Below are 72,089 nucleotides of genomic sequence, written 5' to 3'. Positions count from 1 at the left end.
CCCTTACCGGACCTACTCCTTTCGATACTAAGCCGCCCCACTTTTTAAAGTAAATATCAATATGCAATTATGCCCAAGAACAATACAAATCCATAGATATGCATGCGCATGTATTTGTATGACAATTCATCCTAAAATTTCATTTATTTGATCATGGTATATAGTAAATATTGTTTGAAAAAAAAAGTGTTTTTAACATTGTTTTTCTTAATTGCGCACTTATTTATAATCAGGTTATATTTTTGTAGTATAAAGACTTTCTGGACAAAATATAGAACGTCCGATGATATTTGGTCCGACTCACCATTGCAAATAAATGGTTCCTCAATTAATGCTGAACTTGGAGAAAACGACCTTTGTGTAAACTGTAGTCGAAGCTTTGTCTGTGAAAAGGACACAGGTATTTTTGTGTGTTGATGTCATCTATCCTCTTTTTTTAGACTGTGGTCGGCCAACGTTGATCGGCAACAGACATTTGATTTTGATTTTAACAACTCTTAAAATAATACACTATAAGTTGTTCAATCATTTTTTGACTTATCCATAGCGGTAAATAAGAAAAATTCCTTTACCAAGTCAGGAATATGACAGTTGTTAAGCACTCGTGTCATGTGGTGTTTACGCTTTTTATTTTGCCATTGGATTAGGGACTTTCCGTTTTGAATTTCCTCGGAGTTCAGTATTATTGTGATTTTACTTTCCGAGTATTTGTCAGACAATTAACATGACGTCATTTAAGATATGTTTTGATGGTATTTCATGTTATTTACTGATTGCATTAGCGGAATGGACAGCTATTCAATTCGATTACATTTTTGGCTATTAACGTAAAACCTGTGAAAAATAGATAAGTATTTCTTCCAAAGAGAGTTCTGATTGAATAAATTTTTATATCACCTAATGGGATTTGACAGTGGCGTACTAAATTATAATCCTGGTACCTTTGATAACTCTTTACACTACGCTTTCTCACAATCTTAAGACGCACAAATTTTCTTATTTAGTTGAAAGGTCGTTTTGTAAATATGAATTATAATAATGATTTTTCATTCCGTGCCCTGAAATTTAGAAACGATCCTGGTAAACTTATCGATCATTTAAATAAACTTATCTTAATAGGTAACCGATTCAACACTCTAATAAGTTCCATGAATATTGTTTTATTTGTTTAAATATTTAATTTGTTAATTAAGTAAATGAAAAGCAAACTAAATAGTATTGTTATATACATAAAATTGAGAATGGAAATGGGGAATGTGTCAAAGAGACAACAACCCGACCAAATAAAAAACAACAGCAGATGGTCACCAACAGGTCTTCAATGTAGCGAGAAATTCCCGCACCCGGAGGCGTCCCTCAGCTGGCCCCTAAACAAATATATACTAGTCCAGTGATAATGAACGCGATTCTAATTTCCAAATTGTACACAAGAAACTAAAATTAAAATAATACAAGACTAACAAAGGCCATATATACACATTCAGGGATATACAATCTGTAGATACCTGTATGCACAAGGTCATCTTTTCCCTGATTGTTTATTACGCTTTACACTGATTATGTTTGATGTGTACTGGTTGACAATGAAGTCTTAAATACATGATATTTTCTATAAGTCGTTATTTGATTTTAACAAGCTATCAGTATTTTCTAGTACTCCCAGATCTGTATTCAGTGATTTTTTGTTGTTGGAATATACGAGTACACAGCCACGTTCACTCTGTGTTTTTGTAAATATATTTCTTATATTGTTCTGTTACACCACTGTCGCCGGTAAGGGGAAAAGAGGAGATACTGCTTACGTGTTTAACCCCGCAACTATCTGTATGCATATGTCTGTCCCTAGTCAGGAGCCTATTATTCAGCGGTTCTTGATTGTTGATGTGTTGCATATTTGGTTACCTTCTTTTTTTACGTAAATTAGGCCGTGAGTATTCTCGTTTGAATTGTTTTATATTTTTCAATTTGGGGCCTTTTATAGCTGACTATTCGGTATGGACTTTGCTCATTGATGAAGACCGCATGGTGACTTATAGTTGTTAAGTTCTGTGTCATTTAGTTTCTTGTGGAAAGTTCTTGCATTGACAATCATTCCAAATCTTTTTTTTTCTAAATTAATAAAATAAAAAATGAAAAAAATGGTAAATCACTTGTTCAAATTAAATTAGTTTTCGTTGAAAGTTGAAAATGTTTGTTCTATTAAGTCTTTAAAAATTAAATAAAAGTATGTACCATGTCTATTGAATACCAATTAACATAACAGAATGTATAAGTCAGTATCATAAACAGTGCCAATTTAAAACAAAACGAAATTTACTCTATAGGTCAATTATAGTTTTTTTACCATCTAGTTAAAATAATAACCACCTTCATTTTGAAGGATCATAGTTAAGCACCTTGCTATTTTATTTATAATTTTCAGACGAATTCTACTACAAACAATTTGATAACGTGAGACCCGTTGGCCCTGGGATAAACACAGTTTTTGAAGTCGAACCAACTAGTTTAGCCAATTGTTTATTGAAATGCAAGGAATGTTCTGAAATTGGAATTCCATGTGAAATGTTCGCCTGGAACAAATTGAATTATACATGCCAGTTATTCAGCATAGATATACTAGTAGATGAATTGCATGAAGATGACGCCTTCACTACCTATGAAAGGTTTTTTTATACACGTATGTAACTGAATAGATTTACTGAGAAAGGGAGAAAACCCTACATGAATAGATAATATAATAGTACATTACAACATGCAAACCATGGACCAAAAACTGACAAACTTCCATTAATTTAATGTGGTACACCATTACACCACAATAGAATTATGTATTGTGCATTATGCTTATGTACCAACACCAAAAAACATAACGTCACCTATGAAAATGTATACACATATTTTACTAAATAGATTCCCCTGAAAACCGAACAAGATATAACTTATTCCTCTGTGTTTCTGTCGTATGATTTGAAGGCAGTACATGTACAGTGTTATAATCAAACGGTATTTACATTAAGGTATGGTAACTTTCTATATGACATAAGCGTTTCTTTCATAACATGTACAATATTGTTAATCTCGGTAATTTTTAGATTGATTAGTCATTCTTATTTTATGTAACCTTTGTAGCTCCAAGAGGGTGACTAGTAGGAATGTCGTAAATGGTTCTTTCAAAGTTTAAACAAGACCCATAACTAGTACTTTCTTAAGTTAGAGAACTTATGGTTTTTGAATAACAAGTCGTATTTTTCGAAATAAAACCCATTTAAATTTAACTTGAAATTTAAAAACTAAAAACTGATGTTTAAAAATATTATTTTTTTTCAACAAGTAAAATAACAAAATAAAACAACTCCAAGGAAACTGCGAAACTGAAAGTCCCTTATCAATGGGCTAAATTAATACCCGAAACATACCAGACGAATGGAACACCTCTTACAAAAAATCCTGTGGGAATGATGAATTGATTGTAATTTCCAAAAATGGCGAATAAAACTTCTAAGTATGTGTATAGGTTGCATTTCTGTAAATATTGACAATGCAATTTCCCATAGCAACTCTTTTTACGGCTTGAACTGTACCACTTGTACTATGAAGATTTGAAAAAAAATCTTATCCTAGAATTGAAAGTTCATATGCATCACAATTTTGTTCAAAGGTCAAAATATGGGGCTGTGCGGCATATTTTTAACGTTTATATGCCATGAACTTCTCAGCGTTTAAACTAACACTAATTTTTTAACTACCCCTACCTCGAATGAAAGGTTACCACAGATTTCAATGTAAACAATATGCACATGTGTTTATTTACTGGTAACATTCACAAGTTATGTCTTTGTGAGATGGAACACAGAGAGCATAACTGGGAACCAGCATGTAAACAAAATCAATTTTCTATGATTATTCAAGATCTCCCCAAAAGAGGCGTGTTTTGAGAAACAGCTGCATTTACAAAGTGCAACCTATAATGTTGCGTTTTGTCTATAGTTCAATGCTCATGTTTCCGCGGTCTTAGTTTTTAGATACTAAAAAAACTCGTCTGATCTATGATTTTACTGATTGTGTCATATTTCAGATTGAGACATTGAGACGAAATAAAACTTAGTTTTTAAAAAGGCTCATCTATTTAGCCTGTCTGCTTACATAGCCACCTATAAACTACTGGCAGACAACTCTCGCCAAATTATCATCTATGTCACTGCATGAAATGATACGTTTACAAAAATTATTCATAAATTAAATTTCTAGTTTTGAATTTAAGGTCTAATTTATGAAGAATTATTTTAGTAGTTTATGAAAATTTAATATTTTTTTTTAATTTCTTATTTTCTTAAGTTTAAATCCGATTTATTGGTTATTAAATTTGTTATTTATTTGAAAAATAATAGCAGTTTAAATTTGTTATTTAAAAGGTTTAAATCTAGTTGATAACCGTTAAATTTTTCGTTTAAATATACGTTTATTTTTTATCAAAACTACTAATATCAGACGATTTAACTGAAATTTAATTTAGATTAAATAACAAGTTTATACTGATCAATTTTTTTTCGGTAAATTTGAAATTGAATGCCAGTTTTGGTAGACGTTTATTTTTTATCAAAACTACTAATATCAGACGATTTAACTGAACTTTAATTTAGATTAAATAACAAGTTTATACTGATCAATTTTTGTTCGGTAAATTTGAAATTTAATGCCAGTTTTGGTAACGTGTTTTACATTGTCTTATCGGGGCCTTTTATAGCTGACTATGCGGTATGGGCTTTGCTCATTGTTGAAGGCCGTACGATGACATATAGTTTTTAGTGATTCTGTAGATAAACTCGCCTGATCACAAGACCTGGGATTTGACTGTCACAAGATTTTAAATCTTACATGGATAAACTAATAAAAGTCATTTACTAGACTGTAAATACCAGATACAGCTGAATGCACAAGGCAAAGAGCTGAGGTCCAAGTAAATCAGAGAGGCCTTGTCACAAGAAATGTACAGAACTTGCATGGGTTTTTGCTTTATAAGGGCATATGACAAAAAATTGAGAGATATCAATGAAAATTTCTATAAATTTTAATAAGGACCAATTCAAAGGTACACTTTCGGAATTTGCAAGAACAAAAATACCTTGAAGTTCATGTTTACTTTGGAATTATAGTTGACAGTTTTCAGTTTAAGGGGGGAACCCTTAAAATGAAGTGGTTTGGTTTATTGAATTTGATTATTTTTTAAAGTAAAAAAATGAATTATAACTCTTTTATTTCAACATTTGCATTTTTTATTAAAATTATTTACTAGTGCAGCATATCGGTGACATCAGATTATGTTATTGTGTTTGCATTGGTTAAGCTACATATTTCTTTTTACTTAAACTTTCTGTTGCCTTTTCTTATTAATTAAATGCTGAATAATAATTTGAGTGTGGCACATTTCAGTGTCTTGTATTTGCTGTCAAGATTTTTCCTGTAAGATTTCACATTATTTATAATCGCTTGGCCAAAGGGAGATAACTTTTTGAATCTTCACATTAGATAATCTGCGAAGAGGATTATGTAAAATGTAAATAGTTGAAAATTAATTTTATGGTTCAATAAAATCAAAATAAGTTATTGCCATTCATTATAAATAAATTTCTATCAAAAATAAGGCTCAATGATTTTTTTTATTTTACTTATATAAATAATAACAAAGTACACACATGTTGACTTCATAAAATTTGTAAACAAAAAAAATTGAAAATAAAACTAAAACTTTTAACTAATCAGGAGACAGTCAATACACCAAATATATTTATAAACATATAAACTTATTATTTTCTTCGATTGTCCAAGTACATTCAATATTGATAATTTTTTGCTTGACATTACATAATTTTGTTGATAAAAGTTTATTTGTGTGCTATATTATTCAATTGTACATATTGGAAGTATTACATTACACCTTATTATTTACAGCATTTGGAATGAAATTTTAATCAATGTTCGAGCAGCAGGATGGTTTTTGAATTTAGCAATTATGTTTATCATGTAAATAATGTTATGTTTTTTGTTTTTTGCTTTTTGAAGTTTTTAGAATTGACAAATAATGCTAGCAGGGGAGATTATTCATTAATATTTTTATGATGCCAAACTTTAAATTTAAAGGTGCCTCTGTTTGCTATTTGTTATAACCCTATTGTTATGATTCTTAAATAATCTATACAAGTAAGCATGTTGATTTGTCAATAACCATTATTTTATTGATTAGTTTGAATTTGATGAGGTTCTTTGATGTAAAACTTGCCTTTTTTTAAACAAAAGTGTTCTTTTATTTGTTTTAAATGTTTTTAAAATTGTATAACAAACATTTTGACATTTTATTTTAATTTATCACCAAAACAACTCTAATTTGTCAGTATCTGAATAAAATTATTTTGTTAGATACTTTGTTTCTTTTATTGAAGTATATACAAAGGGAGCTAACTCAAAATTGTTTTTTTATTATTCTGACCTGATTAGAAGTGATGAAAATAGCTATGCCAAAGACAGGATGGCAATAAGAAAATGCTAGAAATCGTTGTGTATGGTTATGCTTTGTCCAAAAGTTATCTCCTGTATTATATACTGCTGCAATTGTCAAAATCCAAATCACACATAGAGATAGCCTTGTCCCATAGTTTATATCTGGTGTTTGTGTTTTTTGTATGTCTTAGATTCTAACTCTTCAAGTTTTTATATGAATTCAGATGCATTGCCATTCTTTTCATATAGGTAAAGGCATATTTACAAAATGGTATTGAGCTTTGCAAATGAGTGACAAGTATTCGTTGGATTATAGTTTAAGTTTCATCTTAAAAATACAGTCTTCAATGTTACTGACAAATTATACATTTGCACATTGCCATTTGAAACCACAAATATTATTCTACTGTAAATACACAGAGCAGCAATCCATGCCTTTCAAGTCTGATACTTTGTAAACATGGATCAGAAAAGTTGGAGGATCAATTTTATATGTTCAGTAGCTACAAAGTTATAACCATTGAAAATTCCTGTTTTTCCTAATTTTTGTTTTTTTATTTAATTAGATATTTCCAAACCAGATATTTGGGCTAAAGTAAAAACAAATCCGCAACATCCCTTTTCCAAAAAAAATAATTTTAAAAAAGCAGAGGGAAAAAGTCTGCCTTTTCTCTATCTTTTAGTTGCACTATTGTTTTGTAAGTAGTTATACAGGATTATATTGACTTTAAATTGCATTAAATTTGATGGAAGTTCTAATTTAAATAAGTCATAAACAAGAAATTTATTTGAATTTACATGTAATTAAATTACATAATTAATCAAATTTAATTTATATTTAAAATTCTTTAAATTTGAAATTTATTTGAATTTAATTTATATTATAAGATCTTTAAATCTCAAAATTTATTCAAATTTAAATTATATCAAAACTTCTTTAAATTTGAAATTTATTCAAATTTAATTTATATTAAAAATTCTTTAAATCTCAAATTTATTCAAATTTAATTTACATAAACATTTCTTTAAATTAGAAATTTATTCAAATTTAGTCTACCCTTAAATTCTTTAAATTTGAAATTTATTTAGATTTAAAAATACCTTTAAACTAGGTTGAAATTTGGAAATTTATTTGCATTATCAAATTTATTTTAAATCTATATTAAATTAGAAATTTTCCAGCAAAGTAAATGCATGATGTTTTTTGTAATTTGAAATTTAATATGCATAACATATGCATTTAATTTTGTATAAAATGCATCATTTCATGCAGTGTGTAGTAGGAGTTTATTTTATTTAAATGGTTACTGTTATTTATTTATCCAGTAATTATAACGGTCGTACTTTTAAAACTGATTCGTCATATTACAACAACTATACTCATTATTGTACAGCAAAGATTGTCGAAGATTATCCATTTGGTGATGAAAAAACGACAATGGAAACTAATGGTCCTTGGAGAACTACTATTAACGTCAAAACTACAGAGGATACAGGTGAATGTCGTTTTGTTTTTTATTCTATACATTGACGTATTTTAATGTATAGCCAGGCAGCCAACGACTATTTGATAAAAATATAGAAATATAAAAATATGATGTGCTATTAATTCCTTTGAGATGTCTTAAACAAGAGACAATACTAAAGGTCTTTGTCGTCTTTCAAAAATCAGCTAACTTCATAGAAAGCCAAGCTATAACATGTATGGAGAAATTTAAACGAGAAAAGAAACCTTAACTGATTTATACTATTATTGACAGACTTGTTCACATAAGACATCGCATTATTGTGCATTTTAAAGACAGTAATCGCAGAAAGAATGCTTAATTCAACATAATGAAAACATAAAAAAATCATTACAATTTATGTTTACACTTTGATTCAAACTAATTGTTTTACACCTAAGGGCGTCAATCATGATCTACAAAAAAAAAGTTGTTGATGTTGTTGTTATTCATGTTATAATGGTTGGAAAGACAGTCTGAACTATAATCAAGTTACATTAAGCCACAAAAACGAACTTCAGACACCAATCAATCCCCATGTAACCTCGTATAACAACAGGGCGCTGCAAACTATAAGCCATTACAATATGAAATAACGTTAAAAATTGCAACTTTAGATAACAAGCCATTACATGTAATATTGTTTCATGATTGGGAGAATCAAACAACCAGCCATATCCATGTAATATCACTATAATAAGATAACTTACTTTTACTTTGGTTTATAATGTATTTTATTATATTGATTTCTTCGCCATTTTTAATCTTTTCTCCTCATAACTCTGTTGGAGCAGTTTCTGTGTAAGGATCACTATCCTGTATATGAAGTCCGTACAATGTAAACATTCACGTGCATAACGTATAATTTGAGATTATAAACATCATACGATTGTAAATATTTAACCTTAACTTCTTTCAATTTGTTATGTAAATTGTACATTTCTTATTTTTTGAAAAGTACTATAAAATGCATCAAGATAATGGTGGTCTTTTATCATCGACCATTTAAGGAATGAATATCATCGACAGATAAAAATATTACAGTAATTCCTTATAATTTAATTCTGAGTTCCATTTTAAGTCGGAGTAAATCATCAAAAAACCTTGATGACGTCACGAACACATGACAAAATTATGCATATGAGCTGATTGCCAGAACACTGTAAGCCAATCAGAAGACGTGTTACATTCAAAATGATTTTTTTTTTTTGTAAAATGATATACTAGATTGAATTTTATTTTTAAGATCTGAGGGGAGCGAACAAGCCGTTGTCAATGCCTAATACTGAAGGTAATATAAACGATAATATTTGCCAATTACAACAATTGTAATTAACACAATATAACTGTCACTAGACTAAGCAATGAATTTGGTCTTTTTAACCTTTTTTGGTTCAAGCGTCACTCATGATTTTTTTTGTAGACGAAATCCCCGTCTGGCGCGTAGCAAAATTTTAATCGTGGTATATATGATAATTTTTTTTATTAACATGTAACCTTTATTATGAAGCATATATGATACATTAAAAACTGCAGCTTTTTTTGTTATTTCACAGATGAAGAGTGACCAACATTAAGCAAATATTTTCAATCAAACCGTTCCATTCAATTACATAGAATTGGCGTTTGTGCTCCATGCTGATGGTAATGCAAATACCTAAATAAATCATCATTGTTTTAGTACTGAAATGATCTATAAAAAAATTGTATAGTAAACTCTACGTTGGTAATTAATATGAAACTGAGGTTCAAATCCCTGATGCAAAGTTTATCAAAACAGAATTTGGCTAATTGAGGCTCCTGACAATCAGAACTCTCTCAGTCTGATAATACTTAAAGTTTCTTTAAAATGTTTGGGTTTGAAGGTTCATAGTGTAGATGATACCAAAATGTCACTTAAAACAACGAAACCAATATCAGTTTTTTTCTATGTGCTTGCAAGTTTCTATACTACAGCTGATGTACTATTATTTCCCGCTGTTATATAATCAAATAAGTGCATCGATATTGACAAGATTCATAACAACATTTTGGCAATTCTCCGTAGATATATATAAAAAATATAAAAAAATTACTACAATGTATGTTGTTTTATGTTTATATTTATAGTCATCACTTTCTGGTATTGTGTTTGGGTGACCCATGCGAATGTATTTTGCAAACAAAAATCATTCAAGTTCCCGGAGTTTTTTTTTTTAGTTTTTTTTTCACTTTATAAGATTGTCAAGTTACATTTGAGGTTCAGTATTTTGATTACTGTGCAAATTATGTCGAGTGTTCTTATAACATCTTCATTTGTAATCTTTATTAATTGAATAAACTATTTTGTCATGTTTGTTGATAGATTGAAATTAGTATCAGCAATTATGACTTGATATCGTTTCTAAAAAACTATAAAACGAGGTTCAATTCACCATTTATCACGTTTAAAAATATCAGTACCAAGTCAAGAATATGACAGTTGTTGTCCATTCGTTTGATGTGTTTTATCATTTGATTATTTCCATTTGATTAGGGACTTTTCGTTTTATATTTTCCTCGGAGTATTTTGTGATTTTACTTTTTTCTATAAATAATTAATAATTGATTAAATGTATGCTTCAAAATAGGACATATTTATCAATTTGTTTCTGTCGTGGTTGCCACAATAGCTAGTGCAGTTGGTATGCTGGTATTTATCAAATATCTGAAAATGACGGTGAAGAAAATTCAGAGACCCAAGGTATGTGCTAATCTATATATAAAACACACAAGATGTATAGCAGATGCATGTTTACCTGTTATAACGTTTAGTATCTTACAATTCAATAAGCACAACATTTGTATTTTCTCAGTGACTTTATAATTAAGACTTGTAATTAGTATACGGATAATAATAATTAAGATACATTTTCTGTTGTAATCACGTGACTCGTTTATTCAGTGAGACTCCCACCTCCTTTATTCCACAAGTTTCCCTACTTGAGGATTCCAGCTGAAGATTTGCGCCTATATAATTAAAAACTGTTTTATAAAGTGTGTCGCATATCAAAAATGGATAGTCAATGTACAATTAAAAAAACCTTTTACCTCACAATATTTACAAAATCGGCACTAATCTTATAGAATGTACAATCTTCTATTTTGACAACTGAATTTAATAACATGAATAAGTCTTTTTCCTTTTGTTAGATCAATATGCAGTAACCCGTATTATTGTATAGCAATATACTATTTCCCACAGAACGTAACCAAAAGTTAGCGTGCAATAAATTCTAATATTGCACTAGTGCAATAAATCTTCAAAATTCATGACGTCATCAACATTTAAATCTTAGTTTAAACTAATTTTTACTTTCAAATATTATGTTGCTATACAATAAAAGGGTTATTGCATGAATATTGGGGAATATTATCCCTCGTAGAACATATATTGCACTCGCAAGCTCGTGCAATATAAAATTCTACTCGGGACAATATTGCCCAATATTCGTGCAATAACCCTATATTTCATTATGTACTATAGAAATATGCACATCTTTAGGGACGACATCAAAAGATCAATGTAGGATACAAAACTTAAACCAAATATTTTACGGGTGGAGGTTAAAATTGCTGAAAGTTTTGTTTATCCAAAATCGATTTTACATATAATCTTAGTCACTTATAATATTATCGGTGTAATACTGATCCTGTTTCATATATTTTAGGAGGAATGCATCATTCATACGATTTACGTGATTAAACAGGATGATATTGAATGCATGCCAGATATTTTTGACGATGACTACTTTCCAAAGACGAACGTTTACAACTATCCACCGATGTGCCACATTGGTATGATTGAATGATTTGTAGCATGCAGCTTGATTTTTTTAATTGAACTTGGTTTTTGCTATTGTCAGTTTGACGGTTGGCCGACGAGTATATCATTAGCGAAGAAACAGTGCTTTGCAATTACATCATATATGTTCTTTCTTTTGATATTCAAAATATTAAAAGAATAAGCTACTTTTTGATTGTGGTTACTCTTTTTGTGTCTGATTTGGTCATTTAGATCTTATCATGTCGCCGTATATATGCATCCTCTGTATGAATGAACTAGGGTGTCGGATCTGAAGATGTTTCCATTGTTCTGCAAACTACTTGTTTTACCTTTAAGGCAAGCCAAAACATTGTGCAATCTAGGTGTTTAGCTAGTACTTAGAAAGGTTATTAAAATTATTCATAAACATGTTCACTTCATTAAACATGTAACTTTAAAGTAGCCCGAATGTTTCACTAATTCTAAATTCAGATTACAGAGCTCTATCTGTTGCATCCTATATTTCAAGTTTGATTGGATAGATGTATTAATGTTAAAACAAAGTCATAAACTTTATGATTACTTTGTGAGAGAGCATCAAATTCATAGCGGAAAGAAACGATACAGAATAAGGCTAGCTTCTTTCCGTTCTCCGTAAGAAGCACCTGTATCAAGTCATTCTCATACGAATAAAGGAACAAGTCGACAGGAAGAACATGATTAATTCACAGATATGTCCAACGAGATATTGATTGTTTGTTGAACAAAACATGCCTCCGACGTAACAAATATGTTGTCATTCAATGAATCTAGCATAAAATAATATCTTGATAATAAAGTTAACATGTATGTTTATTTTCTTTTGGTTACATCTTCTGACATCAGACTCAGACTTTTCTTGAACTGAATTTTAATGTGCGTGTTGTTATGCGTTTATTTTTCTGCATTGGCTAGAGGTATAGCGGGAGGGTTGAGATCTCATAAACATGTTTAACCCCGCCGCATTTTTGCGCCTGTCCCACGTCAGGAGCCTCTAGCCTTTGTTAGTCTTGTATTATTTTTAATTTTAGTTTCTTGTGTACAATTTGGAGTTTAGTATGGCGTTCATTATCACTGAACTAATATATATATTTGTTTAGGGGGACGCCTCCGGGTGCGGGAATTTCTCGCTGCATTGAATACCTGTTGGTGACCTTCTGCTGTTGTCTTATCTATGGTCGGGTTGTTGTCTCTTTGACACATTCCCAATTTCCATTCTCAATTTTATGTAATTGGCAATTTTTTGGGACTTTGAGCGACTTTTAACATCTTTAAAGTGCAAATTCTCCCTCTCCACAACAGGATTACAGGTTACTGTCTCTACACTGGCATTCTTTTTCATTAAAAACCAGTCCTAACCCTTACTAATTTGTCTTTTTGTTTTGGAATAGGAAATACTTACTTGAGATAAGGTGGATGGGTTTCTGAATTACAATCTATAGAATTTGTTTAATAATTTGTCAAAATGAAGAATTTATCATGTTTTATTTCAAAAATATAATAATAAAAATTATGGCTCACAGGACTTTTTTTACGATAATGGTGTGTAAAATTGTCAGATTTTTTACTGATTATGCATGGACAATCCACTTTTTTTTTAAAGAAAAAAACTACACTATAGAATTTTAAGAATGTACTTAGGTGAGGTTTTGGAACTCGTGTCAAATTTTCGGACTCCTTGGTGTTTTTCCATACAAAGCAAGGTAAAATATTTTCACCCAAAGTTTCCTTCTTTTGTTTTGGGACCCAAATAATACCAATGAAAACATGAGGTAAAAGTCCGAGTCAACTTTGTCCCGCCATATTTTAAATCTCAAATATCTCAAAAAGGAGGTCCATGACCTATAAATATTTTAGCTTATTTTTATCCTTTAGGAATGCTCTACCAGCTTATAGTATCGATTTTAAATTCTTGATTTATTAATTTTCACCTAACCTCATCTAAGTACATCCTTAAGATAAAACAATGTAGAATGAGAGAAGATAGCTCTCATAACATGCTTTCAGTGGTGTCACCGAACTTGTTTGCTAGCTACATATTAAAACAGGTAAATTCACAACACTTTCTATGATAAAATTTCTTTATCTCAGTTATCTCTCCTACAATATGGGTTATCTCTCCTTAATTTGCATAGTAGAAAAAAATGAATTAAACACAAGTATGGTGTTTTATTTTTAGAAATTACAGACGCAAATATAATGAAACTCATAGTTTACTATTTTACATCAAAAGTCTTACACATGAATTACACACTACTCTACAAAATTGCAAATTTCATTAACGATCTAGACCGGTTGATATATGCATCTCTAAAATCAAAGACGGAGGAAGACACCTGAGCCACATTAAGTGAAAAACGATAAAATGATTAAATATAACATATATATTTTTGTAATTATTATATTTCATATTATATAGTCGGTTAATACATTGCATTCAATTTAGAGACATGGGGAGCTTTTCAAACAGAATGCGTTTTACATCAGTTTCTTTTTGTTGTGTGTGGTTGGTATCTAAGTAAGTCGTTCTACTGCTGAGTTTAACATGTTTAAAACGTTATATATTTTTCATTTACAAACTTCATTGACCTGGATGGAGAGTTGTCGCAATGGCACTCATAAGACATCTTTTTAAATCTATGAAATATTTTTACTGAATAGATATTAAGTTAGCTATTATATAATAATTTTCAAAAGTCATGCATGGATTAGTTGTATCCTTATACATGTTATAGTAAACATAATAATTGGCTATTATCTGCTCTTTGGTCGGTTTGTTTTCCTTATTTCATTCTCAATTTTATAATTAACCAGAACATGTATAACATGATTATAAAATAATCTACTGATAATAAAAAATTATAAGCAAATACCCTTATATTTTATTTTTTTACACGCGGTTAAGATAATTAAATATATATTAAGTATTTACTGAGAGGTTATGTTTTTCTTAACGTAAACTCCGAAGTATTTCATCTGCATGTATTTATAGACTGAATTATAAATATAGATAAAGTCACTATTAACATGAAAACACAGTGCTTTCCAGATAAGGAAGTTAAGTATATTTATAGTTGTTATGTTTTTCTATTCCGTTTCATTTCTAAATATAGGATATACTATTGAAAATGAGACAGGTAAAACATTGATTGTGTAACACATCAATAGTAGAAAGCTTTTGAGTAAACATATATATATCCTCATGTGTTGATGAAAATTATCTTATTACACTGTCAAAAATTATTGTTGTCAAAGATAATAAAATCAAATGAAAGAAAACTTTACAGTAGGACTCAGCTGCATGTATATAGGTCAAACGAACATGGTTTCGGTTGAAAATATTAGCATACCAACTAAACTTTTAAATATTAAAAACGTTAGATTTATTATCTTACTTAAGCATGTTGAGGTTATAGTTCAATGAAAAAACACATGAATATCTAACCGTACCAACCTCATTGAAATGACAAATTACACATGAATTATTATCATATTGTATATAAAGTGAGAACATAGAGAGAAAAAAACGGAATTGGTGGACAAAATCTCACTGTACGTAAATAAAAACGTCAAAGTCAAAAGAACGATGCTTTTATTGATAAATTTCTACAAGGCGACCCTTTATTTTTGTCTTTATTTTTGTTTACTCACTAGAAAGAGTAAGAAGATTTCGGGGTATCCTTATTTATATGGTTACGTTGCATCAAACAATATTATAGATTAAATAACAATGCAGACTGCCTCTCTATCATAATTTTCCTCGACCATTGTTTTACTATTTTTTAAAGATCTTATGTACAGAAATTCACGTACCATTATTGGAGCATTGGATGGATTCGCATATTCCATGAGAAAATTGGTAAAGAAATAATTCTAGCATAACGCTAGCCTAGTAAATGCATAAGTGTTTGTTTACCTCTTTAAAGAATTGTTTACTCAACAACAAAAAAATAACCTTTTTCGGATAATATATACAGGGGTCTTAATAGTTTCCAAAATCTGTATATTATCCTCTTATTTTAAAGATATATTTCTGTTTTTCATTTTGTTCATTTCAAGTAAAATAGGTTTTGGAGGTAAAATTGAGAATGGAAATTGAGAATATGTCAAAGAAACAACAACCCGACCAAAGCGAAGTTTACAGCCGAAGGCTATTAATCGTTCTTCAACACTGCTAAAATATCCTGCACCCGGAGGGGGTCTTGAGCTGAGATCTGAATACACATGTTTTTTTTTCTTGTTTTTTAGATCTTTGGTTTTCCCGTTTGAATGGTTTTACATTAGTAATTGTTAGAGCCCTTTATAGCTTGCTGTTCAGTGTGAGCCTAGGCTTTGTGTTAAAGGCCATACCTTGACCTATACTGGTTTACTTATATATTGTTATTTGGATGGAGAGTCTCATTATCACTCATACCACTTTTTCCTATATCTATGTGTAGTAGTTCAGTAAATATGGATGTCATAATAACTCCAAAATATAAATGATCTTAAATACAAGACTAACAAAGGTTAGATGCTCCTGACTTAGAACAGACGCAAAAAAGCTGCGGGATTTAAGATAATAAGAGATTGTTTTTTACGTAAAAGACATATTATCCTACCTTTATAATAGATAAAATTATCCTACCTTTATAATAGATACATAAAAGTTTCATACATCTATTTTATTTATATCGTATGGTTTTATTTCACAAGTGGCTATTTTACAAAATAGTAATGCTTAATATTTTATGTGTATTAATTTCCCCATTTGATTATGAATAAGGAACATGCTTTGAGTTGGCGATCATAAATTGAATGAAGAAATAGTGAATTTAGTATACTTTTGTAATATATCGCTAGAACTTAGACGTCTTACGTATACAATTTATATATGCTGTTTTATATATCAAAACAAAACTGTTTACATTTCCTACATAATGAAGCTTATATTTGTCTGAGTATACCGAATTCTTTGAAAATAATTAGAGAGAACAATCTCGAAAATACTATGAATATCTTAGTGTCAACAACAGTTTATGATAATGAAATCCTTCTGTATTTCATACATGAAAGAAGAAAAGCTTAAGTGCAAACGAACCCAATGGTCGTGAATAGAAAACATATTAGAAATGTATGAATGGTAGAGCATGTAATTATAATATCAACATTCCAATTTCATTAGGTTCAAAGAAACATGGTTTGTAATTTCATTCGCTAGATAAATATTTAAAAAATATATTTCTTCTGTTTTCATTTATCATTCTAATTTTTTCATTCGTTGGTTAAAATGTAAACATCGATATCTATTTTGTCCTACATATTTCAATTTTAAAATTCGAATAATAGTATTAAAATCGTTAGTAGGTCATTCGATTAAAGCTGTTAACATGATTAAAGAGAAAATGTATATTTTTGGACATTGTAAATACCCGTGACGTTAATAACTATAAAAAGAATACAACTTGGAGGACAAATCAGGCATTTGTTTTGTATTATTGAACTGTTTGTCACATTCATGGTTAATCAGAGTAAGGCTAAGTAACATTAGAGTATAATAATTTTAACTGTTAAGATAAAAAAAAAAGCATCACTGAAAATATATATCTAAGTTAAGCATGTGGATCTTGATTGCAATTTTGTCAGTTTTAATACATCATCATGGTCGCGCTTAATGTGCATTATCTAAAAATACGCAGTGAGACTTTAATCCATTCAAGATCTTAAAGTTTTCGTGATTTTAGAGAAATTTAAACTTGCAGAAATGAGTAAACAAAAAATATAATAAAATAAGCCACCCTTGTGGAGAGTAGGACGCCTTTTGTCCGAGTTATTTACGTTTAGAACCTTGCTAAAACAGTATTAAGAATGTTTAACCCAGCAAAATTTAAGTCATACATTCAAAAGTCTCACTGGAAGCTTTAAACGCACGATCTTATTTTAAAGTATTAATTGTTTCAAACTAAACAAAATCAACCAATTGATCAACATTATACTATAATTTTGTAGTTCCATTCTTAAAAACATGTTAAATAAGTTGGGAAACATAAAATATACATGAACATTAAGTAAAAATCATTTACATGTATATTAAAAAAAAGTCCGGTGTAACCTTTAACGTAAACTTTAAAAAAAATGGGAAAGAGATTTAAATATGCAGATTGAGGATTGGAATGCTATTTATTCTATGCCCTTCATTATAACCAGAAACTCGTTTTTGCAAAACGTTCCATTTAAGGTTGTTCATAGGATTCTACCATGTAATTCATTTTTATTGAAATGTAAATTAAAAGAAACTGAACTTTGTACTTTTTGTTCAGAAATTAAAGAAAATATTTTTGAAACGTAATGTATCACAAAATTTCTGGCTATCCGTTATAGATTGGATTAAAAATTATGGCATTCTCCTGCCTTTCAGTGCAAATGAAGTCATTTTAGGTGTGTCTGAGGATTTTGTTAACAATAAAACAGTTAATAATATGTTGTTGTTACTCAAGTATTATATATACAAATGTAGATGTAAGAACATACCCCCCACAAAATATGGTGGGGTAGAATATTTGAAATATTGGATTAATATAGAAAAATACTCTGTATGTTTCTTAACCCCTGTAAAAAAACGCAAAAATGGATCAGAAATGGCCTTTGTTAGAAGCAGCTTGTATTCAATCTATTTGATTAATTAACAAAATCATTTGTAATATTTATATTCATATTTTATCATATCCTTATGAATGACAAATAACGCATTCTATTTGAGAAAGAGAATTTCTATTTTATTCTCTTTTTTTGGTGGTTTCAAATTCGGTTGACGATGTGAATTGAAATAAACACTTTTTGTCAACAAATCTATAAGTTAATGGAAATGCGCTTACATGATTTTATCAAATTTGAGGAAATCTCCCCACTCAATGAAGAAAACTAGTATTCTTGAATTGAAAAACGTACCAGTGGGGAAAATCCCCACATACACTACACATATAAAACCAATAACATTAGAATGGGGAAATATCCCCACATTCACATCTACAACCAAAAACATCAGAATGCCGAAATTCCCACGATAAGATTATTAATTGGAAAATACAAGCTTTAATATTGCTGACCATCAAATGGGGAAATTTCCCCATAATCTCATTATGTTCAAATCATAGAAAATATTGTTGACTATCAATTGGGGAAATTTCCCCATAATCTCATCATGTTCATATTAGATATTGTTGACTACAAATTGGGGTAATTTCCCCATAATCTAATCATGTTCATATTAGATATTGTTGACTTCAAATTGGGGAAATTTCCCCATAATCTCATACGATTCAAATTTACGGCAAATCAAATAATTGTATGTACTAAAACTGTCATCCCAAGTCGTGAAATTTAGACAGTGTTTAGACAGTTGACTACTTATGAAACAAATGTGTACCAATGAGACAACTCTCCATCCAGGTCCCAATTTGTAAAAAAACCCAACTTTATAGGTATAAAATGGTCATCAACACGGAGCCTTGGCTCCTACCGAACAGCAAGCTATAAAAGGCCCAAAATGACTAGCGTAAAACCATTAAAACGGGAAAACATAAGGTCTAATCTATATCAAAAACGAGAAACGAGAAACACTTATGAACCACATCAACAAACGACATCTACTGAACATCAGATTCCTGACAAAATGTTTGAATATTTTGTGGTTATCCGTATGAAGAAGGCAGAATGATTTGAATACAGATTGCTTTTAAACACGAGGAGCTTACTTTAAATCGTCATCATTAGGAACAGACCTCCTTAAAAGAGAGGCAAATGATACCAGAAGAAAATTCAAACTCATAAGTCGAAAATAATCGGACAACGCCATGGTTTAAAAAGAAGACCAACAGACAAACAATAGTAAAAACACAACATAGAAAACCAAAGACAAAGCAACAAGAACCCACAAAAACACAAGGAATTGTTATATTCTTACAAAAACCACAAAACGCACACAAACAGGGAATTTAAATCTATGGTTGTTTAAAATGTAATAAGCAGACACTACCGACCGCACTACTAAAAAGCAATTCCAATCAATTTGTTATACCAAATATCGATATTTTCAAATTTCAAATAGTTTTCCTGAAGCTGTTGATGTTCAGAAAATATCTATCCTGTATGTAAACGGTGGTCATGTTTTAGTGAATTTATAAAAGTAATTCTGTTAATGATGAAACTCAATAACTTGCACAAGTACATCATCATAAATTTTAATATGCTAGGATTGTGTTTACTAATTACTATAAAAAGTGCTCTATGTCACATTGTTACATATTTTAATATTGCAACTATATTGAACAGCTTTATGTGCATAATGTTGTAACACACTTGGCGATTCTACGCACATCTATCTGTTGTTGATGATTTTTGCATACTTTTTCATCTATTTATTTTCGTCGTTGATGTTGTCTCATTGATGGTGTGATAATTACTTCTTATTCTACATACAGTTTGTCATATTAAATTACAAGCACATTCAGACCAAACAAGCTAATTATGTGAATGTTTGTTTTTTTGTCATTAAGATACCATGATAATGTCCCAATATAGATTAAATAACATATATAACCTTGTTCATTCTTGTATACATGTATAAATATATAGGATCATTTGACTGATGTTAAATGTCTTTTTTTCAAGGACAAGGAAATACAGCTTCCTTTTGTTGTTGGTATTGTTTATTATATCCTGTTTTGAGAACATTATCAGATGACTTGTGAGTTTCTTGTAAGTTCATATATATATGAAAGTGTTTTGTTAAACAAAACACCTTCAGCTGAATTCATCTCGATGTCTTTTGTCGTAGATTCTGTAGACCTAACACTCTTACTAAGTTGTCGTCTGCAAATACGACTTTGTAACCTGTAAAATAGAGACTATCCAATCAAAGGGACAGAAAACCAAACACAAATTATGCATATACAATTAGATCAAACATATATACATCTTTCCTTTCATATGATGTTTCCCTAGACTTTATCGAAATGTTGACTCCTAAGTGAGTCTTTTACTTCGAATGATATGTGCATTGTTTCTGTTGATTGGACATGTGATGCTCTGTGTTCTCTCCAGATACGCCAATTTTCTCAGCCAATAAATGCAAACGGTCATTTTTATATAAATTAGACCGCTCTTCGTTTTCCTGTTTGAATTGTTTTACACTAGTAATATTTTTGGGCCCGTTATAAAAGGTGTCAGACCACCAATTAAAAGTCCCTATCTGTTCAACCAAATTTTGCAATTTTCATAGATTTCTAAATTTTTTATCTTAAGTTTAACCTCTTACAAACCAGGTATGTCCTGAAACGTACAGGTATCACCTTTCTTCATTCCAATTTTCGACATACCTTTAAAGCCATATAAGAAAGAAGAGACCTTCCGAATGGATGTACCACTAAAAATAATCCCTGGTTTTCTTGAAATCTTACATTAGTATACTATGGAGCGCATTAATCCTCAATTTTTAATTTCAACTCATAGACAAGTAAATTTGGGCTCAAAATGGTCTTAATATATTTCTCTTTCACCAAAAGTTTCATTTCTGCAAATTTGTTGTGTAGTTTAAGTAAACAATGACATCAAATGCACTATTTTTTGTCCCGAGTAGGCCTACTTTTACGTTCTAAATTTGAGGGAGTAATTGGTGGTCTGACACCTTATAGCTTGCTGCTCGGTATGAGCCAAAGCTCCGTGTTGAAGGCCATACCTTGACTTATAATTGTTTACTTTTATAAAAAAAATTCTTGGATGGAGACTTGTCTCATTGGCACACATACAACATCTTCCTATATCTATGATATAGCCTAGAGTGCACAATGTGGCCTTAAACAACAAAAAAAACTACCTGACAATCAATCAACTCATTACTCATCGTTCTTTTGTAATCTCTCTTGAAGGATTGCTGTTTGTTATGTTTTGGAATTTTTGTCAGATTTTCGGAATTCTCTGGTTTTTTCCATTTGAATGCCTTAAAAAAAATTCGCCGTGAACCCCCATTTTTGTTTTCATAAATCTTTTACATGTATAATTATTAGTCATTTGTGAAAGTCTTATAAAATTTTATTTATTTTTTAATAGTATTTGAGAACTTTAACTGGTCAATGATAAAGCTATGAAAAATCAAGAGAGAACATTTTCCCCGCCAAAATTCCAGTTGCTAATATCTCGAAAACAAGCACATTGACCCCTATATTTTTTTTGCTTTTTTGATTCGTCAATTTATTCTCTATCAATACATACTAGTTTTATGAAAAGTTATTTATTTTGAAATTGAGCAGCAAACATCCTTAATGTATATCATGGTTTACCTGATTTAGTTTTTTCTAGGACTGTTGCATTATACCATTTCTTCTCCAGTTTCCAGAAGCCCACTACTTTTTCGTTCATTGCGAAATCCTGAGAAAAAAATTTAAACAATGTAATCTTCTTTAGAATTTCACCTCTGTTTGAATGCTGCTTTTAATTTTATTAAAATGATATGTTTTAAACTAAATAGGAATACAAAGATGTGGTATGATTTCTAGTGACAATATCACATAGACGTAAATTGATTTGGGTGTAAGCAGCTATATTTTACTGTACAATATTCAACAATAAGCAATCATATGACGTAGTGTAAGCTTAAAAAATACGATTTAACATAATGTCAAACAAGAATGTGTCCATAGTACACGGATGCCCCACTCGCACTATCATTTTCTATGTTCAGTGGACCGTGAAATTGTGGTCAAACTTAAAATGAAGCGAACGGACGCACGGACGAACGAACGGACGTACGGACGAACGGAGGCACAGACCAGAAAACATAATGCCCCTCTACTATTGTAGGTGGGGCATACAAATTTAAACGTGAATATCAACGGCCGATAAATAGAAATTTATTCATAGATCACAAACAGCAACCAAAACGACCACTAAATTACTGATTTGGGACAGACATTTAACATGTACAAATGTGGCCCAATTTAACGTCAAGTAAAAAACAAACAAATATTTCAATTAAGTGTGAAATCATTCCAGCAATGACACATTACTGGAAATAATTATTAGATTATTTTTGAAGTTCACAAAAAATGCAAATGTATCATGATGTTCCAGGTTTACACCCCCTCCCCACCTTTTCCGCGAACTGGATCCCAACCGGTTTTCCAAAGAAAGCTGAATTATAACACAACGTGCAAATCTGAACTTAAAAATAATATAAATATATGTTTTTGTTTTAGGTGCTCGTTGATATTTTGCGGAGAAGACAGAAATATAACGGTTGATAGCTTAAAACTACATTGCATACACATGTTATATATTTCACTGATTCACTTTGCCCAAGGCATTACAATTTTGTAATCTAAGTTTCAGTAAATTATTTCATAATCCACGACATGGGACTAGCAGAAACAAATAAACATACTCATACTTCATACTCACATTTGTTACTTCCAATGATCTGATGTTTATCTGATTCTCAGGTATCTTCATTTCCTTTGAAAATAATTGAGTTTGTAAATCAAAGTAATCAGTGTTTTGTTTAATTGACTAACCACACATACTGAAACGTCTCGTCCGATTCACTAATCACTGATTTCATGTGGAAATTATTAAAGAATAAGCTCTAACTACAAGTATCGCATAAACTTGACATTTTAAAATATGATGACAATGAGCATGATGAGGTGAAGGTCAGATAAATCCTGTCAGACAGATATATACACAGAGTTCGAGTCAGCCTTATCCGGCCATCTTTTAAAAATCAAATATCTCGAAATGAGCTCCATGACATTTCAATGTATTTAGCTTATTTTGAGACTTATCTAATGCTCTTCCGGGTAATAGTAACAATCTTAAATTCTTGCTTTATTTAATTTCACCTAAGTTCATCCTCAACTTACCTCGTTTGCATGTAAAGTTCTTGACTCGAGCTCAATTGTCATCTCTGTTTCCTATCAAAATAATATTTTGTTTTGATAAAAACTGTCACATTTTTACAAATAAAATCCTATTTTGAGGTTCAATTTATCATATTAAAAAGGTTAACCGCACAATCAGCAGTAAGCATACACTACAAACTGCTCAGAGTCTGAATTGACCAGTTTTTGTGCTCGACCAGTAAAATTGAGCACACATTTTACTCGACTAGTCTCGACATTGTCTCGACTGTACTTAACTGTACTTTAGTGTACTCGACTATGTCTCGACTTTACTTAATTAGTCTGATTCAGTACTTGATTATCTTTGTGTAGTCTGAAATGGTCTTGACCAATGCTCGACCTGTCTCGACCTGTCTTGACTAGTCTCGACCTGTCTCGACTAGTCTTGACCTTCAAATTTAGTTTTGACTGGTGTAAATCAGCCCATCTAACTAAATTAAATATTGATCTTACAAAATTCAAGCTTATTAGGTAGTTTATTTTATTGCTGTGAAATGAAAGAATTTAATTTTACAATAGGTAAAAATTAAAATTATTATATAAATTCAGATAGGCATCTTTAATTTTTTTTATAACTTTTTCAAATCAACTTGGATTTTCATCAAACTATTTAGCTATCTTAGATATATATTAAGCTTACTAAATCCCAGGTCATTTTATTTTTTCTTGTATTGCTGTCAAATTCTAGAATTAAATTATTTATTTTTATCTATTTGTGTTACTAAGGAAGCTACCATTTAATTTCTACATGTTCAATGACTAACAACATGAACAAAAGTCTTACCACGGATATGATTCCACGCCTTTAAGAAGGTTAATCTTGAAAATAAAGTCCCTTTGAACTGGTCTTTAAATAAGGATTTCTGTGTATCGAAATCTTTAAGCTGAACACTTTGAACCTCTCCATCCACTCCTAAAACCTGAAATATTCAAATAAGTCAACGAAATGTATTGCTTGACCCTTATAGGTGTAATTTTGCAATAAAGATTAGTATTAACAAAAACCATAAAGCCTTGAACCTGATCGCGTTCACATTTAGAAAAAAATATATGCTTTGCGAATTGATGTATATCATGTATTTAGGACGCCAAAATCTAGGACGCAATTACATCGGACATTTTAAGGGCAAACGTATTTACCCATTTCAAGGCAAATATTTGTAGTCAAATATAGTTAAAAGTACAATTGCATCAATGCCAATTTTACAACAACATAAATGAATTAATATCTTCCTTTTCTTAAAAATTGTTTCACCTTTTAAATTTTTCTAGCTATTGTAGTTTTCAAGATTATAGGAAAAGTTAGCTTACTACCAATTTAATGCTTTGAACTCTGGTGGATAGCTTTCGCATTCGCATTTCCTTAAAAACGTAAAATATTGGTAAAACTCATCCTGTTACTGATAATTTGAGTATTTGTAACTAATGTGCAAATTGCGTATTGTTGATCATTTCTTGCTACATCTATTTTAGATGTTAAAATAATTGGCTATAACGCAAAAGTCATTATTATATATCATGTATATAGTGCTATAACTAAACTTCTAGATTTGATCTTTTCGGTAATGCATATATTGCCTTCATTATTATTTTTAATGTATCTTTTATAGTTACTGTAGACTATTTTGAAACAAAATGAAACTAGAGGCTCTAAAGAGCCTGTGTCGCTCACCTTGGTCTATGTGAATATTAAACAAAGGAAGCAGATGGATTCATGACAAAAATGTGTTTTGGTGCTGGAAATGTGATTGTACATCTTACTTTACTGAACATTATTGCTGCTTACAATTATCTCTATCTATAATGAACTTGGCCTAGTAGTTTCAGTGGAAAATGTTAGTAAAAATTTACAAATGACTACTAAGGACAATAACTCCTTAGGGGGTCGATTGACCGTTTCGTTCATGTTGACTTATTTGTAAATCTTACTATGCTGAACATTATTGCTGTTTACAGTTTATCTTTATCTATAATAATATTCAAGATAATAACCAAAAACAGCAAAATTTCCTTAAAATTACCAATTCAGGGGCAGCAACCCAACAAAGGATTGTCCGATTCATCTGAAAATTTCAGGGCAGATAGATCTTGTCCTGATAAACAGATTAATTTTGCTCTAAATGCTTTGGTTTTTGAGTTATAAGCCAAAAACTGCATTTTACCCCTATGTTCTATTTTTAGTCATGGTGGCCATCTCGGTTGGTTGGCCGGGTCACCGGACAATTTTTAAAACTAGATACCCCAATGATGATTGTCGCCAAGTTTGGTTTAATTTGGCCCAGCAGTTTCAGAGGAGAAGATTTTTGTAAAAGTTAACGACGACGGACGACGGACGCAAAGTGATGGGAAAAGCTCACTTGGCCCTTTGGGCCAGGTGATCTAAAAAAGAAAACCTGTTAAATTCGTCAATTAAGAAAAATAAAATTTCTCGTTAACACATGACCAGTACTGAACCATTTCCGGTCATTATCGCACCCTGGTGGATAATGACGTTTAAAGTCTTTAACATTTCTAAAACAATAACTGAAACCAAGCAAAATGTACTTTCTTGAAAGTGAATTTTAATGAACTGTTGAAATTATAAGATTTATTGATTACTTGTTGGTGTTTAATGCAACTTTCATCACTTTTGGCTATAATTTTATAGTGGATGTCAGCTTTTGATTGCCCAAACGCTAAAAATAATTGTCAATCAAAACTACAAAATGTATTGAAAAATGTAATTTTAAATTAGAAAAATGTGAAATTATAAAAAAAAATCGTTCTCATTTTTTTCTGCATTGGCATAAGCCAAGACTAAGTTAACTTAAGCTACAGTACCTTTTAAAAAAAATCCTAATCCTCCAGGTATGATATATTTTATTTTTCCCCATTTGAAACGTCCAAGCACAAGATAAAAATCACCACTGTTTAATACAATGTCCCAACTTGCCATAATGAATATCCTACCAATGAGTGTTTAATTGATAATATGTTCACACTAATTTATACTTCTCACCCTAGCCTGCATGTCAATCACAGTAAAAATTTGACCCTTCTCTTGAAAACAGCCGGTATTTGACACGCCCACATCGGTCTAGATGTGTACTTTGAAATAATCGTCGATTTTATAATTCCACCATGGTTTTCCTAATTTAAAATGTGTTCTTTTTATTTCTTTCAATGCTTATGATATCCGATGCCGTATTTAGCGACAGCGAAGATGAGACAGAAAAGGGACAGGTATGTATAATTTTAATTCAACTTATTTTCAAATTAAAATCGTTATCATGGCGAATGTACGCATAATATGATCATGATATACACTTTATGAAAAAAAGCAATAAAGGTTACGTTCAAGTGCGTAAAACAAGTATTACCATTCCTTAAAACCACAAAGGAATTTCCAATATTGCAAACGTGTATTTTCAGCACATTTTTCATTCCACGCATGTATCTATTTTCTCCCCGAGTGTGATAGATATATGATATATGTACATTGTCGGAAAATATACAACTTATGTGTATGAGCATTCGAAACATGACGAAAAACTAACTTCGCCGAGCTTTTCTCAGACTCGTAGCAAGTACTTATATTTGTTTTCTCCGAAAATAAACGTATATTATTTTTATCCTGAAATTTACACCATTCACTTGAAATTTTAGTTGTATAAAATCTAAAAAATTTGTCCCTTATTTTTCAAAGAATTTGACATGTAGCTTAACGCGGACCCCAAAAATTAGCTGTTACGTAAAAAAAGGAATATCCGCATTACCGCTCGTTCAATATGGAAGTCGGACAACAGAACATTAATTTGCACAAGTAGAAATAAAGCAACAACAAAAATATTAGTGTACCTGTTGTTTGTACAATTATAGTTGGCTGATTGGATAAAGGAAATATAATATAAGCGAATATACAAACACCGTTTAACTTTATTTAAAAACGTTGATCGATTAACTGATAATTGCATGCTTAACGTTTAGTTGCATGTTTTTGAAATACAAAAAAGTAGCAGTTTATACTGTATAGCTGTCCATTATTAAGTATCCTTCAGGGCAACGTATTTATTCGTATACTAGATAACATTTTACAAATAGAACTAGACAGATGCATCTTATACTAGATAAGGGATCCTCCATTTGATTTTTATGGGGGGAGGGGGGGGGGGGGGTGCTAGGATGAAATTTGAAAAAAATAGGCAGGACAGGAGTTTTGAGTTAAAAAAAAAAAAGGCAGGATGAGACACTTGCAAAAAAGTCAGGATGACAATTTATGTAAAAAAAGTCAGGATAAACTAAGAAAAAAAAAGCAGGACCGAATAAAGTGAAAAATAAAAAGGCAGGACAGAGATTAAAACTAAAAAAAATTGCAGGACAAGATTTTTCATCCTAGCCCCCCCCCCCCCCCCCCCCCACCCCCACCCCCCCCCCCCAATTAAAATCAAATGGTAGCTCCCTAACATTTTACAAATATAACTAGACAGATGCATCCTGATACCTCTGCACGCAGAATACATATGTATAGTATGTGATTCTAGTACTGTCAACGGTACAGAACATTTTCTTTTTTCCCATTGCAATGAATAAAGACGATAGAATGTCTATGTTGTCTAAAATTGCTAAATTGCAAAAGTTACTGACAGGGCTTTCAATAGTGGCTAAAGTCATCACAAAATAATTTTGCTATCTAAGAGCATAAAACGTGTGTACATTTAGAATATATCATCTTTTAAATGCGTATATCTTAAAAAGTCAAATATAGCACATGCAGTTGACTATAGTCCTTAAGCGTGATAAAGATATTTATTATGCTAATGTTTTTAAATTGGAAAGGTAGCAATGTTGATACGAAACTCTACTAGTACTGCCAAGCTTATGTTTGTAATGTTCATGTAACCCCGATTTAAACTTCTCATGGGCGGATCCAGCCATTTTAAATAGGGGGGTTCATGACCCACGACAAAAAAAAGGGGGGGGGGGGGTCCAACTACATGTCCCAATTCAAATGCATTGGTCGCCCAAAAAAAGGGGGTTCAAACCTTGGATCCACCACTGCTTCTCTTCTCTTCTATTCTATTCTATTTATTCGAAAGGACACATTTCCACACATTTAAAACTTGACGGTGACACCGTCAAGTTTTAAATGTGTCTAATGTAATTTAATTTTGTTTTAATCTTTAATAAGGTCTTAAATTATTGATGTTATTGCATTTGTCTATCGGTTGTCCTTAATTTGCACACAGCAACAGTTAAAATAAAAATAAGAATGGTTATGAATAAAGGAGAAATAAAGGTAAAACAATTAGACTGCCAAAATCATCCGTGAGCTAATTTAAATATAAAAAAAAGGGCATTGAAAATTTGGCGGGAAATCATTCTCTCTATATTTTTCATACATTTAACATTTGCACCTTTTTTCTTACAAAAACTTTTAAAAAAATAACAAGGATTGTATTAGATTTTTAAATAGAACTTTGTGTAATAAAATTATGAAAATATATAAAAGTAGGGGTTAGCGGGCAAAATATTTTGGGAAAGTACATAAAAAAAAACCCAGAGGATTCCGAATATCTTGCAAAAATCCTAAAAACAACATGAATAAACATCCTAAGACGCTTAAAAAACGTTTTACTCACTTACAAACGATTTTTATGAATTAATGTATAAATACGAATAAGCATAGAGTATTACATGGTATTCATTTGTTCCGCTCTTTAACGAATGGCCAGTTTAGGTGCATGTATAATGAACCTATCTGGTTTTCCAGATTTTTGTATACTAGTATACATAATTGTTTATTTATGATTACGATAAAATAGCTTGTGTTTGTATCATAATATGTTTACTGTCTCAGACGCCAGATGTGGTAATGTTGTTATAATTTTTACTACAAGCTTTAACTTGAGTTTTCATCGCAGATAAAGATCAGTAATTTTACATTTACAATGATTCGTTCGTTCATTAGAAACTATATTATCTCTGACATATATCAATACAATAACTAGTAATCGACTTGTCAATTGGTTTTACATTTTACATCATCTGAAAGGTGAATGCACTACACCACTCCTTTATTCAGCTACACAAGAAAGATCCCATGTGGTTTGATTCTTCAACTGCCCGGAAACGTTTAATATTAAATGATATCCGTGTTATAAAATGAATGAAAGCTAGTGTATATATGAGTGGTTTACTATTTTCGACTTTAAAACTATTTCCATTAAACAACCATCTATGATGCATAATGTAATACTGTGCTAGCTATCAAACACATACAAAAAAAAAGCGTAAGAAAACTAACTATTATTTACGGTATTAAACTTTTTTCAGAGACATTTTATCTATATAATATCATGGTAAAACAGCATAATTACTTTTTGGGATGTTTTATAGTAATGAGGCCCCTCAGTAATCAAATAATCATAAACTAAAAATACAGTCCTAGGTAATCAAATAATCATGAAATATTTGGCTTAATAATCAAATAATCATTAAAAAAACGGCCAAGTAATCACATAATCAAAAACCCCATGAGGGCCCTCAGTAATTAGTCTAGATCTGATGTGTGACATGGCACAGTATTTAAAAAAAAAATGAACAGAACGACTGATGAAGATATTACATGTAAAGAATAAATATATGACGACATGTTTTTTTTTCATAACTATTACTTTTATGTATGCACGTTTTTTTAAATTAGTGTTATAAAATAGTTATTCTAAGTTAAATGTTGTTGGGTTTGTTTTTTTTGCGTAGATTTAACATAAAAAATTACTGCATTGTGTGCAAAGTGGCGCAAAAGCATTACCATAAAGCGGTCGTAAGGATTTACAGGCTACCCGTAGGTCTTTAACAATGAGAAAAAAATATCACATACTATACTCATGGTCGATTCAACAAAACTTAATCTTTTTCTGTATTTTGAAAATATATATATTGAATAAAATTAAGGGATATCGAGATGAAAAATATGATCGAATGGAGCTATAGATTGTTTAAAAATAATTTAGATTTAAAAACTCGTTGGAAACGCTTTACTTCATTCAAAAAACAAATGCATACATTTTACGAACTGGACTCGACGATCTTTCAAATCGTTCCCTCAAGATACTATGTTGTTCCCACAAGATAAATATCTCGTTTCCTAAAGATGATATGTCGTTCCCTCAAGATGTTATGTTGTTCCCCCAAGATAGTCATCTTGTTCCCTCAAGATGATATGTCGTTCCCTCAAGAGATCATGTCGTTCCCTCAAGATATTATGTCTTTCCCTCAAGAAACGATGTTTTCCCCTCAAGATGATATGTCGTTCCCTCAAGATGCTATGTTGTTCCCTCAAGATAGTTATCTCGTTCCCTCAACATAGCAATATCAATACAATGTTAAAACTATGTTGAGGGAACAACATAGTATTTTGAGGAAACGACATAATAACTTGAGGGAACGACATAACATCTTTAGGGAACAACATAGTATCTTGAGGGAACGACATAGCATCTTGTGGGAACAACATAACATCTTGTAGGAACGACATAGTATCTTGAGGGAACGACATAACATCTTGAGGGAACAACATAGTATCTTTAGGGAACGACATAGCATCTTGATGGAACAACATAACATCTTGAAGGAACGACATAGTATCTTGAGGGAACGACATAATATCTTGAGGAAACGACATATTATCTTGAGGGAACGAGATAACTATCTTGTGGGAACGACATAGTATCTTAAGTGAACGACATAGCATCTTGAGGGAACGAGATAGCTATCTTGTGGGAAGGACATATCATCTTGAAGGAACGACATAGTATCATGAGGGAACAACATATTTTTTTTTCTTTCATGTTCGCATTCTGCCACCGTAGTTTCATGACCAAACTACAATCTGAATGTTTTTTTTAATTGATATACATATTTAGACTAACTTAAAGACCTTATTTCTAAACAATTGATAATTCAATAAAAGGCTATTGTTACAGTTTTCAGTCATGATTTACCTCAAAATTTAGTGAGTCAGGGGCCTGGTTTTCGAAAGTATCTTATGACTAAGACATGTCTTATGATGGTCTTATGACATGTCATAGTCGTAAGATATGTTTTCGAAAGTGTCCTTAGTTACGAATTGTCATAACTTTTGTGGTAAACTTAAGACCCCTCGCGACATGACTTATGATGGTCTTATGATTGTAAACTAAAATTTTAATTACTTTTCATGTTTAATTTCATGTTAATTGCAATACAAATATTTGTTGTGTATCTCAGTTAGCTTAATAGTAAGGATTTTATTTTTCTCAACTACGTGAACTAAAATTTGAATCTCCTGCGACATATAATTTTGAATTCTTTTCTAATAGTCATGGTTTTGTATAATACATATACATATTACTTAGTTCCTAGTATAGTTAATAGAACCAGAGACATATATATGTCTCTGATAGAACTATATCAACGTATGTGCACGGGCATTTCGATAAGCGGGTACTCGATGTACCGAATCTAAAAAGTATTCACATTTAAAAAAAAGTATGATTATACACGAAAACGAAGTTCAAGTTTATTATTTATCACAAACTAATTTTTAACAAATTTTCAAGTCAAATATCAATTCCTTTTTATATAAAATTTCATGTCCATTATATGAAAGAAATAAAATATTCGTAAATATTAATATGTTCATACTTTTCATTTTAATTTTTATATTTATCACTTTTTAATCATTACTTAAAATATTAGAAAATAATGTTCACTTATGACAGTCATAAGAGCACCAAAGCTACGTTTCTCTTAAGACAGCTTTGATTTACATCCTATGACATATCATACGATAGTCATAAGATGATCATAAAATATGTCCTAAGATATATCTTATGACATATCTTATGATACTTTCGAAAACCAGGCCCCAGGACTCTAAATTTTTGTTGAATAATAAATGTTTGAATACAATATATATATTTCTATCTTTATAAGCCTCTTTTCGTGCTTTTAGTTTGTTAAAGGAGAAATAGTGAACAAAATTAATAAGAACAAATAACACATTATACGGTTTTAGTAAGTTTAGGTAAATTTTTTTAACATTATACTTTTGTAAACTCCATGGTATATAATGCTACTTTGATAAAATATAATCTCCAAAGTCATGAAATAGTAAATACAGAAATGGTTTGATCCTTTTGGTAATTCGGTATTTTACAGATAAATGCATGGATTCAATTTAACAGTCAACATTACGCTTTCAAAATGACAGCAGAAATCACTATTCCGTTGAAGCCTTTGCGATTTTTTTTTATTTTCAAGCGTCATAAGTTTATTTGTCTCTATAGATTTGACCGGTTTATCTAGAAACAATATTTAACTTATTAAAACTGCAAGTATTCTGCATGTATGATTTATTTCTCATGCCATAGTTTATTAATTTAGAAATATTTACATAGCCATGCAGTAGTGAACAGACAATATGTGTAGTAATCAATCCTCCTGAGAAAATAAAATGACCAACGATTGCATGATAGTTATTAAGTAATGTACGAGATAACTAATGACCGCAAAATCTGAAGTTTATCCCAACAAATTCCCATTTGCTAATTCCTCAATGTCTTGTTTCATGATTTACATGAACGATCAGATTCAGTATAATTATTTCCGGAGTTACTAACATGACTAACATGTTTAACCCCGCCACATTATTTATGTGTGTGCCTGTCCCAAGTCAGGAGCCTGTAATTCAGTGGTTGTCGTTTGTTTATGTGTTACATATTTGTTTTCATTAATTTTGTGACATAAATAAGGCCGTTAGTTTTCTCGTTTGAATTGTTTTACATTGTCTTATCGGGGCCTTTTATAGCTGACTATGCGGTATGGGCTTTGTTCATTGTTGAAGGCCGTACGGTGACCTATAGTTGTTAATGTTTGTGTCATTTTGGTATTTTGTGGATAGTTGTGTCATTGGTAATCATACCACATCTTCTTTTTTATATTCTCACTAAACATGCTCAGTATACAATATATGTTATTTCAATTGAACACAACACTACTGCACAAAAACAAATACAAAATAAAACCGCGAAGAGCCTTAGGTAGCCATCATCGTCATTGTATTTAACTAAAATATGAAATCTTAGACTACTTCAACATAATATGCTACGAAATGAGGCCTGTATGGTTTATTGCTTAGGGCTACGTAACGTTTTCCCTTGACCCAAAATTATCCAGTTATGCAGGGTTCTGTTCGAAGAATGAAACCGAAGTACTGAAATACTGAAAATCGGATGACCGCAAGTTCTTGTGAATGGTCCGAGAAGCACTTGTCTCAGAAAAAACCCCATATCTATACCTGAAAATGAGGTTTTATGTGCAGATATGATTTTTTTCTTGGACAAGTTCGTGCGTAGATAAATTAATGACAGGGAATTCATCCTCACCGTAATGACTATTAGGTCCGAGTACACACGAATATAGTCCTTAGTGTGGACAGTGTGTTACTTGCCAATTTTTGTTATACCCCTTCCAAATTTATTTCTCCATGTTTTATGCCTCATATAGCAAGTTGGGGGGTGAAATGACACTGTAAAAAAAGTTGGGTCATAAATATTAATGTAAAGTAGTGATTAGGTCCAGCTGAAAAAGGTCAAAAATTAGCACTTCGGAAGCTGTCAAAAGATTTCAAGACCCCCTTATCATAAGATTGTCCATATTTTGAGTTAGAGCTGATGAAGTTTTCTATAATTTTGATATAATTTGTCCCAAAAGTAGTACAACACACTGTAAAAATATTATTGGGAAAGCGCAGGTGGGATTTTTTAAATTTTCATTTATTGTCTAAAAGAAATGCACTACGAAATAACTGTGTACTCGGACCATTATATTGAAGTACGTGATACAAATCCGTATAATTACTCAGGTATATTATTGTTATATAGTATATTAATACTTGTATATTACAGTTACGTGTATTTTCATTGTATATAATTCTATTCTTCTATATTAATAATAGTGCAGTGCTAGTGTATGGTTGAGTTATCGTTGCTTAAGATTGCAAACGTTCTTGAGATATTCTACCGCATGCGTGTGCATATTTATTTTGAATGATTTTTCACTAAATGTTTATACGTATAACAAAACATTTTAATATTATTAATTTATCTTTTTAAAAAAAGTATGTGATGAGTATTCATTGAAGAAATGGAATTTTTAACAAGCGATAAGGAATATAAGTTTGCACTTGATGATGTCTTCATCATGTTTATAGATCGGTTCAAAAAACCAAAACGAATATTACGTAATGGAAATCTAGGCGATAGCAATACACCGGAATGCCCTCATCCGCTGTAAAAATTGATAATTTACAACACCTGGCATTCTTGACCTTGAAATACATTTTAAAGAAACTAATTATTATATCTATACACACAGAAATACAAAAGTAGCTGTCAATCACAGCATGTATTCCTCAGATGTATTCCGAGGATTTATTATAGGTGAAGCAATACGGCAAATAAGAAATATAAGTGGCCATAACAAATCAATAAACGATGTAACTAATGTCAAAGTGAAATTATTAGATAGGGGTTATTATAACGTCTAAATATGTGAAACAAAATTGAGAATGGAAATGGGGAATGTGTCAAAGAGACAACAACCCGACCAAATAAAAAAACAACAGCAGAAGGTCACCAACAGGTCTTCAATGTAGCGAGAAATTACCGCACCCGGAGGCGTCCTTCAGCTGGCCCCTAAACAAATATCTGCTAGTTCAGTGATAATGAACGCCATACTAATTTCCAAATTGTACACAAGAAACTAAAATTAAAATAATACAAGACTAACAAAGGCCAGAGGCTCCTGACTTGGGACAGGCGCAAAAATGCGGCGGGGTTAAACATGTTTGTATTTATATTGATGCTTTTTATCAATTGACGTAGTGAATTATTACAACAAAACAAATCGAAACAAAAAAAAATATTCGGTTTTAATGATCTTTAAAAACTAAATATACCCCATATACATGTATACGTAAGATTAAGAAAAGTAAGTACTAAGTAAGTAAATTTTGTTTAGGGTCGGCTTATATATACACAATAACAGACAAAACATGAGCTCTGACTACTGATGCTAAATTTGGTTGATTATGATATAGGAAATTACTGAAGCAGGACCGGAGCGGGCCCCCTCTTAGGCAGTCAGTGGGCCCCGGCTTGTGAAAAATTCTGGATCTGCCACTGATCAATGGTATAGTGTTTCATGTATACAAACCTTTGGATATGGTAATTAGGTGCAAATGTCAAAATAATCGGATTTATAGCATCTATATGACTAGCATCAGTGGAAATACTACATTAGAATAATAGAGATTAATTAGTTTGACAAATAGCTAATGCATTTACAAGTCGACTGTGGTTTAACCGCATTAAAAATAAATACTGGCATCTGATTTGTTTCAGATACTTCTGATATTATCAAGCAAGTGATAATATGAACCCATAATTGATATTTGAATTTATCAACTATTATATATCATGTAGCAAGAAATTTTAAACTATTCCAGCGGCCCGTTCCGGTCACTCATTGCATAGTAAGTGCCCCCTCTCCACCCCCGAGTAAACTTAAAGCATATCTTACGATATCATTTTATTAATGATTTTATATTAGACATTCACCATTCATTTTTTGTGGAGGTGGAGGCGGCAAGAACTTTTTAAATAATTATTGTGGGTTCCCATTGAAAATAACAGGACTTAAAAACAAAATTGTTCATATTGAGATAAAAATCGAATGTCGAAAAAAATGATAGTCCGAGAATCAAAAATTCCTTAACACGCATGATAGTAACTACTTTCACAACGAGAGGATTTCCCTCAATAATCGTGGTTAATCCTTTAATAACAGATAGAAATTTTAATATACCTATTCCAATCAAAATGTACAAATGCATTAATTATTTTGTTTATATAAAAGCTTTAAGAAGTAGGCACTTCACGTCGGTGTTAATATTTACGCACCCAGCGGCAAGTTGTCATAAATCACGCACTATGAAGCTGGGGTTATAAAACGATTTTTTTGGCACAGACATTTTATGAAGATAATATGGTATTGAAAATTAAAACTATGATTAATCTAATTGATCGATGTGTGCAGCCGATATGTTTTATTACTAGATGCTTAGTTCACTCTGCATTGTCATAAAAGGAAAATTAACATAGTTTACTCAGACCTAATAGGCCTCAAAAGAATTTTCTACTTTTTGCGTGATACTTTTTTTTATTGCATAATTGATAGGCATGGGAGATACTTTTATTAAGTACAAATTGCGTTAAAAAAAGCAACAGCAACCTATATTTTTTTATTACTAAAACATACTACAATTTTCATTAATACGGTTTCGTTCTTAAAATCAACATTCAAAGGCTCGAGAGAGAAAAAAGGCTACAGTACTATTGTACACGTTTATGCCTGAGAAAATAAAATAGTTTGTCTTGTCTTGTCGTTTTATGGGGAAATCAATTGTTTGCCCCCCCCCCCCCCCCCATCCCCCGCCCCCCAAAATGAATTGGTTGCTGCCTAAGACATGTACTAAAAAAAATGGCGATGGTCAGTTTATTTGCTGTTGAGCATAGTTTACAAAGTCATTGCATATCGGTTTTCTTTAATAAAATAAAATAAATATATTTGGGCTAGTGAACAGGATAAAGAAGAAAAAACGGATTACTTTTGAAAAGTCACAAAATACATTCTCATGTTGTACCGTTGTACCACTGTCCCAGGTTAGGGGAGGATTATGATCCCGCGAACATGATTACCCCCCCACCCCCCACCCCCCCCATATTATGTATGTATGTGCCTGTTCCATGTCAGGAGCCTGTAATTCAGTGGTTGTCGTTTTTTTATGGGTTACATATTTGTTTTTATGAATTATGACATGTGAGAAGCAAAATGTATGTTTAACACGCATATTCATTAGAATATTTTTTGTATGGAGCGCGAGAGGGTCAAAAAGCGGAATTGAGTATTGTGTTATTCAAAATCAATTTCTCGACCATGCTTTCATGGCATCACTTAAGTATTGGCAGGCACACCAGCAGCTGCCCTTAGTCAATGCACTACTGTTGTGGCCACAAAAAACTTGTCCCGTGTTGACGTAAAGCGAATGTAGCGCTCCTCCCTTGACGATGGTTGTTTTTGGTCTACGACATATTGACCTATCCAGTGCTGTTTGTTGATAACTGTTTTTTAGTCTATAAACTGTTGACTTATGCACATTAAATCGATCCACTACGTCAGTAACACTCATGCAAGCATCAACCATTCCAAGAGCCATCTGACGGTCATTTTCGGAGAGGCCTGGTTGACGCCCCATGCAACTTTTTCAAACGTTTATGTGTTTTTCTTACCAATGGTGTGTTTCTGAACGTTAGTGCAAAAACAAATTAAATTTCGTCTTCAAAGTACAGGTACAGAAGGTAAAACATCAATTACACGCGCAAAGCTAAATGGCGCAAAATCAATCACCTGGAAAAAAAGTACGACTGCTTAAAAATACAGGTAATACTAAGGATTATATCAATGATGTTTATTAAAAAAAAATCCAGAAACAACCAAAAAAAATTTAAAAAAAAAGTGTTGCTAAACTTTTTTGGCTCAGTATAGGTTAATTTAATTATTTAGGAATTGTTTAATCATGTCATTGTTTTAATGTCATTTACAATGATTATTTTATTTGACGACACATTTGTTCTGCTATTTTACACACGATTATCTCTGCCTTTGCCTTTACTTGTATTGATTTATTTGAAATAGAAAAGCATGTATTTCATAATCATAAATGATAAATTTATAGAAACCACCATGGATTGCAGAGTGCTGGAATGTGACAAGAGATCAATGCCACCAAAAATTACAATTATAGATCACCACACAGCCTTCAACAATGAGTAAAATCAATGTCCATAATCAGCCATAAATATTACAAAACAACAATGCAAATATAGAACAATTCAAACTAGAAAATTTCAAATAGCCCTCAGTAGAAATGATCCGAAATAGTGCGATACACAGATTATCAGTTTTGTGCATACATAATTATATTGACTGAAAAGATTCACATTATGACTGACTAAATTATGCTATTACTAGATAGTAATATCTATTAAACCGATTATCTTTACTTTTCCACTTTAAGGATGAACTACATATTAAGTTCATGGTTAATCATCAGTGGCGGATCCAGGGGGGGGGGGGGGGGGGGGAGTTCCGGGGGTGCGCACCCCCCCTTTATTTTTGCCGATCAATGCATTTGTATCGGGACATATGTTTTGCACCCCCCTTGCACCCCCCTTTGCCCTGGGTTAGCACCCCCCCCCCCTTTCGAAAATTCCTGCATCCGCCCCTGATCATGAAGAGACATAAAAAAAAGAAATATCATTTTTTTTGGTTAGAAGTCAAGCCTACTAAAATGGTACAGCCTCGGTGGTTTAGTATTCTTATAGAATATTTTGCATTGTAATTGAATATAAAATCTATGAAAAATTTATATGTGTTTACATGCATACGTATGTGTTTAAGTCGACTTCTGCGGGTGTCTGGGACATTCTTAATACAATGTATCTTGATATACAAAAAGCAACATGGATTTCAACCAATATTTTGTCTTTTCATAATTAATATCGAAGTTTAATTCGGTTATGTTACAAATATAGCATATACCATACCACATCAAGAAGGGGGAAAACATTACAACTACGATGACAAAACAACTAAAAGCAACACGATAGGGAGGAATAACACATATTGGTGTGTATGTTCATTGGACATACTGTACTTGCTAAGGCAGTATTATATACTTGCAATTATTTTAGTCAGCTACAGCTATTTAGTGGACAACAAACTCCTGTTTTGACACATCAAGTAATGAATGAGCAAGATAAATAAAATAACATGTTTAAGGTTTGAATTATAATTTTTGCAGGGTGGAACGTTGCCTCCAGTATTGTATATTCAAGCGGACAACTGCTGGCGGGAAAACAAAAATAAATATGTTTTATCGTTTTGCGAGTTACTGGTGCACATGAAAGTATTTCAAGAGGTAGACATTTGATATCTTATAGCCCACAGTAATCATACTACTGTTAGATAATAGAATTCCTATCTAAAAAAATTCAGGGAATACAATCATGACAATGGACACACGTATTGTTATGCCCCACCTACGATAGTAGAGGGGCATTATGTTTTCTGGTCTGTGCGTCCGTTCGTCCGTTCGTCTGTTCGTCCGTCCGTCCGTTCGTCTGTTCGTCCGTCCGTCCGTTCGTCCGTCTGTCCCGCTTCAGGTTAAAGTTTTTGGTCAAGGTAGTTTTTGATGAAGTTGAAGTCCAATCAACTTCAAACTTAGTACACATGTTCCCTATGATATAATCTTTCTAATTTTAATGCCAAATTAGAGTTTTTATCCCAATGTCACGGTCCACTGAACATAGAAAATGAAAGTGCGAGTGGGGCATTCGTGTACTGAGGACACATTCGTGTTCCTACTGAATTGATCGGTGATTCCTCCTACCATTTTTATAAGGGTCGTATCATTATGTATTAACATGAATAACTGTATCCTAATGAACATGATGAATAAGATATAATAAAGCGAGAAAATATACCGACGGAGAATCATAATGAAAAGTCGATTAAAATAAATCATCTCAATATTCAACAGTAAAACAACTAAGACAAACCATTACATAAAAATATAAAGTAACTCCAATACCACCGGAAAACTCGGTTAACAGCTCCTCGAGGGACACCCGTCGTATTTTTAGACTAACTGAATTCATGATATGGAACACCGTCCCTGAAATAATGTATCAAGTGTAATATATAAATACTCCACATACATCCACTATCATGACTGTCGCAATATTGCTTCAGAGAAATGTCAAAACAATTAGCAAAAGAATTCACATACAAGAATCGTAATGCGGACAGTTTTAAAATATAAATCAATATAAAATTTGATAGAATTTTTTATGAAAATATTTTTTTTTGCAGGTTCACCTTTCTTTTCTGTATGTTGGACACACACATGAGGATATTGACGCCGGTTTTCAGCAAAATAGTAGATTCCCTCCGTCGAAATGACGCAGAAGAAATCCCTGAGCTTTTGGATCTCTTACCAAATCCAAGCAACTTAATTTGGCAATACGATATTAGGAACTGGCTTCAACCATTTATTGCTGATGTACGGAAACATATCAAGCCATTACATTATAGATTTACAATGGATGAAGTATCTTATAAGATTAAACTGTGTTACAAATCCAATCATGCGGGGCCTTGGAAGATTTCAACAAGTGGAATGTTCATGTTTAACGATAAAGGTGAAGTAGAATTGCCAAAGGGTGTACCAAAAGTATCCACGCCAGTTTTTGACAAAATATTTATCGAAAAAATTGAAAGTGGAATTAATGACTGGAAATGTCTCTTCACGGATCAAATGTCAAACGCGTTGTCTTTGCTTGCTAATATCACTGAGAAAACTAAATATTTATCTTCTTTTCAAATTAAATATTTTTCATTTGAGCAAAACATCTGAACGTTTTATTAGCAAACTCAACTCGAAATCGGTAATTGACTACTTTATAATATTTATTTGTTTTTCTTTAATCATCAACTAACAACATTTAAGGTCGAAATCAATCGTTGTTTTTTTATGTATTTTCAGGAAATACGAAGAACATGACAACTAGACGCACCATATATAGCTCATATGTATATGGCTATATATGTCAAAAGAAACAGATATTTTATTCTATAATACAGGAACTAATAGAACTCCTTTTCTTTTTTGATTTGATTTGTTATATACATGAGGTATCATATTTGTTGTGGCTATTTAACCTAGCAGTTGAACAACATATGGTTTCAACAGCAACAGTACAATTATGTTTTATTCAAAATAATGTGCATGCTTTAATATGTAATTTTCAAGAGTTTAAATTTTCTACTTGTGCTGTACTGACATTAAACAGTTTGTAATTATGTTTTCTCTTGAAAAAACATTGATTTCTATCTCGTTTACTTTCCTTTAATTTGATGGATACACGAATACGTGGTAGCGTGATCACCCCGAGTGCGAGAGGTCGTAGTTTGGAACCCAGCTGGATGAAAACGGAAACTTTAGAATTTGTATTTGTTGCTTCTCCGCTTAGCACGCAGCATGAAGGAGTTTGATCAAAGGATTGATTGGCTCGAAGTGATAATGCTATGTCCGTTTCGGTGGACTGTTATCTTATGAACAACGTGACGGTTGTCACATGTGAAGCAGTATTTTCTTCCCTTTCGGAGTTGCCGAGATCACCCCAAGCTTTTGGTGGGATGCGTGTTGCTTGCATTGTAGGTTTTAATTTCTTTGACGTTTCTTCCTCACTATTGTTTGTCTTTTCTTTTGTAGCCATGGCGTTAGTTTACTTTCGATTTATGAGTTTGAATGTCCCTCTGGTATCTTTTACTCCTCCTTTATGAATTAGCTTGTTGAAAATCCGACTCTGCGTGTGGTTCAAGTGAAAAGTAAAGTTATTTTTCATGTTACATTAACTTGTTCTTGTCCTGAATATGCATATTTATTTCCCACTGGACAGTGCGAATCACCAAGATTCATCTTTTATTTCGTATTTGAATGTTTCAAAGTCATTTAAAGTCTTGCACATGTACATTAGTTAGTGTTAATTATGACCTTCAAATCTAAGGCCCGCTATCTAACTTTGCAAAAAGAATTTAAAGCAGTATTTTCATTAGCTTGACTTGTTTGCAATATAAAAAAAAATCAGTCGAAAAGTGCATTGAGAATCACACTGCTTTTCCAAGCTTCACTTGATAAATGTTCGTCATTTTTATATTCAAGATTGACATTTTTAGACGGAAAGTAAATCTTTGCAAAATGCTGTAGAAATGGATAAATACACATAATGGGGACATTTCCCCATTCCATGTATATTTTTTATTTCTTCGACATAGAAAATGACCAATTACACAGCTTGTTTTAAAGATTATTTTCATGTGGGGAAATTTCCCCAATATTGTTAAGTGTTCACGTATGTGTTGTCTTCCTGTATGGATGTTTTCCCACTACTTGTAATTTAATGGGGAAATTTCCCCATTTCGTATTCTTTTATCACCATATTGAAAGTCATATTTAATTTGGGGATATTTCCCCACTTTATTCATGATGTTAATTACAGTTACTTACACATACTTCTTAAACTTATAATTATATTTGAAGAAAAGTGGGGATATTTCCCCAGTCTGAAGGTCTTTTTTCTGGGGATATTTCCCCAGTCTAAAGGTCATTTTATTCCGGGGATATTTCCCCATTTTCATTTATTTTTAAATTCATTATGATAATAGATGAGGAAAAATTTCAATGAGTTTCAATATTCTTTGTTGCTGCATGAATATAAAGTTAACATCAGGTGTAATTCTGGATAAATTTTCACTAATTTTTAGCAACTGAATCGCCTCGCTTCTTCAAATAAAGATGTTTTTTTACAATAAACGTTGACAATCTTTTTGTTTACCGAATTTGAAACCACACTAAAAAGAGAATAAAATAGATTTTCTCTTTTTCAAATAGAACGCGTTAAATGTAATTGCTCTATCAAGTATTACTTTATTTTTTATAATGTGTATCGAATACTGTAGTATGTAATTTCACGTGTTTCATCATCAAAAATAAAATAATTACAAAAAAAAAAACCTTTACGGTAACATGAATTATCTCTCAAATAAGGAAGTGGATTATTATTAGAATAGGTTTTTTTGTGGGACATTTCATTGATCTATGTACGTCACACTATCGTGAAGCAGGTCAGTAAAATTTTATTGTGTTCATATTTGTATACTTGTATACCTTTAACTTATAATATATATATCCTCTCGATGTTCATGATGTTATGTTGAAGAAATATATGTAAGTAGTATGCTTTATTAGTTTTATAGTTGTACCATTCATTTTGAAAGGTAAAGCATACATCATACATCTACATTATTTACTTAATGTTTGTTCATATTCAAAATGGTAACTTACGACGTAGAAAACACAACTTAAGTTAAAAATACTGACACACTGATACGCTGGAAAATAATCTATTTTAATTCATTTTTTACTAAATCGTTGCATGATTATGTTTTATATAGTATCAAACTAAATATAAAACTCAGTCAACGTAGTTAAAAGGTGCAAACATTGTAACAATCAAATAATATCTACCACTGGGTCGAAGCCACTGCTGGTAGACGTTTTGTCCCCAAGAGTTTTACCAGTCCATTAGTCAGCACTTCGGTGTTGACATGAATAGCATTTATATGGTCATTTTAATAAATTTCATGTTGACTAAAGTATTTTTTTTTCAAATTACTAAGGATTGTATCCCAGGAATATGTTACCTAAGCCGTAATTGGCACAACTTTTTGAAATTTTGGGTCACAATTGCTCTTCAACTTTGTACTTGTTTGGCTTTATAACTATTTTGATTTGAGCGTCACTGATGAGTCTTATGTAGACGAAATGCGCGTCTGGCTTATTAAATAATAATCCTGGTACCTTTTGATAACTATTGTATCAGTTCATTACATAAAAACAAACACCCTACAATAAAACATAAACAAAAAGAATTGCACTTTCTATTTCTGCTATACTTTACCTAAAACTTATTAAAGGGGATATGAAGATTTTTCTATGCATAATTATTAAAAGTCGTACTTTCTTTTGCATGGTAAAGTTGTCTAGGGGGATGCCTAAAGCATATTTATTTTCATTTTACTAAACCATTATGTTTAAATAATTCATTGCACAGGATCTTCAGAAAGATTAAACACGTATACCACCGGAACATGAAGAAAACTGGGTTTAGTATGTTAAAAGGACAATTTTATTAGTCCTATTAATAAACATCAAACCGAAAAGTAAATGGCAAAAACAATAAATTGTTTTAAAATATCATCGGTATTGTATTTTTTTGAGGTGATGATACCTTTCAAAAGTTGTAGTGGTCGTTTTCCAAAAGAAAACAAAATGAATCACAAAGCTGGTATGTTTGAAGGTCTTTATTTGTTCGAAAAACATCTGTATAGGTTTGGTTTGGCTCATTTTATCCGATTTTACAATATTTATCTAAACTGACAAAACAAAGATCGTTAAGCGAAATAAAATGTTTTGATAAACTGATTTAAGTTATTAAGTGATTGTTCGTAGTTTATTAGATGGTACTAGATAGTGGACAAGAAGTTTAATTACTGTTCCACTAGCATGTTAAAGCGGTGGGACCAGATCTTGTTAGCAACAGAATATTACTTGCTGTTAGAAATGAAATTTCAAAACCATTATGTTTACTTTTAATTAATTACTTTGTGATAGAGTATTTCCCGATCAATGGAAAATTGCATATGTTATTCCATTATTCAATATGGTGACAAATCACTACATTCTAACTACAGGCCTGTCTTCTTATTGTCGTGTGTGAGTAAATTATTAGAAAAAATTGTTTTCAAAAATATTTTTAACCATTTACTTAAAAATAAACTGTTGTATAAGTATCAATCTGGATTTTTTTAGGATATTCCATTACGCATCAATTAATTGAACTTTACTACAAAATTTTATTGGTGCTAAATGATAAGCTAGTAACTAGCACTACATTTGCTGATATAGGTAAAGGTTTTGATACGGTTTGAATTAAGCCTTTACTATACCAACTTGAAAAATATGGTATGAAAGGAGACTTGCTGTTTTGGTTAAAAAGCTATCTATATAGCCGATCTCAGAAAGTTGTCTTAACAGATTCACTTTCAAAATTTGGAAAATTAAACGCCGTTGTGACTCAGTCTTCAGTATCAGGACCGTTATTGTTTTTGATATATATTCAAGATATAGCTGATGGTTTTCTGGATTTGGGAGGCTTTTTGCAGATGACACTTCAATAGGCCATACTGCTCCTAATGAATCCATTTTAAGAAATTTAATCAGCAAATATCTTGTTTATTTGAATGCGTGGTCAAAATGATGGCTAGTGAAGTTTAACCCAAATAAAACAGATATTATTATATTCAGTATGAAAACTATACTAAAGTATTTTTTTTTTATTTCGATGGCACTACATTATATCCAGTTCATACGCAGCCGAGGGGTGTCAGGATTGATCAAATGAAAGACCGACAACAGGATGGTCTTTCTTTGAGCAATCCTGACACCCGGAGTGGTGTTCTACGACAAGAACTATCTTAGATTATGCATTATCTGACTTATATACAGTCAAAGAAATATTATTTCTAATAAAGATTTGCAAAATTTAGTATTCTATTTTACCGACCACATTTAAATGGGATATTCCTTTCTAATGCGTTCAGGTTTTAATACGACCTACGTCTCATTTAAAATGTTTCATAAAACTCACTAATTAATCTAGATGTAAACCTTTTAAAAATTATTATCCATACACAATAAAAATATTACTGTAACTGCATGAAAAAAGACACAAATTAATTGTTACAATCCGATAACGGCGCATGACACATTGTTAGTAATTTATTGTACCAACATAGTTTATGTAAAAAGGGGGGAGGGGTCAGTTTTTTTTCAATTTGTTATGACATTTCTATCGCGGAAAAGTGGATATTTAATCAACAATTTTAATCGAATAGAATGAAATATTCAGAAAGATTGTCCTTTAAATAGCAATATATTTTTTAATAGATAATCAGGATATAATTATATACCCTCCCCACGCGACCCTTTTGTAAGTTACGTGAATGTTATACAATAGTTTATCATTTGATAAGGTAAAAGGTATACATAGATTTAAAAATAAATAAGAACTGACAGGAAAACGAATATAAATACATGTTGGTCACAATATGATTTTCTATTCAGTGTGTATCGTCCTGAACATGTATGACATATTTGCAACTGGACATTAAGCAATCAACCAAAAGTCAATCAACATATTCAGTGTGACTCAATAAGATTTTTAAAATCTTACACACGAATATGTTAAATCTGGCTTTATTTTATGAAAGTTTACATTAAAATTCATCTCACATATATGATAATGTTTCTGTATTGAAGCGATAAATTAACAAAACTTCACGCTATTTGTTTTTTAAAATTAAAATACGGACAATGACGATTTCTCTTACACCTATCATCGATTGAACTTTCAAAAATAAATTTCCAAATCGGCAATAAAATAACTGTCAAGATTTCAAAATTTTATTCATAACCTCAGACACATACTTGTGTACAATTTTATAGTAAATTGTAGATTGCATTTTTATAAAAGGAAAATAATGACCTCACTCAGGTAATTATTGTATGCCTTGGAGCATGTTTCATTGAAACATGATATCGTCCGGGTTGATTCTGAGAAAGAAAGAACTATGGTTCTGAAAGAAAATAACTCCATATAGGTATATAAAAACGGACAAGTTCACGCATATCTATCTAGTTAACAAAGGTTATACATTTTATAAGAGTTTTGATCATAAAAATGTATCCTTAATAATAATACTAATTCTTTAAGGTAGCTAGGGAGTCTTCTTCCATCTTGTGGATTTTATAAAAGCAGATAACGTCTTTTTTATCTTAAAAAAAAAGAAAGGTTTTCAGTCGTATTATCAATCTATATTACAATTGACTCCAAACAAAATTAGTCAGTAAATAAAGTCAATGTAAGTCCGACCTCTCAATTTTTGGACATCAAAATTTGATACGATCGTTTAAAGGTCAATTTTGTCTACCTCACAAAATCGAGTAAGACACTGCAATAAACTATTATTGTGATAAATCGGAAGATTTTTGTTTGGTATGAACCTAGGAATACTTTGGAATAAACTCGTGTGTTTAGAGCTTCTATGAAGACTTTTAAGTGTATGACTTAAATGTTACTGTTAAATTGTTTTACTACTGGTTAAGCCTTGAAACTAGGACATACGGAGTCCTACTCTCCACAAGGGAGGCTCATTTTGTTCTTTTATCCGGTTAATTACTTTTGTAATTTTGATTTTATCTAAAAAATTAAGATTTTAAATGGATTAAGGTATCAGTGCATTTTTTTTTCTAGATATTATATTTCAAAATTAAATATTGAAATTGAAAACTAAAAGGGATGTTCTCTTTCACAATAGGATATGTTGTGAATTAACCTTTTTTATCATGTAGCAAGAAAACGAGTCCTGTGACCTCATAATTTCTTTTTCTTATCTGAAAGCCTATTTCTAGAGCTATCTTCTCTTATTTTTAACTTAAAATTCTATGATGTAGTTTTCTTTTTGTCCACCAAATTTTGGTCTTTCATGCATTATCCATGTTATCTATACAAAATCAATTTTGCTCAATCCGTAGCGTGAAAACAAGCAAGGTGACCCATTTTTTTTATTATATTTTTGAAAAAAGCATGAAAACTACATTTTGATAAATGATCAAAAACCTTTATGCATTTAAATTGAGACCTATTCGCCCTTAATTAAAACTTTTTGAATTCGAAATTGGTCTGGTCTTTAAATTGTTGTTATTGTTTGGTTGTAAAATAGAGAGGAGGTGCAATACTTATATGAGGTGAACAGATTTTTGTGTCGTGTGAGTATGACGTATTTAACGTACTTTCCTTTTCAATTTTTATAATACAAAAATATTAAAATATAATGAAAATGTACTCATAGAAACACACATATCGATATAACATTATAAGTAGTGTGCTGCGTCTTGGTATAATAACTGTATTTAAAATATATACTGTATAATAATTTTATAACAAAAAACATATGATAAGAATACTTCCTCTGACATGTCTGAGAACCAAGACTTGACCGAATAATGCCTTGTTTTTGTCCATTTTTAACTCGATGCTTCAGCTTTTTTTTAAATAATGGAAGGTAGATATTCATTTGGTTAGATCCGTAATAAAACTTGTTGCTCCTACGTTATATTTTAAACATACATGTTTTTTGATAAATAAATACAGAATAGTGTTATATATGTTTGATTGAACGGTATATTTGTATGAGTTTATCCAATTATATGTTCATTATGTGAGCATTAAGGGTGTCAAACATTTAACCTGTTAATGAAGGACTGATATATTGAGAAATTGACAAGTACAAAACAAATCAAAATAGGAAGATAAATTTCGGAAGAATCAAAATATTCCTTGATATATCTGATATTTGTTTTTTTAAATATTTCGATCCGAAGCTTTTTATATTTTGATGTGTTAAGATTTGTTTTGTTGTAAGATGAAAATGACATGTACATGCACCCTAAAATTTCCTCACCCATATTTTGCCAAACTTTTAGGAATTGGGGCACCTCAATGCGACACGCGCTACTGACGAACTGTATTTTAATCCTTATCATGCTTATAGCTATGATGAATTTATTTACGTGTCTATTGTCGAATGTTTATTATATTTAATTTTACATGTTTTAGAGTACTAGATATGTCATCTGCTAAATTAAATGAAATATCAACATTAATTTGTTATGTCAATGATCAATTCAAACTTTATCTCTGCACGTTGTACATGTTATTGCACTAATGATTCTAATACTATCAAAAGTATACTTTTAAAGGACACAAAACTCTGAAAGATGTTTTTTAATGCTAGTGTTTATAAATCCGGCCTATAAAAGGATAAATTCGTTTTAAATAAATAATTGCATGGCAATAGTGTAGTATGTCTAGTATCAGATAAGAGTTTAATATGGATTTACTTATACCTTTACAATCATAAAATGATATCCAATGGTGGTTAAAGATTAACATTGCAACAGAGTTAATTTAAACGATACAGTGAATTCATTTCTAAAAAGAAATCGGAACTAAAGGGGGATTTCCCTTTCGCAGAAGTATGTAGTAATAAAATCATTTAAAGGTATAATTATATATGTCAAACTTTGTCTATGAAAAGGGTATCATTTTACGTTGTTCAGAGAGGAACATGAAGGAGAACAGACAGTGACTATTTTATTTTGTATGAATAATAATCTCATTTTAATATATACGAATGTAAATTTTTATTATACATTAGATAGCAACCATAGGAAGAATCTCATTGCTGGTGAACATTTGTTCCAAGAGTACCATACATTGTAAGTTCATTAGGTAGCACTCTCTTCCTGACATAAGGTACTAGTGTTATCGTACTAAACTCATTGCTATATAATATATTAAAGACTATCATGTTGTTTCGATTTAAAGGGAAAAAAAGACTAACTAAGCCGTAATTGGCGCAACATTTCGTCATGTTGAATAAAGATTTGCTTTTTTTTTCTAATTCGAGTGCCACGTTTGTGTCTTTGGTGGACCAAACACACGTCTGGCTTACAAAACTATCATCATGATAATTTTTTTATGATTAGTAACGCCAGGGTCGAAACTACTGCTGTTTTGTTTTGAATGTCATGCGATTCCATTTACATTAAATCAAAACATTGCACTTTGCTGATGACTTTAAAAATCTTGGTTAACATCTTGATCTGAATTTGCTACTAACAAGTATATACAATAATAATATTTAAAAGTAAACAGAATACAATTAACACATACTGCAATTCAAAGAACTAACAGTTTTCTAAGGTATCAATATTATAGTGTGATACACCAGACGCGTCCAATGATAAAAACACTACAAGAACATTAACATCATATTTTTGGTTTATCCAAAGGGATCAATCTGTCAATATACCGAAAGCTTATGAGTTGATATCGTTATACCGAAATCAACAAAATGTTACCGTGGATTAATTCTTAACAATAACATGTTATTCCAAACGTATATGCGAAACAGGTTATTTGAAGAAACACATGCAATGTAAGACATGCCAAATACACATACAACAGAATGAAATAATACATATTATAAATAGAATTATTAAAGATATTCTAAACAACACAGACTGAATAAAGAGTTCATTTTTTATTTAGTTAAACACTGATCACAAGAAGATGAATTGATTCATCGCACTCTGCAATTTAATTTTGATAACAATGGCGGAAGGTAAGTTTTTTTTTGTCTGGAATATATATTTAGTTTATACGACGCTAAGATGAACAGTTATATAGTGTTGCAAACGAGCTTATTTTTTATACCGTTTGTTAGCTATGAAATAGCCTAATAAGATTTGTTTTTAATTTTCATTATCCCATCCTTCACCTCACCTTACCTTAATTAATTAAAAAACGGACACAATATTTATTTTACATTCAAGTAAGCATTTACTCAGTTCAAATAAAATTTAAGAATTTGTTTGAGAAGTTTTGATTCAACAGATACTGGACAAGTTCCGACAACTGTGATAACAAGCTCGAGACAACTTTATTGGAGCATTACTTCAAGCGCACCCTTTTTAATCAAATCAAAATGAATAATTTGATCTGTTTTTTTATGTAGACTGAACTTAAAAGGGCCACAGTTGAAAAATATGTAGAAAACTCCTGAAAATATCTTTTTTTTGTTTGTTAAAGTCTGTTATCGTACGTTCATTATAATCAAATGCGTTTTAATGGCGACCATTAATTAAAACCTGCTTTGTAATAAAAAGTTGTATGCTCATTTTATTTTACCAAACTTTTCGTCCTTCACTGAAAAGTCTTGTGTTTTTTGTTTTGGTTTTGTCTCTTAACTTACAATTATTGCATGATTTCAGTTTTGTTAACATTTTTACATAATTATTACTTGAACACATAAACAGATTGTCACACCGACCTTTTTTTCATTTTGAAGTTAAGAACCGGTTATGCTTATTTAAATTATTAATTTTTAAATGAGTTGTTACTGTTATGTATGCAAAAACGCACATACACAATAGCACTACTACATTCTCACTTCATCCTGAAATTAACTTTGAAATTTTTACACACGTTTAAACAACAGAAAACACGTTTGTTTATATTTTTATAGTTACACATGTTGGAATTGTTTATCAAAATCTGGCAAACTTAATCTATTTTCTTTTTATTTCAGTGAAAATTGGTGATGTTGAATATCTACAGATAAATACATATGAGAGAGAAGCTAAAGCAAAATGTAATTTTAATAACTTTTTAATTTTGCAGAAATATGATTCTATTTGTAAATTACCCTTGAGCGGGATTAAATTTTATGATGATAATTTTAGTTAAGCAACTAACCTTTTAGTAGAGTCTATCCAAACATTCAAAGTAATACAGATGTATTAAAGGATGCTTGCTGCACTTGGTTTTGACTTTTGTCAAATATTCGAAATCAAATGTTTTTTTATCCATTATCCGGCTTAATACCTAGTACATGTACTTATTTTTTTTTCTCACTTTCTTATAAAAGGCCATTTTTGATTTGTATGAAATCCTGGTTTTTTCCATTGTTTTTGATCTCGCCATCTTTTCAACAACTAATATTGGAAAAAAAACAATGACTCGGAACTGCATTTTTGTCTGTTTAATTTCTTTCAATATTCTGTGATTGTTTGACTAGTACTAACTATGTATACGAGTCTTGAAAATTAATATTTAAAAACAGAAATAGCTTGCATCTTTATTTTTTATGCAATTTGATCGGTTTAAAATCCTTGATAAAATATTCACAAACGTACATGTATTTACGACTTAAAAGATAAATTTGTTTGACATGCATTCACAGGATTATATCTTTAGATGCTAGGTTTGGTGTCTGATCGGTAATTTTATCAATTAAGTCCTATTCTGAATGTTATTATACTGACTGATGGTGAATCTACATGGTGGGTGATGCATGTGTTTCACTTGGATTTTTGTGTGTTACCGTGATGCGTATTCTTAATTTTGGTGATCAGTTACAGCTAAAAAACACATACAAAGGGGAATTCATAGGTTTATACATAAGCTAAAATTTCTGTGTGAAAAAGGAAATCGTGCATATTTTGAGAAAAATCAAAAGAACAATTGTTTAACTTATAATTTGTTTCTGAAGAGCTTGAACATGTTGCTTGAATCTTCAACGTGTAAATACATTTGAAAAATGTTTACTCTAGATATTTTTTCCTAAAGATCAAATAGACTACTGCTCTAAATATTTAATAGTATTGTTTTTATTATTGTGTTGTATTTTCATAGGTTTAGAAGATAAACTTATAGCAAGAACAAAAGATGACGACAAGATCTTCATCAAAACCAAAAGTTATGAAAAATCTTTGGATATTTTAGAAACAAATAACCTTGTTATTATCATTGGTTCAAGTGGAGAGGGGAAATCTTTTATTGCAAGACAACTTGTACGAGAGAAAATAAAGGATGGATTAGAATACAGGGAAATCAACCGTACAGCCGATTGGGATCAAATATCCTACTACAAAAATCATATTGTGTTGATGGAGAACGCTTTTCAGAAAAAGTCATGCTGCAGGAAGCCTAGTGCTGACTCCTATACTTTGATTGCTACAATTCAGGAACATATTGACCATTTTAAAACTTCAGAATACGTACTGTATGTGGTCATTACAACTCGTCCAGATATTTTCAGTGAACTTAAAAGGCTATTCGAAAATAGACCGTTTTTTTATGACTTTCTAACCGTAGACTTAAATTCCGTTGGATTCACATTTGCGGAAAAGGTTGAAATGTTTCGAACACATGAACAGAAATGTAATGGTTTAAAATTTGATGACAATTCTGTAAATGCTATTTGTAAATGCGACACACCAAGTTTTCCAAATTGCATCGACATGTTTTTCACAAATGCTATGGCTTACAAACGGGGGCTTCAATTCTTTAAAAATCCTACACAGTTTTTAAATACAGAGATTAAACAAATTTTTCGGGAAGATAGAGCATTATATACGCTAATGGTTTTGTTGGCAATGAATGATGATAGACTGATCAAATGCAATTTACTGGAAACTATCAAGGCAACACACAAGGATATTTTGAAAGTTCTACTAGACACTAGTAATGCAGATTGTCCAAAACAAATAAAAGCGATGCTGATAAAAGTCTTGGAAAAATCACAGTCTTTCTTGCAGCAGCAGAATGAATTGGTTATTTTCAGATATAAATGCATATCCAATGCCGTGTGTGCTTCCTTTGGAGAAATGATGCCAGAGGAGGCACTGATGTATTTGCCGGTTGAGTTTATTTTTCAAAACGTATTTGTTGATGGAAGCAATCATTCGAAAGACGAAGAAGGTATTGTGGTACCAAGAAGCTGTCATACATATCTAGCTAAACGGTTGGTTGACGAGCTCGAACGTGGATGCATTGAACAGGTTTGCAGACATAGCGCATTTACGTCCCCATGTTTTACGTGTTGTTTTTTTACTGAAGTAAAAGAAAAAGACAAACATCAAATAAGAGTCATACTCCAAATAACAGAAAGAAGTCAGAAGAATCGAGCATTATGGAATGGATCTCTTTTGTATTGGAGTGCAGCCGTAGGGGAAGAGAATTTATTGCTACGTTTACTTATGGAAGATATGTATAAAGATTTGGAAGACACATTTTTCGTTCGGACTCAAGCATCGGCAGCACTGCAATGTGCAAGTCAGCGCAGATTCCAAAAGACTGTAATTTCAAAATTAATCGAATTACACGCAGACGTAAATACATCGTTACATTTGTCAAAGCGAGAACAGACATATAACTGTGATCATTGCAATCTGCAGGATCAAAATGGAATAACCCCATTGCAGTCATCCATATTCGGTTCCAAAGATATCAATCTTGCAAATGTGGAGTTAATTTTGAAGTCTGGTGTTCAATTTAAAAGGAATGAAGTCTCTTACCGGCCTTTGATAATGGCTGTAAAGAAAAGACATGTTCAACTGATCGAATTATTACTAAAATATGACATTGACATCAATGCATTCGACAATGATTTACATTCAGCTTTATATTACTGCGTAGAGCAGGATAATGTCGAAACACTTAATCTTATTATGAGGAAATCAAACATTCAGTACAATGCCAAAGAAAATTTACTTATTGTGTGTAGCAGTAGGAAGATGGCAACGTACCTTATAGACCACAATATTGATACAAATATTAAGTTTAAAGATGAAAATGACAGGAGCATCTTGCATCATGTTCGAAGCAAAGAACTAGTTTCTTTTTATATAGAACGAGGATGTACTGTCCATTATATTGATAAATTTGGACAGACACCTATTTTTTGCGCTCGCTCCAGTGATATCCTGGAAAGTTTTTTGGACTTCAATCCTAATTTGCATCACACCGACAAAAAGGGAAGAAATATTCTACACTATTTTACTAACACCGCACTCGTCTCACTTATATTTCTAAAAATGACAGAAGAAAACAAGAGGCATTTGCTAAATTCTCCAGATGTCCATGGAAGGACGCCAATTTTCTATGCTGCAACTGTAGAAATGTTAGATTTGCTTTTATCTCATGGCGCAGTAGTAACTCATAAAGCCAAAGAATATTCAACAAGAAATTCCGTAAGTGAAACGTATGACTCGGGGGTGGGTGAAATAATATATTCTAGGGGCATGGACGATGATAATTCCGACACAACAAAAGTACTTTATCTGCAAAACTGGGTTACACATTCAACACGAAAAGAAACAACATCATCCGTAGACGTATCATGCTCGCACGATGTCCAATATGAAATGGCTACATTAAGCAGTTCTGGTGACTGTTCTAATGCTTGCGATTCCGAAACTCAATCCGATAACCTTGAACTACAATTATCAGATTGTGAAATAAATTATGATCATTGTAAAAGTAAATATAACGTTCTCATGTGGGCTGTTTTGCAAGGGAAATTGAATAATGGCACGCTCTCTGTCCTCCTCAAATATGGCATTGATGTTTCAGAAAGAGATGAGAAAGGACATACTATTCTCCATTATCTTTTATCTCCATTTGAAAGAATCCGCAACATACCGAGCATAATAGCAGAAATAGTGAAATACAATGATGAAAATCAAAAGAAGACAAACGCATTTACTACAAAAGACTTCTTAAATATGCAAGATTGTCATGGAAATACTGCGTTACATTTTGCAGGTGCTTGTCGAGCTTTTAATAAGCTAAAAAGACAGGAGTCCGAGGAAGTTCTGAATTTACTTTTAGATAACGGGGCTAATCGAAATAACTCCAACAAATGTCAGGAAACTGCCTTACATTATCATCTTAAATGCAGATGCAGAACACATGAAGCAGTTCATATACTGTCAGATGGCACTAACGTGAATGGATTTTGTATTCAAAAGTGGCAACCTATGCATTTCGTTTTATCCATTCAGGATTTCGGTGTTGATTTCATCGACACATCAAAAGAGATAATATCACAACTAATTGAGGCTGGTGCATGCATTGACAGTCTTTCTTTGCCTGAAGGTTTCTTCCCTTCCAACTGCAATCCTATTTTACTTGACTATATATTGAATAAAATGAACTTATCGGAAACTGTAGTACATCAGATGGTTGAGAGTTGCAAAAACAACCGAAACTGTGTCTTTTCGTGGACAAACCTTGCAATTATAGATTCTAATAGAAATATAGCAAACTGTCGAGAACTATTTGAGAATGGGAGTGAAAGCAAGGATTTCTCATCCAAGCATAGCGTGTTTAAACGATGTTCACAGGTGTTACAAAATGAATACCTGTTGCATTGCGTCCTTTCATTTCTTTTCAAAGATTCTAAGGACGATATCAATTTACAAGACGAGGAAGGTAATACAATACTAATGACTGCTGCTAGGGGAAGTCTTGGCATAAGACTTGATATGTTTGAATGCGTTAAATTCCTTCTTAACCAAGGAGCAAATCCAAACATGAAAAACAATGCAGAACAATCTGTTATAAGCCAGTGCATTTTATCGAATGGAAATGAGAAATATGTACATAGATGCTTATGTGAAATGATGAACCACGGTGCTAAAATCGCTGACGCAACTCACTACAAAGATGCTGCCAAATCCAGTAAACTTCGAGCTTCTATTTTGAAATTAATACCAGATCAAGTATATTCCAATATGAAATACACCATGGGGAACTCATTTCATTATCTTGTAAGGTCATATAGTCAATTGTATTCTGCGATTCCGTCGATTGCATCCATTTCAGAATACGTTAATAAAGGAATTGACATAAATGGAAAGAATGATCAAGGTGAGACACCTCTTCATCTTGCCCTAAGAATGAATACTCCGAAACAGGTCGTAACTGAATTACTTAGAAACGGAGCTAAGATAAACATAGAAAACGATAAGGGTGAAACAGTTTTTCATTATTTGTTTATCTATACGACTGTTTCACAATGGGACTTGTTCGAAGAATTTGTAAACTACAACAAAGAATGTTTGTACAATAAGAAGGCTCTGCACCTCTTAGTGTCAAAAATGACACCAGATGTTTTGAAGATATTATATGTCTTTCTTAATGACTCCAATGTCAATATAAATACAAAAGATACTGACTGTAATAGCGTTTTACACAATGCATGCTCAGGAAATACAAACGACGACAGTTGGTGCATATCGATGCGTCCACATGTTGTTCGTCTTTTGGTAGCCAAAGGCGTACTTCTGAACGAGGTCGACGCTTCCGGATGCACGTCACTACACAGGGTCATTATGCAGTATAACAAACTAAGTATAAACAATCCACAACGTTCTGATGTCCGCCATCTTCACAATTTGATTTCAATAATTTCGATATTTTTGTCAAATGGTGCCGACTTTTCAGTGAAAGACAAAGAAGGAAAAACCGCCCATGATTATTTAGAGGAGTTCAAGTTATCAGATGTCCAAGCAATGATTGATCGAAGAATGACTCCAGAGGAGGTCAATGAAAAAACAGTTTCTTCTATCATATATAACATGTATAAGGGGTGTCATATGTAAGCAGTCGTTAAAGACTTTTAATAATAATATCAGTAGCATTTAAAAAAAAAAAAACATGTTATAAGTTTCATGCATCTGTAGCGCTTTTTATGGATTTCTCTTCATCAGGAATGCCAAACCCCGAATGTTTCAAAGCAAATGATGTATAGGGACATAAGTTTACAGTCTTATACTGATATTCACACACCTTTGTTATCGAGTATACAAACTTGTATTTACAGTCCGATAATAAAAGATAAGATGCAGTTTATCCGTTCTAATGATTATCTAATTCACCAATCACTAACTTGGATTTCGGCTTAACATGATTTAAATGTTAACACGCATTTATAATTAATTAACAATCTTTAAGCTATAATGTTCTTAATTCACAATGTAATGACTTTCGATGCAATATCCATGTCAATAGTAAAAATGTAGTAGCTGATGTTGTAATTGTATTTTTATTTAATTTATTTCAAAAGAGATTTTGTTCTTGGTATCTAGATTCATAATTATTGGTTTTATATGTTTCATGTCTTCATTTTATATAATAACACACTGATTTGCTAGTATGCAATTTCAATGTCAATTTAACAACTTATAATAATAGTTATAGTTTTAATAGTTATAGTTTTATTATGTTTAAATTTATATTAAAAAGTTTGTTTAACTGGTATCTAGACACAGTAGATACGTTTATCATTGGCTTAATTTTTTTTCTCGTCTTCATTGTATGCTGTTCATTAAATAACTTTCAGCAAAATTGGTTTAAAAAATACGAAAACTGTTTTTTTTTTGTTAAGAATTACCAGTTATGATTTTGTCTTTCTGAATTTTTTAAGTGACCATCTGCAGATTATTATTTTGACATTGACTAAACATTGTTATATTATCAAATCAACCCCAGCTAAACTCATGTAAGGAAATAGTCAAAGTATAAATGTATCAATACATACCCTTGGCATTCTTTGATTGCATTGTAGATATTTATTTAAATTTATTTTTACCATTGGTCTCGTAAGAAATGGCTGTATCCATGATTTTAATAATAAGCTTGAGAACGCAACATAAATAGTTTTTTATATTTATATTATTGTATTCATTTATGATTTATGTAATTATTTGTTCAAGATTAGCGTCTTATGAGCATGATGAACTTGAAAATTTAGTCGTAAGTTTATTATTTTGTAGACACTGCATGGGAATCATTAACATTGCATTTATTTTGCTGCTTGTGTTAGGTAATCACATTAAATTGTGAATAATATATAGTTTTTTTTACTGCAACGAGTGTTTCACGATATTCTTCCACTCGGGAATTTTCATATCTAAAGCGCGAGGATTGCCAAGTTTTTTTTTTTATAAATATTTAAATTTAACTGTGGTGAGTAGAGAAATATCGTAATACACAATTTACCGTGGTGGAATCTGTTTCTTCAATGATCTTTATCCTTTCTTTTTAATAATTTGCAGATAGTTGTGTACTTTATACATGGCGTTTTCATTCGAAATCAACAAAAAGTTAACGTCATAATTAAATTTTGACAAATAATTTGCCATGAAGAAATATTTCATTAGTGAGAAATGTACTTGTTCATGTATGTGGATGTTTAGGTCAGATATGTCTAAAACTTTGATTAATGGGTCCAAATTATTGTCATGTAAAACATTTATAATTGATTGCACAAGATGTTCATCAATGTTTTCAATATAACATGATAATAAATATCTTTCATACACGTATGAGGTTAAGATGGAAATAAAACTAGGATTAAACAGGTCTAATCTACTATTTCCTAAGGTAAATGCCTATTCAAACGCAGGAATATGAAACTTTTGTTCATTAGTTCGAGCGTTTAATTTCGTCAGGTTTGGTGTACTTCCCGATGAATTCATCTACATGTATCTTTGAGTTAAGTTTAATGTTTAAATACTTCATTGAAATGTAGTATAAAACATTACAGTTTAAACATACTACATGTATTAATGTGTAATGAATTTGAAAACAAGTTATTGCAACTTATATTAATCCCTTTCCACTTTACTGGTGCAAGTGCTACCTTGTAGCGGAATTCGCTTGCTCTTTTTGGAAATCTACCAGGATGTCTTTTACTTGGAAGATAATGTCAAGGTTTTACAAGGAACTTTTTTTTTACTTTAAGAAATGGGCACTGAAAAAGCATACCTCTCATTATAATTTATATCGATTTTTATATATTTATAATGTAGTTAAGTTTGTTAAATTCCTGTTTAAAATCTTTAGCATAAAGATATGAACCTGTATTTTTTGTTGTTGTCTTTTATTAATTTAGAATGGAAATTGGTAGTCATAGAGACAACTAACCACCAAAGACCAAAAATAGCTGCAGGCAGCAAATGGGTCTTAAACACAGCGAGAAAACTAAAGGCAAGCTTTAACAAGCCCCGACCTTTACAACAAAAATGTGTACTAGTTAAGTTAAAGTGGATGTTATAGTTAACTCTCAAATATATAAATGAACTAAAACGAAAAATTGAACATACAAGACTAACAAAGGACATATGTTCTTGACTTGGGACAAGAGCAAACATGCGGTGTGCTTAAGAATGTTTTGTGAGATATAGTCTGTTTACTTTAAAAAGAAATTAAATGGTCATCGCTATAGTAGTTATCAAAGGTATCAGGCTTATAATTTGATACGCAAGACGCGCGTTTCGTCTATATAAGACTCATCAGTGATGCTTAGATAAAAAAAGTTTAAAAATCAAACAAGTATAAAGTTGAAGAGCATTGAGGACCCTCAATTCCATGAAGTTGTGCCCTATACAAATAAGGTAATCTATAGGACACACCAACTTTAAATTTTGTATTGTAAACTTCTACATTTTAATACATGACTGGTTTGCCAAGTATGTGAATTTGACAGCACTATACATTTGCTATAGATAAATTGAGATATATTTTAGATAATACGCAATAACGTTTAATTGAAGTAGTACGAAATAGACATTACTTACTCTTCAATTAGATAATGTGTTGGTTTTAACGTTTTAAACAGATTACGTAGTAAGGTTCGCTTGACAAAACTCTGAGGAATTATAGGTCCTGCATGCTCTTGAACTTCGTACTTTAATTGGCTTTTTTTAACATTTAATCCAAGCTTTATAATTTGTAAAATAAGATAATGATACTTTCAAAAGGGGGAATGTTACTAGTAGGCATAAAATATCGCTAATGTATAATTTGATGCTGAAAATTTAATTACAGTTTTATAAAAATATTTAAAACATTGGTAATGAAGTAACTGTCTAGTTTTATAAATATATTCAAAACATTGGTAATGAAAGCTTCTTCCGCTTTGTGAACAAACTCAAGCTCGTAATCCAATGAATAATGTTTGCACATGCGTATATTGACTAATGCAGAAATATGACTATTGTCAAGTTGGCATTAATATATTTCATTAACTTAACACTTTTTCAAACTCTTAAAAATTGAAAACAACACGTTAATAATTTCTTGTCTACGAAGCGCTTTTCAGGATTCACCTTCATCAGGAACGCTCAAAGCTAAACATTTGAAATCCGAAGATGTATAAGTACCGAAAATGTTGAAGAGCCATATGTCAAAAATACCTAAAATAAATAGCCAAATCCATCTAAAGTCAACTTTGCCTGAGGGAGTTGAAACCTTTGTTTCTTAATAATTTCAAAATTTATAAACGGACAATTTTAGTAAAGTTTGTTAAATCATGTCAGCAAATTAGTACTGACTACTGAGCTGATGATACCCTCGGGGACCGATAATGATTCACATGTTGTTACTTATACATATACAATGACAACAATGTGTTTGTATATTTGAACTAGATACAGCAACTGTTCATTTTGGCTGTTAAAACCCCCTTCCTCTCAAAAAAAATTGCATGCTGTCTGCTAGTTTACAAGCTAAAAAGGGAGGTTCATAGAAGACCCTTTACAAGAGCTCTACGTTTATACACATCGGACATAGAAAGTAACTCAATTGTCCTAGTCAGAATCGAAATGATTGATGCAAACTATACTTTATTTTAGTTTCAACATGGGTAGTCATAATTTTAGTGTATTTTTAGCCCTAGCTATCACTCGAGCAAAAATAATCACGCATTTCATACCTATCCATGTGAAAACGACAATAAAGTATAGGTTGCATCAATTATTTCATAAATGACATGATATCTGTAAACTATGAACTGATATATCATTGTATATAGCACTGTATGCATTTCCAATATCATGTATACGACATATTACGAAAAAATGTTTATACAGATAAAGGGAAATAAATCAAATGCAATATTAATGTTGAGCATAATATTCAAGCTAGAAATTCAGTATAGATACATAGTATAATCATTTTACATTTTCTATATAAGAACATTTCTATACCAAGTCAGGAATGTGACAGTTATTTCCCATTCGTTTGATTCATCTGGACTTTTGTTTTAGTCACTCAATTAAGTACATTCCGTTTTGAATTAACCTTGTAATGCGGTACATGTGTTTTAGCTATTGGAATTAACCTTGTAATGCGGTAAATGTGTTTTAGCTATTGGAATTAACCTTGTAATGCGGTAAATGTGTTTTAGCTATTTTAATTTTTGTTGTATTCCAGTATTATCCATGTAGTCAACATTTGTTTGTGATTTGTGTTAATCAGGTTTCTTATCCCAGAAATAGATCACCTTCGCCGTATTTGGCACAACTTTTGTGAATTTTGGATCCTCAATGCTATTCAAATTTGTACTTGTTTGGCTTTATCACTATTTTGATCTGAGCGTCACTGATGAGTCTTATGTAGACGAAACGCGCTTACGGCGTATTAAATTATAATCCTGGTACCTTTAATAACTTTTTTTATATGTAAAGCTTTTTGTATAGATTTTGCACATGTTCGTTTTGTTATCATGTTCTTGTTTTGAATTGTTGGACTGAAATTGAAAGAAGAAAATGTGAACACTATAAATATTTCACAAAAAATTGAAAATGGACATTTGAAATGTGTCAAATTGAACCTTTGATAGTTTGTTTGTTCACTTTAATTTCTGTATTTGTTATTATGTGCTCCTGCATGTTTGTCGGGTAAAACTGTGCAGATAACAAAACGGGAAATATGGCAAATTTAAATTTACATTGATTAAGTAAAATATTTAAAAAAATATGGGAAGATGTGGTGTGAGTGCCAATGAGACAACTCTCCATACAAATAACAATTTAAAAAGTAAACCATTATAGGTTAAAGTACGGCCTTCAACACGGAGCCTTAGCTCACACCGAACAACAAGCTATAAAGGGCCCCAAAATTACTAGTGTAAAACCATTCAAACGGGAAAACCAACGGTCTAATCTAAATGTTTATAATTTAACAATAAAGCGTTTGCGCATGGATGTTATATAATGACATATTTGAAATGAAAGTATCACTATAGACAGACACTCAAGCTATCAGATTTATCTTTGTTTTAGTAACAGACAAAAATTATGCAGGCTTTGGAATGCTATTGGAATTTTATATCATTGTGATGCATTAATAAATAATAAAAATGACGAATTTGATTTGTTCACACTTACTTGTTGTCACATTTTACTCATTGTTTTTGTCTGCTTTATCATCAATAATTCCTTTATCTAAAATTACTAAATGGATATCTTCTAAAAACAATTTGATACCACGCATTAATAAAACTGCATTGAAGATAAGTTATTTAAAATATTTTATTATTTCATGTATATATAAATAAGTCAACATTAAATGTTTCAACCTTAACATGCTTAACAATATTTGAGATGGACATGGAAAACTTTTGATAGTTTGTTTGTTTACTATTCCTCATGTTCTCGTTAATTTCTGTATTTGATATTATGTGTTCACAAACTTTGTTAGGTAAAAATGTGCAAATGACAAAATGAGAAATATTGCAAATTTACTTTGATGTCGTCCTCAATCAAATATTTAAATGTTTATAATTATACAATAAAGCGTTTGCACGTCAATGATATGGAATGACAGATTTAAAGAAAATTTCCTTGAAAATATCACATACAGGAATGCTAGTAGATTTGTAATATTGTCAGTTTTAGTAAGAGACAAAAAATATATGTATAAAACGCTTGGAAAGATATTGGAATTTGATACCATTGTGATGCAATAATAAATAGTAAAAATGATGAATATATTTTGTCCAGACTTATTTGTCACAAAATTTTACTAATCGTTTTTGTCTGCAATATCATCAATAATTCTTTTATCTAAATTAATAAATGTTTATCGTTGAAAAATCAATTGGATGTAAAGCATGTAAAGAATCGGAATAATTTGCATGATGTTTACATGTTCTGTCAGAATAAGAATTGTTTGAAATCGGTGCATTTATGTTTACATGCAAAATCTTCGTTTTCCCTTTTACGCCATCGCCATTGCACGACCTCTCCATAACAACCTAAAAAAATCAATCCTCTTTAAATGGTATGGGTGTCTTTCGCCATCTTGGATTGTAAAAAACAGATAATCTAAGGTCCATAAATTTGATGCAGGAATGCAGATATTTAATATTAATTTTCATTTAAAAGAACCAAGTCATAAGAATATAACTTATAACTATCAATATTGTTGTGAGTGTACATTTTTTTTGGTTGATTTTAAATGTTTTTAAATTTGCATTTTAAGAGGAGGTAACTCTTAAACAGTGCATTTTCTGAAGGAATCTACATGCAATTTTCCAATTTTGTATTTAAGCTGGAAAAAATGTACGATGTCCCTATTTTTTCTTTTGATATTCTCTTAGTATTGTCTGAAAGCTATTTTTCCTAATTTATTTCACAATTCTATCATTTTGCTTAGTTTCTAATCACAAAATGATGTTTTTTTCCTGTATAATCCATACAAAAAAATGTCCTTTTGTCACAACTTGTAGCTTGAGAAAATGCACCGTGACCTATCAATTTTATTATAATTTTGAACATATATCAATAGATACTACATTTTGGCAAAGTGTGAACAAAATCTATCATTTTTATTTTAGACTCCCATACCACCTTAAACAGGCATACTTGATAAAATGTATTTTCAACGTATGGTCAGTGTTTTAAAGTTGAGAATCGAAATGATGAATATTCAATATGTCAAAGAGACAAAAACCCGACCATAGAGCAGAAGGCCTTCGTGGATCTTCAATGCAGCGAGTAGATCGCGCACCCGTAGGTGGTTCTCAGCTGACCTTATAGTCATGCCAAACATATATGCATTCCAAGAATGTGTGCATATTTACACATCTAAGTTGTTAGTAGAAGATCTTTACATTTTTGTTTTTTTAAAGTCTTGATGATATCAGATAATTGTCACCTCAGGCCAGATATATATATAATTGCAGGATTTTAAGTATTTGTATATTCAGATTTAATGCACAATATAATGATGTCGCAGTTTTTTTGTGGATTAATATACAAGAATAAAGGCAACAGTAGTATACCGCTGTTCAAAAGTCATGAATTGTTTGAGAGAAATTAAATCTGGGTTACAAACTAAAACCGAGAGAAACACATCACCTATGAGTGAAATAAAAGAAACCACAGAAACACTAAAGTGAAGAAAACAACTTCTAATTCATCTCTTAATCACAATATTTGTTTCGTTTGACTACAATACATTGTTTGTAGGTCCTGATGATTGTGTTGAACTCGACAATTCTGCACACATAATGACACTTTTGCTTTATTGTACACGTAAGGTGTACTTTAACTGTTATTCCATGATATATCGATTCATTTTCATAGTATTCTCTTGTTACGTGTCATAAACAGCCATCAAATTAAACAAGATTTATGCCACACACTGATCCTTTTCATGACATAATATGAGAACTACCTCTATAACAACATGACGTGTTGTTCAATCTATATCCTAAGATAGTTAGTTGTCTCACTTTTTATTATACCACAGATTTATATTTTCATAGTTGCCCAAATAAGTGTAAAATTCTGATCAGAAAAGCTAGATTTGGCAAAATTTTTAGGAACTTTGGTCCTCAATGCTCTTCAACATCGTAATTTTTTTGGCCTTTTTAACTTTTTTTGGATTCGAGCGTCACTGATGAATCTTTTGTAGACGAAACGCGCGTCTGGCGTACATACACAATTTAGTCCTGGTATCTATGATTAGTTTATTTCGGATACATCTTTACATCGAGTTTGCAAGAGTATTTTAATAAATACCTGGTTATTACCAATATAAAAGAAATCAGTAAAATTTGGGATTCTCAACATCAATGTATCTATAAAGACTAAAGCATAATTTGTAAAATATTTAACATAAAAGGAAGATTTGGTATGATTGCCAATTACACAACTCTCAACTAGAGACCAAATGACACAGACATTAACAAGTAGAAGTCATCGTTCGGCCTTTAACAATTACCAAAGCCCTTACCACACAGTAAGCTATAAATGACCTCGAAATAACAAATGTAAAAGCAATTCAAACGAGAAAACTTAACGGCCTAATTTACAAACAAAAGAAAACGAAAAACAAATATGTTACACATCAACAAAGGACAACCACTAAATTACAAAGCTCCTGACTTGGGACAGGCACATACATAGATAATATGGCGGGGTTACACATGTTAGCGGGATCCTCATCCTCGCTCAAAGATGGGACATAAGTATAACAGTACAACATAAGAACTTTTAAAATCAGTTGAAAAAGTCTTAACTCATGAGGTGGATACAAATAGAAATAAGTCCAACAAAAAAGTGGACGTGGATAAGTGCTTGTATGTCCCGACAACAAAAAGACACTGATTACTGATCTGAGATTACATACAGTTATTGACAGCTATTTCAAAACCACTACCAACTAATAAATATAATCATGCATCTAAGACTTAAATTTTTGTTATAATACATTTATATGTATTTTAAACACTCCTATTTTGTTTTCGACGGCACAAGGAAAAATGATTCGAAATAACGAGTCTAACTACAATGTTCTGCAGTGTAATATTTTTGTTTTACATGTAATTTATAAAATGTTTTCTATATTTTGTTAATAACGATTCCTTCGAAACATAGCTATGTATTATTGTTTATATAATGATTTAAATCAAACATTGTTTACTTCATATCATTAATGTCCCTACTACAGGTGATGCTATTGATATCTCACTTTATTTCAATGTTGTAGTGAATGTTTAAACTGCTTTATTTTTTAATGCATGTTTGTGTTTAGTTTTGTCTCTTTTTTAGAACCGCCTCAATGTTCTCGTTGAAGCGTTTTTGCCTCATATGCCAGTTGTAGTGGGAACCTACTATGATCAGGCTATCAAAACAATTGCAAATTGGTATTTTGCTTGATACAATGTATTGATGAAAAGTCCAAAATTCTGTGTAAGACAATATTAACTTTGACGTTCTCTTTGATCATTGATTTCATTGATTATGTTTTTGTGTATTTAAGAATATGTATGTATGTTTTATCTCTTTTGTATATTTGTTCCGTTGAAGGCGCACTACCATTATTACGGTAATTCTAAGGTTCAAAAGAGGGCTCCAGTTTGGATGTCTCTTAATCTTAGTACAATGAACTTATTAGCATTTGTTAAAACTTCAAAGGTAAACTTATACCATTGATTTCATTTATATCATCTTTAAAAGAATATTCGTTGTCTTCAAATTTGATATCATTGATGTGGCTGACATTTAATATATAATTTAAAGTCAAATGATTATGCAAGAATAGAAATACCAAAATTTGATAATGATTTATGTTAAAATCTAGCATATAATATTTATTTATCTTTATAAGCTGCATGCCATCAGGCAAAAATACATTGACAATTGGAAATGATTGTTCTAACCTTAACAGGTGTGCGTTTATTGGCTGCATTGATAAAGCACTAAAGTCTTTGTAGCTGATGTGGGTATTTCGTACACGACATTATCAGTTTTCAAATGATTGTTTTGGTAAGTTATAACAGTATATTAATTGACCAGTTGACTACGGGATAACAGTTTATCGTTTCATAATCTTTATAAATTATACAACCGTGCGATGTGTAAAAATAAAAAAAAAATTGTATTCTTAACAAAAATTAATTGATTAATGCTTTCGATAATATCTTTTTATTTTAGTTAGTTTTCATTGATAAAGGGCACAATAATGCAAAGAGAGAGCAACTGACCTTTGGAATGATTGAAAATTCTAGTCAAGTAAGATTTGAGTCGAAGGTATCTGCCGCGTGATTCAAACTCACAACCTCAATGTTAACAGGCAATCCCAACATAAGTTCAATGACTTAGACTCACGGGCACTGTGGTCCCATGCACAAATAGGCTATACGTATAAAAAAAATGATTATTAAGCATACAAAAACACAATTGTATTTGCTCGCGTCGAAATCTTATTTATAAGGTTTATGAAGATATTCACCATGTACAGTGTACACTTCAACTGAGACAAGGAACACGTACATAATATAAGTATTTCATTAGGCAATCTTTGAACAATGAAAACCTCATTTTATCCTGTTTGATTCTTGACCACACGCTCATACTTAAGTGGTACATAGCACTACAGGGAGGTAACTCTGTGAAAATTATCTCAACGTTTTAATCATGTTTCATTGTTAAGGAAATATGAAGCTTCTAAATGATTAAAATAGTTTATCACACTGTTTTATATCGAACGAAGTATTTCAGAATTAAAAATAAAATATGGAAATGGAACGAGTCAAATTAATTCAAGTCAATGACAGCGCCTTTCTGAGATGTTCAATACGTCATTTTTATTCATATAAACCTGGTATTGTATTGTTTTGTCATTTCAGTTTGGAACACTTATAATGGGAGTTATCTTCCTTCCAAAATGTCAGAGTAAGTTATGCTAACATATAAAGGGATTATGTCAGTTGTTATAATTTGTTTCAAAGTTGAGTCGATCTTTCAATTTGTCAGGTTATATGCATTTATCTCTTTTATGAATTTAATAGGGTCCCAACAATATTACTAAAATAGATTTTGTCCTTTTAATTTTCATAAAATCTTGATAAAATATTCTTTGACAAAAGAAAAAACAACGTTCAGCTGATTCAAATCCCTTATATGTTACGTACTCCCTTGGAGTTCGGGAATTGTTGTTTATTGTTTATCTATGTTTCTGATAATACATCGCTTAGCGTGTTTTATTTATATTTGTAATTATCATCGGATTGTGTCTAGTGCTTAGTTTGTTTGTATGTGCGTTACATTTTAATGTTGTGTTGTTGTTCTCCTCTTATATTTAATGCGTTTCCCTCAGTTTAAGCTGGTAACCCGGATTTGTTTTTTTTCTATCAATTTATGAGTTTCGAACAGCGGTATACTACTGTTGCCTTTATTTGAATGATTACACTATAACCCATTTTTCGCAGTAGCTTGGATATATATTTTTTTTATGGTCTGTCAATCGGTTCTAGGGCATCATTATGCATTGATTTTGGTATGTAAAACACATTATGAGACAACCTTCAATTACCCGTAGGCTGACACTTTTAGCTAACCTTCGTCACTATCCCACCTCTTTACCGTTCGAGCATAAATTATATTTGCCTTTTTCATCAGCCCAACTGTTAGTAACTTAACAAATTTGAGAAATCGCTACGTCCCAGAAAAGGATGACAAGATACACTTATTTAATAAGAACAAATTCGTTGCACCCTGTATCGACCCTCAGATGATAATGTATGGCATCAGTAATTTCTAATCTGCACCCCAGGCTTATTCTCATTTCGCCTTAGCTGTCAAAATAATTATATAAAATTAATCCCAGTTTGCCTTAGTACAAATTTTCAGGTACATAAGAATTAACTAAGGCGAAATGGGAGCTTCTGTAAACATTGTAATTGAGTTATGTTTTGTTAGTATTACAATTAGTTATTATTTGTTATATTGATGTCAAATTCTACTAAGAAATACTATTTATGTTTGGTGTCCCACTTTTTAAATATTTCTTTTTTATAGCTGCTCTTCTTTTTCTGATTTGTTTACTCGTGTTATATTTTGTAAATACAGTCTTATTAGGTATGACAAATTGTCTATGGATATTTCATATTTCAATGAATAAATAAATTTAAAGACAAATATGCTATCTTAACAAATATTTCATCTCTGAATCAACACTGAATTCAAACCCCAGTTTTAAATTTGCATACTAAAATTAAATATAGAAAATGTACAGGTTATAAATAATAGCATGAGAAAAAAGCTCTAATACATATGACATAAGAATTAAATGTATTTCCATATAGTTCATATTATTAAAAACAAGGCACTGATGTACACATTTGAATGTTCAAAGTTCATCTAGTTTCAAAGATTGAGGATGTAAGCAGTGGCGGATCCAGAAATTGGGGGCCCCCTGACTGACCTAAGAGGGGGCCGCTCGAGTCATGCTTCAGTGATTCCCTATATAAGCAACCATTTTTTTCCCAAAAAGGAGGAGGCCCGGGTCCCCCTGCCCCCTAAATCAGCCTCTGGTAAGATGCTGCATCACCATACTGAAGTTAATATGTTGGTTGGCGATGTTTTCCAGGAGATCGAAGAATCTTTGTTACTCATTCAATGTGTTTTTAACGACTCCCAAATAATGTTGTTTGAGTAAAACCTTTTCTATAAATATAAATGAATTACCTGATTAGATTATTAATAATTTACATAATTATTACATAGAGTAAATGCAATATTAATTATGGTATAAATTCTTTTGACTATTATCTAGTCCTCGGTAATAATGTTGAAGGTTTTACGACCATAAGACAACGACCTACAATACATAAAATGGGTAATATTTTGAGTTTCCATTTTGTAATTTGTTTACCAAATCGATTAGTAAATCTTCACTGGGTTGACCTCTTTACTTTTAAGATATTAATTTTGTGAAATTATTTGTTTAGTTTTGTGTTTGTTCACTTTTTGGTCTGACGTTTTATATCTTTCTTCGATTTGTAATGTTTTAATTGCCCATTGACAATGAATTCAGGCATATACAATTCTGATCAAAATCTTCAGGCAAAATCTAAATGAGTCTGATCTTATGAATTGAGATCAATGCAATATCGGTATCAGTTTTAATATAAATATATAATATGTTGCGCCAAATATTAAATTATTTTCTTTGTTCATACAATAACTTGCCATGCCAAAAGTATAAAAGAAATCTAGCTGCGGAAAATAACTTTTATTAGTTTTAAAAAAATATTTAAGCGTGTGTTTTTTTACACAACATTGGTATTGTTTATATATAGTAGAAGGTTAATACGTGTATTGTATTGCATCATCACATATCGTGGTATTATGTCAAAATGAGACTTGGTGATGTGTGGGATTTTTTTTATATTGTTTATAAATCATTCCTCTAAAGACAATAAGCATATACAATGTATGTCAAAACAAGCATTTGAAAAGTTTTAATAGAATTTTTTAAAATTAAAATGCTGCTATGTTTAAATTGTGAATCGTAAATACGGCATTATTTTACAGAAGTAATGTACTATAAGAATATACTTTTCAATTCGAATGGATAACGCTATGTTTAGAAAAAAATATATCAATTTCAACGTGCAATTTATCGGTTTGTTGTACGTTACATTCTAGCGTTGGCTACCGATAACGACGTCAAATGCGATAAGGGTTGTTTTTGCTTGACACGCGTCATATATATATACGTATCTCAAAACGACCATATGCATTTACTTCAAATCAACATAAATGTGGACCTGTTTTGATAGGTACAGAGGACAAAACTTTATCAACAATCTTTGTTGTTGAACGTATGACATGGCAGGACGGATATGATTATTGCAAATCAAAACGTAAAAGACTCAAATATATATCTCCATCTACAAAAGCAGCATTTAGAGATCAAAATCCACACATTGCAAGGTAAAGGTTTTTTTATATTTCAAGTTCAATACTGAGACTTAACTAAATATAACGGTTACTATCCAAATATTTTCTCATTGTAGTCGAGCTTTGCGTTGTAACCAAGGTTACTTAAATCATGATCATCTGTGACACATATGTTCAATAAATAGTTTAAAAACTATAAGATTAGGAGACAAAAGTCTTAAATCAATTATGCAGATGACTTCGAAGACTTTAGAACCATGCTGTAGAATAAAATGAATTCTGAATGAAAGTAGATGTTATGTAGGGACTTTATTCTTTTTTCTTATTATTCTTGACATTAGATGTGCTGTTTTTTTTTGTTGATATTTTGTTTTTGTTTTGTTTTCATGCAGGATCATTGCTGCCTAAAAAATTTGTGTTTCACGTTAAACCACAATGCATAGTCATCAATATTATTTATCAAATTATTTTTATATTGTAGTACATAAAATGTATATGTTTTAGTGACGTCACAATTTGGACGGCTCATAAAGTTGCAAACGAAACAGTAACACATGGAAAAAGATATTACAGCGAGTTTCCACTTGACAACATTAAAGATGTTTCGTCGC

The 72,089-nt window shown here is 31.2% G+C and overlaps 3 protein-coding genes and 1 long non-coding RNA gene across 5 annotated transcripts in view; all 4 read left to right on the top strand.

Annotated features, from left to right (window-relative positions):
* LOC139526438 (uncharacterized) overlaps nt 1–11,889 on the top strand; it is a 17,188-nt gene extending 5,299 nt beyond the window's left edge. The window contains exons 3-8 of the mRNA XM_071321586.1: nt 249–400; nt 2,423–2,677; nt 7,890–7,991; nt 9,247–9,291; nt 10,610–10,722; nt 11,690–11,889. Of these exons, the coding sequence (XP_071177687.1) occupies nt 249–400; nt 2,423–2,677; nt 7,890–7,991; nt 9,247–9,291; nt 10,610–10,722; nt 11,690–11,830 (808 nt within the window). The 3' untranslated portion in view covers nt 11,831–11,889. The remainder of the gene's footprint in view (nt 1–248; nt 401–2,422; nt 2,678–7,889; nt 7,992–9,246; nt 9,292–10,609; nt 10,723–11,689) is intronic.
* A 14,809-nt stretch (nt 11,890–26,698) lies between these two features.
* On the top strand, nt 26,699–42,105 carry LOC139527809 (uncharacterized). Its single transcript, XR_011665452.1, has 4 exons — nt 26,699–26,978; nt 39,703–39,819; nt 40,773–41,101; nt 41,446–42,105. It is a non-coding gene; the product is annotated as an uncharacterized lncRNA (long non-coding RNA).
* Nucleotides 42,106–43,548: 1,443 nt separating this feature from the next.
* Nucleotides 43,549–58,035, top strand: LOC139527810 (serine/threonine-protein phosphatase 6 regulatory ankyrin repeat subunit B-like). Of its 2 annotated transcripts, none has more exons than XM_071323492.1 (4): nt 43,549–43,689; nt 50,699–50,771; nt 51,738–51,800; nt 52,844–58,035. In XM_071323492.1, the coding sequence occupies exons 2-4, from the start codon at nt 50,762–50,764 to the stop codon at nt 57,595–57,597; spliced, it is 4,827 nt and encodes a 1,608-aa protein (XP_071179593.1). In that variant the 5' UTR covers nt 43,549–43,689; nt 50,699–50,761; the 3' UTR covers nt 57,598–58,035. The 2 variants fall into 2 exon arrangements, with proteins under 2 accessions (XP_071179593.1, XP_071179594.1); XM_071323493.1 differs by having other exon boundaries at nt 43,553–43,586.
* Nucleotides 58,036–67,173: 9,138 nt separating this feature from the next.
* The window catches only part of LOC139526437 (uncharacterized), a 10,691-nt gene continuing 5,775 nt past the window's right edge, over nt 67,174–72,089 (top strand). The window contains exons 1-5 of the mRNA XM_071321585.1: nt 67,174–67,206; nt 67,726–67,803; nt 68,421–68,466; nt 71,358–71,511; nt 71,983–72,089. The exon at nt 71,983–72,089 is cut by the window's right edge and continues 120 nt beyond it. Coding sequence (XP_071177686.1) covers nt 67,174–67,206; nt 67,726–67,803; nt 68,421–68,466; nt 71,358–71,511; nt 71,983–72,089 — 418 coding nt within the window. The remainder of the gene's footprint in view (nt 67,207–67,725; nt 67,804–68,420; nt 68,467–71,357; nt 71,512–71,982) is intronic.

This window comes from Mytilus edulis, chromosome 6 (genome assembly GCF_963676685.1).
Source record: "Mytilus edulis chromosome 6, xbMytEdul2.2, whole genome shotgun sequence".
NCBI classification, from domain to species: domain Eukaryota; kingdom Metazoa; phylum Mollusca; class Bivalvia; order Mytilida; family Mytilidae; genus Mytilus; species Mytilus edulis.
Note: the sequence above shows the minus strand (reverse complement) of the source record. Positions and strands in the feature narration are given on the sequence as shown.

Coding starts and splice junctions, on each gene's coding strand:
- LOC139527810 (XM_071323492.1), top strand. Junction 51,801..52,843: donor GAGAGAAGCTAAAGCAAAAT/GTAATTTTAATA, acceptor GTATTTTCATAG/GTTTAGAAGATAAACTTATA.